The sequence below is a fragment of the Struthio camelus genome, chromosome 5 (assembly GCF_040807025.1).
Source record: "Struthio camelus isolate bStrCam1 chromosome 5, bStrCam1.hap1, whole genome shotgun sequence".
Lineage (NCBI taxonomy): Eukaryota > Metazoa > Chordata > Aves > Struthioniformes > Struthionidae > Struthio > Struthio camelus.
The window spans coordinates 53,184,584-53,239,940 of NC_090946.1; the positions used below are offsets into that span (position 1 = coordinate 53,184,584).

General features: G+C 38.2%; 2 protein-coding genes across 9 annotated transcripts in view; one reads left to right on the forward strand and one right to left on the reverse strand.

Moving 5' to 3' along the window:
• The first annotated feature begins 4,469 nt into the window (after window positions 1–4,469).
• Window positions 4,470–29,866, forward strand: COCH (cochlin). Of its 2 annotated transcripts, none has more exons than XM_068946386.1 (12): window positions 4,470–4,580; window positions 5,101–5,146; window positions 5,228–5,272; window positions 11,236–11,392; window positions 18,819–18,952; window positions 20,157–20,219; window positions 23,254–23,298; window positions 23,386–23,533; window positions 24,250–24,353; window positions 25,697–25,923; window positions 27,431–27,947; window positions 28,411–29,866. In XM_068946386.1, the coding sequence occupies exons 2-12, from the start codon at window positions 5,122–5,124 to the stop codon at window positions 28,584–28,586; spliced, it is 1,641 nt and encodes a 546-aa protein (XP_068802487.1). In that variant the 5' UTR covers window positions 4,470–4,580; window positions 5,101–5,121; the 3' UTR covers window positions 28,587–29,866. The 2 variants fall into 2 exon arrangements, with proteins under 2 accessions (XP_068802487.1, XP_068802486.1); XM_068946385.1 differs by lacking the exon at window positions 4,470–4,580 and adding an exon at window positions 4,768–4,973.
• A 9,448-nt stretch (window positions 29,867–39,314) lies between these two features.
• The window catches only part of STRN3 (striatin 3), a 66,456-nt gene continuing 50,413 nt past the window's right edge, over window positions 39,315–55,357 (reverse strand). For all 7 annotated transcript variants that reach the window (XM_068946393.1, XM_068946390.1, XM_068946391.1 and 4 more), the window contains 8 exons: window positions 48,538–48,713; window positions 48,318–48,365; window positions 46,441–46,562; window positions 45,327–45,494; window positions 44,916–45,056; window positions 43,353–43,460; window positions 41,119–41,205; window positions 39,315–41,012 (listed from right to left, as the gene is read on the reverse strand). In XM_068946393.1, coding sequence (XP_068802494.1) covers window positions 40,843–41,012; window positions 41,119–41,205; window positions 43,353–43,460; window positions 44,916–45,056; window positions 45,327–45,494; window positions 46,441–46,562; window positions 48,318–48,365; window positions 48,538–48,713 — 1,020 coding nt within the window. In that variant the 3' untranslated portion in view covers window positions 39,315–40,842. The remainder of the gene's footprint in view (window positions 41,013–41,118; window positions 41,206–43,352; window positions 43,461–44,915; window positions 45,057–45,326; window positions 45,495–46,440; window positions 46,563–48,317; window positions 48,366–48,537; window positions 48,714–55,357) is intronic.

Here is a 55,357-nt window from a genome sequence, read left to right on the forward strand (position 1 = left end):
AGCACTTAGGCCATTATTAAAACTTAAGAGGATCCAAAAACCTGCACTTAGGCCATTACTAAAACCTAATGGCAACCGAAAACCAGACTTTCTTCTGCATCTCTCTCCAGACAGGCTTGAGACTGTAGGTTTTCCTAGCACTTGTTTAGAAGACAGTAACAGGATTAGCCTTCTCACCGCAATGCAATGATCATATTGTTTTATTTTAAAATTATATCCAGTGGTGCCACCACCCTAGACAAAGCAGACTGAGAGTGTGTGTGTGTGTATGTGTGTGTGTGTCTGTGGAGGGGGTTGCAACTCCTCCATCAGTAGCATGCAGTGAGCACCCCTGTGGTCACCCGAGAGAAGAGTGACTGCTCTGCTGCTGCTGCACATCACAGCTGCAGCCAGCACTGCACTCCCCACCTCTGTTTATCTCATAACCTCTCTCTCAGAAATGCAGCTCTCTCTACTGTCTAGGCAGATTAAAGTCCACTTCTGCAGCCTCTTCAGACAGTGTCCTAAGAGCTACCCTTCAGGTTATTCTGGAGAGCCCAGGCCCTGCAGTGCACTATGAGGAATGGGCAGAGGGGAGCTCAGTACTGATTAGAGGTGAGAGGAGACTGCCCATTACTCTGCCCTTCCATGAAGAGGGCACTGAGAGGAGAGGAAACAGATTTAGGTTTGATCCCTCCTCATAGGACTGTTCAGTTATTGTATAAAATAAGTTACTAATATAAAACGTATAAAGTGTCATTAGATGAGGGTCAGCTCACCACCAGGAACCGTTGGCTGACAGCCATGCTTTAACTCTCACAAGGAGGAGAAAACTGCATGCAGCTGCCTTTCCTCCTCACTCCTCAAACTACTAGGCTACACCATCAGCTGAAGGGGCTGCCCCAGTTCTGGGCATAGTAAAAGGCCTCTGCAGGAAAGCCTTCCTAGAGGCTTCCTCCTCCTGGCTCTGCACCGCAGAGCAAGGTGCCCTCTGTCTCTGTAGCCCCACTGAGGCACACCAGAAGTAGGACTTAGGCTCACCTCCACCTCTTTCTATTTGCTAGCTTGAGGCAGAAGCACAGTTAAGCTGGCTCCCTCCGGAGAGCTTTGTGTTCAGCGTGCTGTTTTGGAGAGCCTTTCTGAGGCATCTAGAGCTGCATACACGTTAGTGAAATGAATAGAGCCATGACCTGTTCTCTGGCTTTGGCCATCTGGCACAGTCTGGCACATGTCCATATGTTTAAACCCTCTAAGCCTCCAAAATATTCTGGCTACATCCAAAGTGTCTACTGGGAATAGTTCCTAGACTGGAATAACTCCTTAAGAGTGCCTGCTTTAGAAGAGTAGCAAGCAGGTGGTCTGTGCCACAGGGCTGCCAAAGAGCATGTTAACAATGTAGCAGACAAGGTGATGGAGTTCCAGTGTTCAGGCCTTGGTCCTGGTGCTATTTACTAGTGTATGTGTTTATAAATAAATACACATTTCCCTTGCCAGGCACTGTAGAAAGGCCATAGATCCCTAGCTCAGAGTTCTGAGTTACACTCCAGGCGCTGAGCACCAGAACTCAGGTGTTGCAGTGCATTTGCTTTTGCTGCTAGTTCCTTCATTTATTTACTTCCTTTTTCTGGCTCAAAATCTTTAATTTATTCTATGTATTTTTTTTCCTTTTTTTGTGTTTAGATTTACTAGCAAGCCAATGATTCAAGAACAAAACAAAATTAATGTTATATAAAGGAACTTCACTAGGATGATGGTGTGAATTAAAAAATCAAGCCCAAGGGTGTTAGAACAAAACCTGTGTACACAGGAACTGTAATGTTTGCCATTTCCCTCAAAGGTCTCTTTCAAATCATCTATCTCTACTGAGGTACCAGTCCTCCAACAGCCTGGAATGAATTTGCTTATCTCATATTGGCATTCATGGCAATACCTTAACAACATTCCCGAGGCTGCACAGTTTTAAACTGAAAAATGCAAACACAAAACCCCAAAAGATAAAGGGAATCAGTGAAAAGACAAATGTCAAAAATCAGGTAAGGGAGGATTGCAGTGAGGATGGGTATTTTCCTAGTGGGTGAACCGCAAGACATGAGGCGCTCATGAAGCAGTATGTAGGGCTGAAAGTTTAATTAGTACCTTTTTCTGTCCTTTCTGAGCTTTACACAAAGCCTTTCTTTACTCAAAAGACAGAGGGGTTTCTGTGGTGCTGTATGGGAAGGACAGCCAGTGTCTCTCATTTGAGGCAAAATCTGTCGTATTTCCCAGAATAAATGGGATACCTTTCCCTGTTTCTGCTGCCTTTCCCTCAGCCTCTTGAGGAATACACCACAGGGAAATCTCACTGGATCATTAAGCTGCAGCGAGGTAACCTGTGTGAGAACAGTTTTTCTGGCATTTAGTTTGCTTTTGCCACCAGATAGGATGTGACAAAAGCCCACAACAAGACAACGCCCGATCTTCCCCAGAGCCAGCCGTAGGGGCCCTTGCCTTGAACTCCCTTTTTCTGCTGGCTTCGTTAAGCCCAGCTCGCAGGATATGCTGGAGGATCCCAGCAACGAGAAGCTCTCGGGTCCCCTTCCCTCCCTGAGCAGAGAAGCGGAGGATAACAGAGAAAGGACACCAAAAAAGGGGAGGGGGCAGTAAATCAATGATCCAAGATAACGAGGAAGACCTGCCAACGATGGTGCTAGAAGCCATGCGACACTTCTCTTAGATACTGTTTGGGTTCCCAGAATATTTTCTTTAAAAAAAAAAAAAAAAGTAAGCCCCCTTCTCTTCTGGCTACTGCAGCTCTGAGAAAACCCCTATACGTGAACCGAAGGCTGTTACAGAAGACTGGACCAACACTCCAGAAAAGTACCAAGCACTCTCTGTATCTGTCGTGAACACCTTGGGGAGAGGCGAGCTCAGACACCTAGGGACAGCGTTTTAGCTGTTAAACTTCATCACTGAAGAAGGTGATTGACACCCCCGTGGGTGAACCTGTAGTGGAGGAAGGAGCCTATTAGAAATCATTAACTGCTTGACAAGCTCTCGGGATCCGGAGGAGCTGAGAGAAACGCCCGCACAAGTTCCTGACATCTGCACCAACTGCCTTGAATAATTTCACATTTGAGATGCTCGTGTAGGAGGAGGCCATGTCATAAATGAAGCATTGCCACCTTTTGCTGTGTGGGAAGCATAGAAATATGTTTCTAGGACGATCAAAGCTTAGGGCGGGGGGGTCGTGTACTCATTGCTTCTACACTTTATTTCGATTAAACTCTGGAAAAAACAAATTACGAATAACTTACCTGGTTATGCAGAAGCCACGTGCAAGGTATCTCTGAATGCACCGCTGATTCGTCCAAGTGTATTGCAGAGTCTCATGTGTATTTCGTTTAAATTATTTGATGAAATGTTTCACAAAGTGCATTTTGATGCAACCAGCTATTCGAATACCCTAATGCAAGTTGCATGATTATGTTCCTCCGAAAGGGTGCTACCGCTGTCGGCTCACTCCCTGAGCCGACTGCAATGCCTGCACTTAATTTTCTGCCCTGGCAAACCAATTAACATGGTCATTTCTATAAATTCAAATGCTTATTCTTGAAATTTATTTCTCAAAACAGCTGTCCCAGCAGAAGTTGAGCAGAGAATGCCAGCAGTCAGCAAAGAACATGATTATAAGGCGTTTGCTGAAAAAAAAAACATACAGCATGCTTGGAGATTAGTTTCTAGTACTCTCTCCTATCCATTCACAAGTAATCCGATCATTATGCACTCATGCCAGCTAACGCTGTCTTACACTACATGCACTACATGTATGCATCGAGCTACTAAAACGAAGCAAGCTCTAAAATGATTTTATTAATTTAATCAAACTGTTGTTTAAATCAAAGGTACGCTCCTGTAATATTTAACGCTAACATTTTAGACCAAATACGAATGAGACAATAATGCTTTTTCACCTCTTTGAAAGATTTGTACACAGGGTTAAACTTGCCAGTTCTCTATTTTGTTCTGCCCAACGCAAAAAGGTAATAGCACGGCTCCCCTGCCGCTTTGCCTGGCCGCTGCGTCGCAGACCCGGCGGCGGAGCTGGGCGGCGGGCGGGGTGGGCGGCATTCGGGGGAGCGGCTGTTTTCCTGCCGGCGACACTCCTCACGCTGCTGTCGAACAAATAGCGAGGACGCAGCGAGCCGTATTACTACCTACTCATTAGGGCTTTTCATTTTCATTAATTGTTGAAGAAGTGCCAGGTGTTGTGACAAAGTAACTGGTAGCCCGCTTGCATTTCTTAAACTACCTGGAATAAATACACCGCGAATAAAGTATTCAAAAGATGTAGGCGGAAGGGAAATAGAGAAGTACATGGGCAGATTCTGAAAGGCGAAGGGATGTCTGCAGTGCACCGAGCGGTCCCTGTGCTAGCACTGCCTGTCCAGAACGGCTGAGCTCCTGCGGACCGGGGCGGCGGGGGACACTGGCGGGGGGGGAGCAATTAATGACCCAATGGCTTGACACTGCTTTGGGGTGCCGTTCCCGGAGGACCTGGCTGGACGGAGAGGAACAGCCACGAAAAGCTGCTCCGCAGAGCCCGGCCTGCCCGGCGGAGCAAGGTCAGGTTTCGCCCCCGTGCGCAAACAGAGCACATGGGGCCAAGCCGGTGGGTCGGCTGTCCTGGAGTGACTTCGGAGCGGCCTCAATAAGCGGCAACATTTACCTAGGGAAGCAAAGACCTCAGCCCCAACCTGATCCGGGGGGGGGGGGGGGAGGCGGGGGCTGGGAAGGAGCAGGCAAGAGCGCGCACAGGGGAGGGACAGCAGCACCTGTCGGACCAAGGCCGCTGACGGGGCCGCCCGGCCGGGACTCCCTCCCTCCCCGCCCGCCCCGGCCACCCGTGCCTGCCAGTGCTCATGCGCCCCGGGAGGGGTTTAAAGCGAGCGCGGCCGCCACTGTTCGCGTACAGCTCCGCGGAGGTGTCTACGGCAGCGTGCAGAAGGCAGCCCGCGGTAGGGCGGCCCGGCCCGCTGCTCCCTCCCAAGTCCCCCTCTTCGCAAGGGTGCCCCTTCTAAGGGGACACGCCGCCCGCACTCAGCCCCGGGGCTGGCTGACGGTTTCTCTCCTCCTTTCCCCTAGGTGCGAGCGTGTCCCGCAGCCATGTCGACCCTGCCGTTTCTCCTAGGTGGGTACCGTGGTGTTTGGTCTGGGCCGGCGGGGCAGCAGTCCCGACCCGCCTTGACCTGCTCCTCCTGTCTGTTCGCAGGCGTCTTCCTGCTCTCCAGCCCCGTGCGTGGGACCGACGGCTCAGGTGAGTTTGCTGCCCTCCACCTGTCCGTGTGCGTTTCGCCCTCGGTGCGAGCCCTGTGCGCGGCCGCCGAGACCAGGGCAGTCCCTCCCTGCGGGGAGGTCACGGTGCCCAGGGAGGCGATTCAGCGACTGACGACGGGTACCGACTTGACGCTTCCCTAGCGTGCCCGTTTGCGCGGCCGCCTCTCACTGAGCCGCGCTGGAAATCCCTGGCGGGGGCCGCCGCTTCCTCGTGCGGCGGTTGCGAGGAGCCCGCGCGGAGCGGGCCGGGGCGCGGCCGCCGCTCGCCGCTGCGGACCGGCCGCCTCGAGGGAGCGGGCGAGCTGCGGGGCCGCTGTTCCAGCCACGGGCCGTGTCGGGGCGAGCCGGGGGAGGTGGCGCTCCCCTCGCAGGCGCTCCGTGGTGGCCTGCGGCCCCCCCGAGCTCGCAGCGCTGCCCTGGTGCCGGCCGGCGGGCCGGGCCTCCGCTAGGTCACGGTTGCCAAGAGCTCGGGAAGAGCGAGCCCCCATACTGCGGCAGCTGGTCCGTGGGGATCACCAGGCGAAGCGATGGAGGAAACGTGTGCAGGGCTGATGGGACTGCCGCACTCGGTCCTCGGAGCAGATGGGCTATGCTGATATGAATGGCACCCAAGGATGTAGCTGTGTTATCCTGGCACTGCTCTCAGGGTTAATATATATTAGGGCTGGGAGAAATGTGAAAAGAGTGGGGGAAGGATACAAAACAAAATGGAGGATATCTGGGAATGTTTCCAGATCGGGGGGGAAATTTCCTCCAGGCATAGACTGAAGATGGGCAACAGTAACAAATCTCCTTCAAGAAGAGTGCTGATAGCATGAAAGCATGTGTGTATGTGTGTGTGCATGTGTGTGTTATAAAGGCATTCAAAGAGCATTTGCCCATTTGAGGATCTCCAATGTGTTTCTGACCATGGAATGAATACAAACTTTTTAAACCTGCCCTGCCATTATTTTGCCCTGGAAGGCTAAAGAGAACACTAACATGCCTACCAGGGCATGAACTGGCAATTGCTACATGCCCTGTTGTTGGACTGCATCCCTGCTGCTGGAGAATGATCTCCTGGAGCTGGAGTCAAACCAAGGGAATTGGGAGCCGTAGGAAACAGTTCAAGAAATAAGTCATCAAAGGGATGCAAGCAGCTTATCTGCCCCTTCCAGCAGAGCCTTTCACCAAGGGAGAGCACAAACTCTCTGAAGGATGTGCTTCCAGGCACTGGCCTGCCCTGCAGAGGGTGAGTGACATCAAGCTTTCCTGATGATTCTTAAGGATTTCACAATAATTATGAAGCAAAAATTACTGTTCTTTTGTTTTAAAACACTCAGAAAATTATTTTGTCCTCCTGTGATAACGGCTATATGTCACAGGAGTGCTATGACTTTTTTAAAAAAAAAAAGTGGGGGGCAATGAAAACCTGCAACCTCAATTCCTTTCCTTTTTATTTTATGGGTGCACTACAGAAGTATCAACAGTCCTGCAGGAAACAAGTGAAAAGTTTGCTATAATGCTTCCCCGCAGAACTGGAGACTGTAAAGCCACTGTAAATTGAAGGTATCTGGAACCAACTAAACTAACATTAAAGGAACATTGGTAAATGTAACTTTACTTTACTAAAAGTACCAAAATGTTTTTATACAATATGTGAACAGATGCTTTGAGATTGTGTCTTACCACTATACTGAGCCCAAATGCAGTAGCACTTGGTTATTGCACTATAAGCTTGCAGAAACCTTTTTAAAAGAACCTAAATTCTGTTGTACAAAGTAATGAGAGAACATTAGTTTCCTTGCAAAACTAATGGATTTAGATTCATTCATATGGTAGGGGACACCATATCTATGTACCTGTGAGGTAGGTACCTAGATACTCATACCTACCTTGTCCATATCAGGATATGTGCACACATATGTGAACACATTTTCCAATATAAGCAGGTATTTTTAATAGTCTGTTTTGTTTGTTTTCTAATCCAGACAAGGCTTGGGAGTAGTCTCTGCATAAAATAAAACCCAGGCTTATTTGAAGGTGCAAGATTTTCCTGCTTCATAAATAATACTAAATATCTAAAGCAATAAGCAGCATAACAGGGACAGGAGTCATTAAGGAATCGCTCATTCTATAATAATGTATGTGGGGATTTTTTTCTACGTGCACAGAAACAAATTCTGCTTTCCCAAAGCAATGGATGGAATTGTCAAGGTTACAAGCGTCAGATGTTAGCTACGGATTTTATTTTGTTAGAGTCTTCTAAATTAGTGACTGTTTTCAAAAAAAAAAAAAGTGAAAATGTTTGCATGTGGGAGTAAGAAACAGCTATTCAGTGCAAATCAGTATATGGGATGAGGCAACAAAAAGATGGAAACTGATGGAATGATTGAAAGTATGGTTACTAGATAGATCTTTTAGGAGAAAATAGCCTTCATTTTTTTTTCTTCTCTCTCTTTTTTTTTTTTAGGGTCAACACTGATGGAAGACATCCATTCTTATCTTTAAATATGCCTTTAATCAGGAAGAAATGCAATTTTTTTTATTTGTACTTATGTTTGCAATGTACCGAGATGTGGTGTGCTTCTGTGAGGTGTAAAGTGTGTGCATCTTGAGTGCGAATATGGTCACTTCAGTGCAGTTTTGAAGGCTTAACTTTATGTTCATGTGTACAGTGGTCTCCAGTTTCTGGCAGAGTCCAGAATGGACAGGAGCCTAGGACTCGGTCTTTTTCTTTAAACTGCAAGCTCATCTTTCCTTCTTGCAAAATACACAGATTTAAACTTCTCATGGAATAGATTAGAGTACTGGGTCACATTAGTACTCAGAGAAATATCTCAACTGCTACTGTATTCCTAAATTACAATGACAAAACACTTGGTTACTTTATAGATGGCCTTTTGGCTGGTTCTGCTGTGATAAAGTATCTTGAGTACATTAACAAAACCAACTGCTTTCTTCAATTTTAACAGTATCACATATGAAATTTGTGAGAATGATTAGTGTGGAGGTTGGTAAAGAACTATTTTATGTGGTCCAATATTAAGAGTTTATTAATAGACTTTCCTGTCCATATTGGACTGCTCATAGGTTTGGGTAGGTGATGATACATTAATTATCAGGGAAGAACAAAATCCACTGCAAGGTTGGTACCATAACTCTTAATTTTGGTGCCCAGCACTTCTCATTTTGATGCTGCTCATAACAATATCAGTCCCAGTTATATATAGGAAAATATAATTACATAGCAAAGCAAAATGAAATTTTGCTTTTTAATTAACAGCATAATGTACTTCCAAGTCTGTTACAAGGTCCCCACCCTGCTAATCCAACTGAGGTATGAACTATTAAAGCCCCTAGCTACAGCTCCTTATTTCATACAGTAGCAACTTACTTTCTTCCCTCGGGAGGTGTCCCCCCGCCCCCCCCACACTCCGCCCCAAATCTTTGCTGGTCTAGATCATAATAGTCTTTAGACAGTCAGTATATAAAACCCAGTGATAGGGCTACAGTGGATTTCTGTGCTTCCTCAGCTAGGGAAAACACAGCAAGATATCCCCTACCTCCCCTCCCCACCCTATCTTTAGTGCTACTAAAACCTTAGTCTGACAAATGACTGTATTTAAATGCTTGGGAGTGTAAGAGAAATAAGTTTTCCAAGCAGCATAAGAGGTGTGTTAACAAGATGTATCTAATTGTTGTATTCATAGGCTGTCAGAGGATTCAATCAACAAGTACATTAAAAATGACAGGTACCATAAACTTACTATGATGTCTTGCACTTGTTAGAGGCTGGAAAAATGTTCCAGGGTATGTGGTACAAGAAGTATCATGAGAATAAAGATTACCATTAATGCTCACTTCAGTGATAAATAATGCTTGGATTCCTCCAAGGGTTTCCAGTCTTCCAGCTGTTGCTTGACCCTGGTGGAATCAGTAGCTGTCACTTGGTGGATGTTAACTTCTTACTGCCCAGTAACTAGCTAACACCTGGTAGAGCTTTCACAGAAGGCTTAGGGGATTCTAAAGGCAAAGCAGGTCAACTTCTTTTAGCATAACACCAATAATGTAGCACTTTCAAGAGTGAAAATAATGTGTGGGTTTTTTTTTTTTTTAATATCAGCCCTTTATCAAAGTTTCTCTTTTCTTCTGGGCATAAGCATGGCAATTCTGCTTGTTTTTCAGACACTTGTTTATTTAAGGCAAATGTATGAGCTTTATGGAGAAGCTGTTGTGAGCAGATAAGACTGTAAGTCCTTAAAAAAATACTTCTTTATTTTTAGGATACTTGAGAATCAGATTAAATCACTTTACAGTGGTTCTTGCTAGATGGAGAAATTTATTTTGAGAAGGGAAAATGAAAGTGTTTGCTGCTTGTTTCTTTCCTTAATCTGGATTACAGCCAGACATAGCATATTTACATCTTTGTGCCCACAAACAGCAACAAAGATTTTCAGGAAGATGTGATTAGGTAGTATAAAATAATTTCAGTATAGCCTTAATGGGGATTGTGTATACTTAAAAATAAAACATGTTCTTTGTTAACTTAGGCACCAAGAATGAATTTTACTGTGCAGCTAAATGTTCTCTTCAATCTCACTAGGATGAGAACTGGTAGGAGGTACATGGTAGTGTGCTCTCTTCTGTCTGCTGATTAGGGAAATCATTCTTTCAAATAACAGCAGCTTATGTCCAGGTCAGTAGATACTCTAGGGAAAGAGAAGTTGAGCAGCAGGTGAGGGACAGATCTCTAATCCCCTAAACATCCCCTTGGGATACAATATTGTGGAGTATATACTGATACATTAGCCAGCTTCTGTCAGCTCTCATTTTAACATTCTGAAAAAGTAGTACTCTGAGTACATACAGAAAAAGGTTCTTGCATCTTCTGTTGCTTGGCAAGGGCAAGATTTGCTCTTAGGAATTTCAGAATAAATACCCAGGTTGAATTTGTGATGCTAAATTGATGTTGATTGTAAGCCAAAGCCTTAATATGCCAAACTGCCAGACTGGCTGGATAAACTGTACTGTGTAGTAGTAGAATGATTTTAAGTATCCAAGATAATGATCTCTAAGTTCTTAAAAAGCTTCAGTTTGCCAGACAAAATTGTATACTGGTGGTCTGCATATGTACATTGTATACATATAAATGTAGTAAAAACTTAATGATGGTAACACAACGTATAACCATTAAAGAATGAAAGGGGGAGTATTATGTAAAAATGTATGTGCCTAAACTGAATAAATAACTTCTGTTTCTCAGTGGGTGAATTTGACAATTATTTTCACAATGATAATGATGTAGTCTCAACTGCAATGTATTGGTATGAATGTTCTTGATATTACTATATTACTGGAGCAAGGAGATAAAAAAAAAAAAAAAAAAAGATTTAACACCAGCCTCAGTAGGATTTATTGCAGAGGCTAAGGGGACTGTTGCTATCAACCTGCTTCATGAACTCCACTGGATGGAAGGTTCAGAGTCTCCTAAGCGTTTTGTAGATGTCCCATTGCTGGAGACTACTGTGGGGACTTCTGAGCCATTTAATTTCTTTCGTGAAGTGTGCTGCCCAGTCCGTGTTTCACCAGCCCTCTGATGTCTTCCCTTTGCCTTTATGCCTCCCAAGTAAACTTATAGCTGTTTTGAATTGCTGCTACCTTTACCTCCTGTATTATCCCTTGAATTTTTATTTTAATGTTCTGTGCTATTCTCTTATTTCCACCATTAAGTTTTTCAATCTTTTTTCCTCACCATTTCTGTCTCATAAAATTAATGAAAAAGTGTGTGTTCTTCCTTGTCACAGCTGTACACTTTTAAGCTCCAAAGATATCTATTCAGATTTACTGGAGCATAAGACAAGACACTGTACCTAACTTTAAGCTCAAACATTGCTTTAAACTTGGAAACAGTGTATGGGTTTTAAACAAAAATTAGTGACCTGAAAATCTTTTTTTCTTCAGCTTCCACAGCTATCACATGCTTTACAAGAGGACTTGACCTTCAAAAGGAGATAGAAGATGTTCTTTGCCCAGCTAACTGTCCTCTATGGCAATTTTATGTCTTTGGGGATGGAGTCTATGCCTCTCTTTCCAGTGTCTGCGGAGCTGCCATCCACAGGTATGTCAGATGATTGTTAAGCAAGCTTGCTACACTTCTAAATTTTAACCTCTTAACTCTATCACAAATAAAGACCTTCTGGACTTCTAAAGACATATTGGCTCAATAGGAATGCCATTAGAAGAATGGAGAACAATGGCGAAAGGAAGGGCTGGGTAACTTGCAAGTTATCTGAATTGTGCTTAAGTATTCATGAAGATAGCATTCTTAAACCAGTGAAATGGCAAGGTGGAAGAAAAACTTTCAGTGTAAAATAACTTGTATCATTTGTATACACAGAAGGATACAATGTAAATATAACTAGAGAATAAAAGCAGATTCACTTTCTTACTTTAACTTACATGACATCTTTTCTGAAATTGCTGAAATCCATTTAAGTTCCTAAGCAAACGGACACAACCAAGATTTGAGTGAATGTGGTCCATCAAGACCATGACTCTTCAATCTTTTGCTTCAAGAGAAAAATGTTTTTGCCATCAAGACTTTTTTCCAAAGGCACTTAGACTAAAGTATTTTGAAATATTGCAGAGGCTAAAATGTTAATTTCTAAAATTACCAACCCAGTGTAATGGGCAACAGTCTTGAATCTAAGTGGTTACAGTTGCAAAGAAATTTCCACCAACAAAACCCAATAGGCTCAGTTTCCTTCACAGATGGGATTCTGTGCTTTGTGTTAGCTGCTGGGAAAACAACAATCCCTGTGCAGCTATGCTGCAAGATCTGTTTTTTCCAGTTCAACGTTGTTTTTACTGCAGATCTCGGTAGAATCTCTCTCTAGTGGAATACTAAAAACACTGAAAAATGTTCACGTGATCTAGGTTTTTAATACAATTTTTAGATCAGCACCAGAAAATCAACACTTATAAAAGAAGAAAGTGTAAGAAATAGAGATTTCTTTTCAAGATTTGCCTACTCTTCCTCCAAAGTAACAAAGCACAGGCATTTTACACATCATTTACTTCTTCACTGAAGTAGGTACCTTATAAACTGTATTATTATGAAGATGATATGATGATGCAACCCAGAAGCACAGGATTTATGCAGTATTGTTTTTTTCCATACTAAATCTCAATCTAAGTTATAATCCCCGTGAAATACGCACCCTGTTTGAAAAACTTTTATCTGAGGGTTCTAATGGCAACGAAAGGATTAAATTGTGCTTACCCTCCTTCAGTTGTTCCATGTCTTCTAGTAAGTATTTTAGTACAAGCTAAACATTTTTAAGTATCCTGAATAGGATAGACTGTAGTAGAGCATTCTGAAAGAGCAGTCTGTCAAACTTATACATGAAAGAATCTTCTACTCAGGAGAACCTTTTGTTTTTGAATAGTACCCTCTAAGTTAGGGGCTATGAGTCCTGTCAGCCATTCATATTTAGAACAGAACTTACTACGTGAGTTTCGTTGGTTTTGTTGGAATTATCTGTGGCCATAAATACTGATCCTAGTAACAATGGCTTGCTGGGGGCTGACTGTTTAAGGGAAAAGTTCTCAGCTAACTTCAGTGCAGGCTAGAAAACCCAAGCAAAAAAAACCAGACAAAATACTTGCTTCTGGCTCTGTGTTACAAAGGCTAAACTCCAAATTTGTGTCCAAGTAACTCCAAGAACCTATCGCTAAATGGCAATCATGGTTATTTGATACTATTGTAACAAAACTAGGTATATACTCTTGGCAATTTCAGTTTATTCCAAATAAATGAAACAAACACATCTGGTTTAAAGCTAGCTAGGTATGTCTTACATTACATTGTACGGTGATTGCAACATAGCTATATATCTTAAGTACTGTAAAAGATCTGGCCTGTGATACTAAAATGACTTATATACTGGTATACCTTATATAAAGCAGACTCATACAATTATCTTATCTGTTTGCAGAAGCATGACTCTTATGAGCAGTTTGAGGAGTGGGGGAGGTTATTACTTTTTTTTTTTCCGAATAATGAAAAGTGGTTGTGAGAGCCTCGGTTGGTTCCCTGTACCCAGTTTCTGTGTTGGGTCCAAATTGAGGCTTGATTCCTTTTATATATAAATAGTGCTCATTTGTTCTATTACTGCAACGCAACTATTAGTGCTAGAAAAAAATGTCCAACACAGTTGAAGAATTTAGCAGAATTTAACTGTGAATAATTCTGTATACTACAGAGGAGTAAGCTTTTCTTCTCCTTATGTTATGCCTAATTATTCTTAGGTTACAGAATATTTATTTAATATTCTTTTTCTGGGCAGAAGAATAGAAGCTTTTCTTCTTATGGAGAAGAATGAGGAGCCTCCTGTCAGTCTGATGCTACGTAGGCATAAGGAAGCAAGTTAAATCTACCACTGACTGATTAATTGGCTTAATAATCAGAAAGGCAAATTAAGGACTAAGTTCTCAGCTTGTGTAGTTCTGACCTAGTACCAGTTCCACTAAATAGAGACCTAACTTGATTTGGCAATTTCTAGATGCTAAATAGGCATGTACAATTTTTTGTAACCTTCATAACTATTCACAGGTTGGAAACATACACTTAATTCTAGGAACCTGGTATTTAATTAGGTAACTGAAGTATATCATGGTGTTAACCAAGTTGGCCACAAGAGCCCCTGGGCCACAAGCTAACCACAAAGAACACTGACCACCCCTCAGCTGTTCCAATGTTTGCTAGAAAAAGACTGACAGAGGTCATTTGGCCGGAAGGACTGGACTTCTGGGCAACACTACATTTACTTGGAAACTTTGGTACATTGCCTGCTTCTGCTGCTGAGCATTTTTTCTTGCCAAAAGCAACAGGAGTGCAGTAGAGAGAGCAGAACCTAGGGGGGCCAGAAGATGCTGGCATGAAACCCAGAACAGCTCAATATCAGTAACCGAAAGCAGGCAGCGGTAGGAGACTGCAGTTTAGAGAAGGGGAGCGTGCTTCTTGCAGCAATGGAGAAAGGGGGAGGATGTGGAAGAAGTCTGATGTAGTTGCTGATAGGGGGAAGAGAAGATGGGAATTCAGCTACTTCAGCTGTCATGTCTGATCTTAGACCCCTGAAGATAACTTTTCATCAAAGGATCCTATTAGAAGTGCCAGGTGTTATCACAGCAAGCACTCCCCGCTCTCGCATGGTAACAGGGACTTTAGGTTAAAAGTCTGCTCTTGGATAGCATGGCAGACATGACCTTCCTGTTCTTTCCCCTCTGCAGAAAATGCAGATTGCCTACCCACAGACATATATGATGAGCATAATTATTAGCATGAAAGCATATGTTATTCTCTGAAGATATGTTTGCTTCCGAACTACAAGACTAAATCTATTCAAAATGTATTTCTTTTAACAGTCCAGTTGCAGCTCTGCTGCCCTTAGACTGCATGTTCCAATCAAAGGAAAGCCCATGTTTAAAGCTATTTTCTTTCATTCTCTCCCCCCCGCCATTGTTGCATAGTAACATTACGTTTGTCCATTTCATGGACAGTGTTTTGTAATATTTAGATAATTTTATGTAGCTGATCATTACATAACACTTAGAGCTAAGATCATTTTAGAGAACAGGCACTTGGCTTCATCACAAACTTTTCAAACGAGTCAGTAGCTTATAGGCATGCCGAGGAGAGCTCTTTCTCCATCTGAAAAATCTAGCATGACTTTTACAAACTCCAAAAAACAACTGAAAACTTACCCAAAGGGAAAAACCTTTTCATAAAGGTGAAAATCTTATTTCCCCTTTCTTTTAATGACAGACAGTATTTCAGCTTTTTACTGCTGTGTCAAAGACTGCTGACTGCAATTACACGTATAAAGGTCATCTCCCATAACTGGAAGAGTCCCTCTGCATCAGGGCTGATGTGCAGACTCCCTTGAAAAAGGCATATGAAGGTCAGCAAAGTCAAGCCAGCCCTGTATCTCTTCATTTGAGAGGGCAGACAAACAAGTTCTTGCACTTTACTTTGCAGAGGTGGGTAAGGCTCTAAAAGTTTCAGTCCCATCTGCTCTTTGACCTCGGTTTAAATTTGTAAGTAGGTTTTGGATTAAATTCTTTCATATAAGAACTTCCTATATCAGCTGCCTTTTGGCCAGTATTTCTCCCATGAGCTATTGTGCGGTGAGGTGCTGGATTATTTCTTCATGTGTTTCCTTTTCTGTTTAATTTGTGTGTATTTTGGAATGAAAAATATAGTGCAAGTATAAATGATGATTAACAGTGAAGCTAGGCAAGAGAATAGAGTGACAACTTCTATACAATGTTGTTCTCTGGCAGCTCTGACAGTAACGAGAAACGTAGTGACTAAGGAAGTTAAAGCTGTATCTGGAAAATCTACAGTTTCACTATAATCAAAACAGCCAGGCATGCAAGCCATTTGGCACATGAATAAAGTATAGCAGTGAAAATAAAACCAGATTTTAATGATACAAATTACATTCTGAGGAAACGCATAGGCATCTTTTCACTGTTCAAATACCACTGCAGATCTAGGCAGGATGAGTCTCATTTCTAAAGTGCACCTTAAAGTTATTTGCCAAAGTCATTCAGAATGTAAAGGTAGACTGACAATATGGCTTACTCCACTTCAGCATATATCAGCGTGCACTCTGACTACACTAGCTAGAAGAAACACCTCACAACATACTTGTTAATTTACCTACAGAACAAAATGGCAAGGGAAGAGGAATAATTTTCAAAAGATATGTAGTTCATATTATACTTGCATCTGATATTAGCCCTTTCCCCCAACATTAAAAATAGCAAGGAGAGTTGATTATGTGAAAATAGTGCATCTTTGGAACAGTTTAGAGCTTTATAATTTCTGACGAAATACAGACTCAATAGATGCCTTCAATAAATAGACAGGAGCATAAAAGACTTCCACTCTGGTTTCAGAGGAAAAAATTCCCTATTTCAGATAGGCTGATATCATTGCTTCCAAGAAAACTTGTCAGGTTGAGCTATCAGCTCAAAATGTGGTCTTGTTGAGCTTAATCTAGCTGTACTTAAAGTTCCAAGTTCACAACAAAGGAAACGGGAAGAAATACTAAGCTCTTTTTGGGAGCTGGACTTGGACATAGATCAGTTATGCTGGTGCAAACCCAAAGCAACTTCACTAAAATTGCCAGTATAAACTTAAACTAGAAATGTTTCCAATTAACAATTTTTTAAAAAAAAGCTTATTTGGATTCCTGCTGCTTTATATTCTTTCTTGCACATCTTTCCTTACCCCTAAAGACTGACACATTAATAAAGGATTGCATGTCAAGGAGAACAAGGTAATGGAGAAGAAAATCATGTTCTAATTCGACTGAAATGTTCTAAATTCACTCACTTATTTCCCCAAAGATAATTTTGCCATACTGAGTTTTCCTGTCAGTTTTAAAAAAAACAATTAGAAGCTCCAGTGTGTTTTTTTTCTCTCTCACTTTTTAAAGAATTTTGTAGTGCTGTTTGTATTTGCCAGCTTTATAATGTGACTTTAAACTCTAGCATTCAGAGTAACTTTAGTAAAGCTCATCTGTCTGTATAATGTATACAGTATTCCTAGATGAGAAAATGTATGTATACTTTGAAACTACTATCATCTTCCATGGTACAAGAATTAAATACATATAATCAGAGTTCTATTTAGATATGCAAACCATGTCTGTGAATGAGGAATATATTCCAAAAGCAGTCCACAAGGAGATTTACGTAGAACCTAGTTTTGCCACAAGTGCCCAGAGCTAATATTACCATAAACATATGCAGTACTTTCTAACCTCTCATCTTGATTATTCTTCTTTTGCAATGTTTTTACATCAGATTAGGCTGGGACCTATTTTCAAGCAGGAAGTCAAACAGATAACACAAACACAAAGGCATGTTGTTGTGTTTTGGTAGTCTTGAAACAGATGTTTGTCTCCAACAGTACCATACCTGCCCAAGTACTGCAAAGCATTAAGCTTTTACCCCCCTTTCTTAGAGAAGCTTAACATCAAATTCTGTCCTCTGAAAAATAATACAAGCATTCTCTCTTTCTATGCTAGTGAAAGATATAAAAAGCAGTTTTGATGACACATTAGATATCCAAATGCAAACAACCACAACAATCTTTACACCTGCAAAAGCAAACAAATAAGTCCAAAAGTAGCTTTTAATCCTGAAGTTTCCTAAATGCATAAATCTGTCCTGTTGGATAGGCACACAATCACGTAAGTCCTGATAGTGCTGAGAGACTCAGCACATAAGCATCAGTAAGACTTTCAAATGTCTAGGAGGTGATGGGACTGATCTAATAGGCAACCTCAACACCTGTTTAATTGTGAAATGAAATACAATAAAGGGGAAAAATGGTAGCGGCCTTCTCTAGGAACTACACTACTACCTCTAACAACTTGTACAGGATGTGAATTTTCTAGGTTCAAATCTATTCGGTTCTTAGAAACATTCTCCACAGATTTTGCTGGAAGGTGGTCTGGGGTTTTTTTGGTGGTTGGTTTTTTTTTCTTCTATACTTTTAAACTGCTTGTTCTAATAAGGCATTAAGGACTACTAGCAGTAGTCTGATAACAGTAAATTAAACTTCGTATTTTTTTTAATCAGTAAGCTTTTTGGTATTTGTTCTAACTTTTCTACTAACCCATATAACTAGATAATAAGGACTTATTGTGGTATGCTTAAATGAATTAAGATACCTGAGATGTGTTAGCAATTACTTAAGTACTCTAGATTCTTATGCTGCAATTTGGTGCGTTAAGGTACATCTCTGTTAACAAAAACTGCACACTTGAGTAGTATCTATCGTTGAAATACCATTTCCAAGTCTAGACTGAATGCAAGCAGGAATCTTATGTCGACTGAGTTAATAATTTGCATTTTACTTATTTAATTTTTTCTGATTTTACATTTAACCTTTACTATACATAAGTAAGATGAATAGGATTCTTTAGGCTTTGTTCTTACATTTCTCAGTAATCTGATGGATGCTATCAATAACGCTTACCGTTTCTGACCTCGTTCTGTATGGTGCCATATCGCAATGTCCTATATACAAATTAGTACTATAAGCAACAATCTTTTTCCTCAGTTTTCTTAGATCTGGTCATTTCATAGTTGAACATAGCAAATTTTGTTTTAGTTGCAAACATCCATGAGTTAAAATGAACTCAAATATAAGTTCTCCTGTAGCTCTTTCCTTTAGCAATCTATATCAGTCCTTGACACATTGCTCTTCTGTTTCTGTCTGAACAATGTTAAAATTTTAAAACTCCCTGATAATTTTTTCGAAGTCTGTGTGGTGCTCAGCAGAATAGATTCTCTAACAGTCTTTTCAGTGACTTATGGCTTGTTTCAATCTTGACACAACTGCTTCCCTACAGAGCATCTTTTTCAGGAGGCTGGAATGTCCCTCATACTAAAAATGGTAAAATTGTTTTGCATTTCCTTGTGATTGAAATGTCTACTTTACTATAACTTTTCTTCTGTCTCAGAGGGGTAATCACCAGTGCAGGAGGAGCTGTAAGGGTACAGACTCTCCCAGGACAGGAGAACTACCCTGCTGTAAATGCCAACGGGATCCAGTCTCAGGTGCTCGCTAGATGGGCTTCATCTTTTTCAGTGACTCGTAGGTGGATCACACTTATTATTTTGCATACTCTATTTGAAATGTTAACATAACTCAAGGACACTTCTTCTGTATGCATAAACAAATGTGATTTTGTATAGTACCAAAAGTTTTTCACTTTTAACTTCTTATTTTATCCTTATTTTTCCACAATTTCCTTAAAATACTATTTCAGCTAGGCTAGTCAATCTGTAATTGAAGCTGATACATGAAAATGTATCACAACTATTCAGAATATAATTACATGAAAACAAGTAGTTGGCAGTGTGACAATTAAAGACAATCTAAGTTGGTGCTTCCTCACTGCAGTTGCGGTCCTATCCTCCCACCACTTCCAGCCTTACAGTTTTAGTCCTTCTCTTCTCCTAGCTGCACAGTCCCATGCCTGCCTTTAGGCAGGCAGGAACACTTGTCAGGCCATATGCAGAGCTTATTTAGGGCATCATGCAAACAGAAAGCTAACCCTCCAAAAACAGGAGTAATGTCACCTTAGGTTTAATGTGGTCATTAAACCACAATGCGATACATTTTTTTTTTTTTTTTCCCAGAAGTCTTTGTCCATGCAGTTGAGATACAGTATCTGATTGCAAATAAGCTGCTACTCCCTGCCGCTCTGGCTCATTTAAGTCACCTCATAAAAATAGAGAAGCCTACTGGTTATACATTCTATTTTGGTTTAAAAAACATTAAACTAAGGCTGTGTGTCTTCTGGGAATATTCTTTCAGAGTCTGGGAAATGAAACTCTAATATAAAGCATGTTGTTTACATAACTAAAATTCAGCCTATTATCTCTAAGACACTAGTAATCCTTCGATTAAAGTTAATAGCTAAGAACTTGAAACTACAGGTACTTTCAGTGAAGGTACAAGTGACCTCAATTTCTCCAAGATCAAGCCCTGAATTTATTTGCTAGAAATAATGTACCTGCTACAGCTCAAAAACTCTTGTTAATTAGATATGCTATAATTACTCATAAGCTGTTATTTTTTCAAATTTAGAAGCACAAAGGAGAAGCTTATTACCCAAAAAACAACCACTGCAGTACTGGATCTCACCAAAGATCTGTCTAGGCCAGTGCCTACCTCCAAGAGCAGCTAGTAGAGGATGATGAAGAAAGTATTGGAAACACAGTGTTCTTCAAGCACTTGTAATTTCATATAATCACTGAAATGCAGTAAATCTATCCTTTCAACATTTTAACAGGTACCAAGAACATAGCACTTGAAGCTGTTGGACGATCAATATCAACAGCACGTCCCTCTACAGGTATGAGATCTCTGCAACTGAGATAATTAACAGTAGAAGCCTCATATGATAAGGTGTGCTGCACCGCATGAATGCCAGACTAAAATGCCGTATTTCATGGGCTTTGTTTACTTTTAAAGAAGAAAATACACATAACATCTGTTTTTGCAGTATATCTTTCATCAGCAATAAGAGGAATCACTTGTAATATTTAAGTGATATTCATGTAAATCAAGAAAAATTTGAATGAATTTAGAATAATTATATAGGTAACATAAAAAGGAAAGAGTTTGTGAGCTCATGGGAAATTCGTTACTATTACGTGACAAAGACGACAGATAATGCATTTGTTCTTACAGAAATAAGCTAATGTCAGGATAACATTGTGACATATGGTGATAAAAGTAAAGATGATCTCATTGCTACTCAAATAACAGTTGATAGGCTTTACAAATTTTTTTTTCCCCTTTCCTAGGCCTGCCTGTTAAAAGACCATGTTATCAGTTCTCATTATGAGTTTAATGCTACCAACACTGTACAGAGTTGTTGTGCTTGTACACATAAAGAATTATGATGAATACAAAATAAACAACTGTGCTTTCCCACTGAATTTTGCACCTGCGTTCACACATTTTCAGTTACTGCACTTGAAAAAATGATAAAAATGACACCTACCATTATAGGTCAAATAGTTAAAAAGTTAAAAAAAACACTCTGGCAGTATACTTCAAAAAATGATGTGATGCAATAAACTTAAGACAGATACATGCTGCTGGTGACATCAAAAAATACATGCAGGAAGGGATTTCAGAATTTTGTATCTCTTCTGTGAGACAGAATTGAATGTGCCTAGCAGATCTGTGCAGTTTTATTTATTAAAAATCTACACAGCCATTAAATCTCCCTATTTAATCTTCTCCAGTTCTAACTAGTCTTAATTGCAAAAAAAATTCCTGTCAACTAATCTCCATCTTTGTTGCTGGAAATTAAGCCAATCACTTCTTCTTATCCAACTAGTGACAGTCAACAGGCTGCTGTCCTCTTTAAACCAACGTAAAACATTGTTGCATTCCCTTTTGCTTTCTGTGTCCCAGGCTAAACAAATCTCACACTTTCAACTTATCCTTTTAAGGACTGTTATCTAAATGCCTCAGCATTTTGCTTTCTCTAGACTCTTACGTTTGCCTGCTTCAACAATACGTAGTACTGTTAAAAAGAACACAGTAGCTGAGACCTCAGCAGCATGCAGTGATTGTCTCCTAGATCTGACAGAGAATGTCAAAACATCCTAGGGGGACACTTGTCTTTTTCAGCACCACATTGCTGGTTGTACTCAGTTTGCTGTCCTCTGTTATCCTACTATTGCTGCATTTTGTATCTCTATATTTGATTTTTTTTTTCTTTCTTAAAGAGTACTACTTGGAGTTTATCCTTGCAGAATTTTATCTTGGTGTGTTTTTTGAGTCACCATTCAATTATCACAATAATTTTGAATTTTAATTCTGTCCACTCACATAGTAACAACCTTATCCCACCAATACTATCTGGAAACACAAGTCTCTTTTGTCTTCAAATTCATTAAAGAAATATTAAATCGTATCGTACTTTCTTGTCAGAAAGTAAAATTAGAATTAGTATATGATGATTGTTTTTGACAAATCCACATGGTTATTCCTTAAGAATTTATAAATACAGAGATGATCAGTTAGCCGAATGTTCATTTTAGGAATTATTATTAAATAGACTAGGCTATAATTTTCTGACTTCTTTCTGCTCCTTAACATGAAAAAGTGCTTGCATTTCTCCAGTCCTGCACAACCTCTTCTAGCTTCTTGAACAAAGCAGCTGATGCATAACAATACATTATGGTAAAGGATAAATACATATTCTAAGTTAAGCACTGATCTATAGTGTTTTTTTTCTTTTACAAAAGCAGCACAGCTAGATAGAAAATGTGATCCTTGCTGTCGCTGAAAACCCTTGGTGAGCTTGTAGCCTGTACTCATGGTAATGTTAGTTAGTGCACTTCTTAAATAACTGTTTTGATGACGACGAAAAGTATAGAACAAAATGAAGTTACTTCTTTACAAAGCTGCGTTTCTAGCTATCCTGAAACATTTCATCATTCCTACGCTAAATCTCATCTCTTCACCCGTTTCCTTTCATTTCAGTTCTTAGTTGTTCTATATTTTATCGCAATTACCACTCTGATCACATGGAACAAACAGGCATGGCTTTGAATAGCGTATTTTTCTTTCACTGTGGGTGATATGTACTGTTTACAAAGGGTCATACAGTAACTGAAGTTCCACACTTAAAGGGGATGAGAAGGAGAACAAGAATATGGCATGCATCCTTAGTACGCTGCCTCATTATCCATGTTATCAAGTTGAGTGCTATGACCTCTGAGCTACTAAGTGAAAAAGTAGACATCTTCGTTAACAGTAGGGCTGAAACAGTAGACATCTTGCATTTGAAAGCCATGTGATAGCTAAGTGCTGTCAGGACTCAAGTAGCAGAAATCTAGTTGCCATGTGAATTTCTCCACCGAAAATGCTGCCAGTAAAAGACTGATGATACATGCCAAAAGGCTACATCAGTTCTTATGAAGGCCAGTGATATATAAATATCGGACTTAGATCTTGTCTGTGAGTAAAACCTTTGATTTACAGTTTAAGTCCAAATTTGCTTCTAAAACATTAAAACTGTACACTGTTCTAACAGAGAAATGGTAGGACTTGGGATGGTGAGCTACAGAAATCCACCCAGCTTTCTATCTAAGTTTCAGTAAGTTTGGTAAGTTTGGTAAGTTTCTACACCTAGGCAGGTGTAGAAAGGCAGGTTAAACTGTTCTGTTTGAAAAAGAATATCCTCCAGGGAGCAAAGCAGTAGTAGTGCAAGCTTAACTATTAACTGATTGAAGGGCAATGTTGCCCCATGCCAGTTCTTAATCAGGATATTTTGTAATGTAGTTCTTAGCATACAAGCTTTTTACAGTTCACTTCATCTGGCTGTTTTTGTTCTTAAATAATCTATGCTGTTTCCTTCATTGAAGGCAAAAGACCTAAGAAGCCCCTTGAGAAAAAGGCTGGAAACAAAGGTAGGAACCCACAGATTTAACTTCTGCAAAGTAAAATCCTAACATTTATTTGGTGTTAAGTATTCTATTTACTTTGGATATTTGCAGACTGTAAAGCTGATATTGCATTTCTCATTGATGGAAGCTACAATATCGGCCAGCGTAGATTTAATTTGCAGAAGAACTTTGTTGGAAAAGTAGCTGTGATGTTGGGAATTGGAACGGAAGGGCCTCACGTGGGAGTCGTACAAGCCAGGTAATAATAGATCTACATGAAACACAACTGAGTAATTAATAAGAGAAATCAATTAATAGAACAGAACAATGTTTGAGTAGTGGAACAGAAACAGCTGTAACTGTAATATACAACTGAAAATCAGTCATGAGGTTCTTAATGCTTAATACATTAAAAAAAAACTTTATTTTAATTTGTCTCCTTCCTTAAATAAAGAGTGAAACCTGGAAACTCAGTTTAGTGACAATGTTTCATTTCTTAAATGGAGTCAGTAGCTAGTGCAGCTGGTAGCCAGTACACTTTTCAAATTAAAAAACTCAAACTATTTTAATTTCACAGGAATTTTTAAAAACTACAAGATAGTTATCACACAAATAATAGAAAACCTGCCAAATTTGTTTATCAATTACACAAATACATTTAGTTTGAAATCCGGCATGTTCAAAATTTATTTCTGGATGGATATTCAACCTAATACTTTAAGTTGTTTAATAAGCTTAAGAATTAGCCTCTTCCTCATTTACCTGGTTAGGTAAACAACTCCTCTTGCATAGGGTTGTGAGAATTATTAAGTTAGGAGCATTCTTCTATTTTAGTAATTAAGAAAGTTTGTAGTTCTCTTTTCCCAGCAAAGCTCATACCACTATGGCATTAGCAAGCTAAAATACCAGTTTGAATCACTTTATTGTTGGTCATATAAACTGTGATCTCTTTTTTAATATTTTATTTTGCCACAGTGAACATCCAAAAATCGAATTCTATCTGAAAAACTTCACTGCTGCAAAAGATGTTTTGTTTGCCATAAAGGAATTAGGGTTCAGAGGAGGCAATTCTAATACAGGTGAGTTCATTCTTCCACCTAAATAGAAATTACTTCATTTTATATGTTTAAAAAAAAAAAAAAAAACCACACACACACACAGATATATACAAATATATATATATTATATATATGTTTTATATATATATATACACACACACATATATACACGCACTGAAGTATGTATGCTTCAGTTCTGTAAGAAAAAGTGTTTTAAATGACAAGCTCCTCTTAGTCAGGTCAATATTTTGCGTTAGAACATTGACATATCTTACATTTGGTTTTCAGAGGTTAAGGTTGCTTATTATACAATAATTAAAGCTAAGTTTGAGTATCATTTCCCATGTTTAAGTAGAATTTTTTGCTGGTAATTGTGTAATTTCTTGAGACAAATTCACATCTAATAGGTTCAGCATTTCTTTCTCATTGACTGGCTAATTAAAGAGTTAGAATAATCTGGGAATAAATAGTAAGTAGCTGTGAAGAAATGTCTGACAAATGAAGAGACCGAACATTCCAAATATGTTTTATTTCATATTCTTATCTTTATCACGAGATAAGTACCTCCTCAGCTTCCTTCCTTCCAGTTCACTTGGCAGGCACTAACATATCTGCTTCCTAGTACTATGCTAGGCCTATGGGAGAAAAAAAGTTTTTCTCACATCTGTCAGTTTTCCAAGTTACAGGTTGCTCAAACTTCATTATTACGCTGATTTCCAGGGATACTCTTAAATCATAACATAACATCACAACAACAATTCTTAAATCATAGCAAATCATAACAACATAACTGCCCATGCAGTTGCTTCCCTGTTACACTTCCATATCTGAGAGCAGGATTTGGCTAGTCACCTAAATAACCTTTGAAAACTTTGTTTTTATAACAATCTAATTTTCTCTACGGTTAAAGGACAAAGATTATGGGACAAGAATAGCTTTTGGTTTATTATTTTCAGGAAATAACAGAGTTTGAATGTCATTGTTCTGGGGTTCTCCCCTATCCCCCATCAGGTTATCTTGGAAGCATCAATTCAAAATTAAGTAAAATAAAAATGCTTTTATTTATAATACTGTTAGTATTATAATCTAGGAAAGGATTATAATCTGCTTGTTTATGGTAAACCAAAATAACTTCTCCTACAGTCGTTACTCCTTTTACCAGATGTTTTTAAGCCTCTTTGCCTGCGGTTGGTGTTCAAGTTCTAGAGTGCCTCAGTTCAGTTACTAGCAGAATGAACCAATTATCTAGTTTTTCATATTGCATAGAAGGCTAAAATCCAGCACAACTTCATTGGAATGGTAGGGAATTGGTACTGAAATGTAATCACATTATTTCTTCATATTATTTTTCGGTTCAAAATTAGGGAAAGCTTTGAAGCACACAGCTCAAAAATTCTTCTCTTTGGAAAACGGAGCCCGCAAAGGAATTCCCAAGATCATCGTAGTGTTCTTAGATGGCTGGCCCTCTGATGATATAGAAGAAGCTGGTATAGTGGCCAGAGAATTTGGGGTCAATGTATTCATTGTGTCTGTAGCAAAACCCACAACTGAGGAGCTGGGGATGGTGCAAGACATTGCTTTTGTTGACAAAGTAAGTAATATCATTATTCACTTTCCAATCATAGGTATGATTCTAGAGAATTTACTTCATCCTAAAGCCCTAATGAATTAATTCTTACATATGTGTGTGTATATCATCTCGAAAAAGCAAAAAAATTTATTCCTGCTCCTAAGTGATTTAAAAGACTATCACCAGGAAACCTAAAACATTGGGACTGCAAATTTTAAGTTTATCATCTCACTAAATTACATACTACCATTGTGAGGTTGTTTTTTTTTTTTTTTCTCCTCTCTGATAATTGGTTCACACAAAGGTTATCCTAAAGGACTACCGCTGTCCTCACAGTTCAGAGCCTTGGACTTTGTAATCAAATGACGATTCTCAGAATAGGAAATCCCCTATATTAGGTATGGGTATGGTTGAGTGTGTCAAAGCAATCAAATGCAGGTATGTGATCTCCAATCCTGAAATGGCAGAAATGGAAGACGTGCGTTTCAGCACCTGCTCTGTGGAGGATTGTTTATTTACTTTTACCACAGAGACATGAAAGATTGAAAAATACATCCTAGTATAGCATGTTGACAGGCAAGGCATTCATCTTGGCTGAAAAGTTACAGATCTTGCTCTGTACAAGTCAGAGCAGGAATCTGAACACAGGTTTTCTGCTCCCACATGAATTTTTAAGCATTAGGTCATTGCTTACTAACCAGTGAGAAAATCTCTCATTTTTCATGGGGAGGGTTTAGAAAGTTCATAGCTCAGAGCATGAATAGAAAAAGTGCTGAAGCTCTCTTGCTTCAAGACACAAGATAGCTCGCTTCTGATCCCAGGTTTATTACAGGCAGGTCCAACTCTTTTATGTGCTTGTAGGCACAGAAGTACATGACCTTAGGTGACTGAGGCCTGCCCTCCCCTTCTGCGTTTTGATCTTAACAGATTAAATATCACCTTGGAGAGCTGATTTTTTTAAGAATCCTTCTCTCAGTTACCTAGCATTCTATGAGCATCTTATGGAATCGGGGAAAAGGAAATTGCACTTTGGAGGACCTAGAACTAGACTTCAACCCAATCATATGTCTGTTTTCTATGGCGCATTATAGATTTTTTTTTTTTAAAAAGTGCTTGCTAGGTTAAAATGTAAAGTATAAAAGCCTAATTTCCAGTGAATAAGGAAAAATATAGAATTTGCAATCCTTTGGATATTCAGTAGCCATGACTTAGGTCACTTTCAGAAAATGTAATTACAATTTCCAGTTCTTACACTTTTTAAGAATAACATGAAAGTCCTTGAAATTTCAGGGGTGGGGAGGGTTGACCCAATTATTGCATGAGACAAATTGATACAGCTTCCACTAACTTCAACTGGAGATGTTTGTACGCTTTTTTTAAGGCGGGGGGTGGGGGGGAACCAACATCACATATACCATCAGGCTACAATTCTTATCTGCCTTTGAAACAAAATCACATAGGTGTTTGATTCATTATGCATACAGCAGAAGTGGCAGTATTTACCTTTTGACTTTTTGTTTTTAAATAGGCCGTCTGTCGAAATAATGGCTTCTTCTCCTACCAAATGCCCACCTGGTTTGGTACTACTAAATATGTAAAACCTCTTGTCCAAAAATTGTGTTCACATGAGCAAATGTTGTGTAGCAAGACATGCTACAACTCCGTCAACATAGGTTTCTTAATAGATGGTTCTAGCAGCGTTGGAGACAGCAACTTCCGCCTTGTGCTTGAATTCATCAGTAATGTTGCAAAAGCTTTTGAGATCTCTGATATCGGTTCCAAGATTGCAACTGTGCAGTTCACATATGAGCAACGTACCGAGTTCGGCTTCACTGACTACACCACAAAAGAAAAGGTTCTCTCTGCTATCCAGAATATTCGTTACATGAGTGGTGGCACTGCTACCGGTGATGCCATTTCTTTCACAACAAGAAGTGTATTTGGGCCAATGAAAGATGGACCCAATAAGAATTTCCTTGTTGTTTTGACTGATGGTCAGTCTTATGATGATGTTAGAGGGCCTGCTGCTGCTGCACAAAAAGCAGGTAAATGATCTATCTTTAAAGGTAGTGGAAACTTGATTTATTCTATTTCTGCTGTATTGTAAATATCAAGAATTTAAACAAGTTTGCAAATACAGCCGCAGTGAGTTCGTGAAGTATTATAGCTGTTTCAGATTCAGAAAAACGTGAGGTGTGAGGAGCTCTTTTCCATTAGTATGAAAAATCAGTGATGTGGAGCCAGGTATAAGTAGATTCATTCATAGTAGCTTAAATAGAAATGAATGTCCAGTCTCACTTTCTTGTACAGGAGAGAAATTAGCATATTAAAAAAAAAAAAATTAAGTCATGTAGTGAAACCTAATTATATTTGATAGAGTGCAGGTATTAAAACACCCTTTTTTGATCTGAATTAGTTCATGAATGCCATCTAAGCAGCTGTTTTTCTTGTATCCATAGACAAAATGGTCTTATGTGTTGTTCTTACTACTATGCTATTATATTGTAGGAATCACAGTCTTCTCAGTTGGTGTTGCCTGGGCACCTGTGGATGATCTGAAAGATATGGCTTCTGAACCCAGAGAATCTCATACTTTCTTCACTAGGGAGTTCACAGGATTGGAGCAGATGGTTCCTGATATTATTAGAGGCATCTGTAAAGATTTTTTGGACTCTAAACAATAAAGCAAATAGTGGTTGTTGGATATTACTTCTTTGAAACTAAAATCAGGAAACTGAGATGGTCCCTCTAAAGTACAAATGTTTTATTCTTATACCATCATAATATAAGGGAATAAGTTATGACGGGCTACATTCTGTTTCTGTGGTCAATCAAGGATTCTTGTGGGCTCATTAGAAGCTGTACTTGGCATGGGAAAACAGAATTTGGCCAACACCTATTAATTTCAATATCTGTATAGTATCTTTCTTACACTTAAGGCTATCAGATATCAGCTGTATGTATATAAAGAAAACATAACAGAGCTCTGAAACTTGTGCTGTCACTTCCTAGATGTCTTCTCATGCATTAAAATTAATATAATTTTAAATACACAGCATTAGCTTCTATGAGCCTTCTATAGCTTAAGACTCTGTATTTTTTCCAGGAGTTCTCTTGATAGTGTGAATATAAAACTAGCCATGGGGTAAAAAGATAGTAAAAATCTTTTTAGTGCTTCAGTTGTGCAACATCCACTATTGCCAGGCAGTTTATTAAGAAGATGGATGATAGCTTGTAGCTAGACGGTCTGTTTTTAACTAGTTGAAATTTTGGTATTTCGAATGATACTGCCATCTGGTTGGCAGAGTTTACATCAAAAGACCGTCTCACTTCTACCAGTCAATGCTCTTGGGTAATTTTGGCACAGACTTTCAAAGGTATTTAAGCACTGTAGTTTCTTTTGAAGAGCTGGGTCCTAACACATTAAGTAAGTGATACTACTACTTATTACACCGCTGAAGTCAGTTGCAATATTCCTACTGTATCTGATACTCTGGATGTTTTTCTCTCTACTGCCTTGATTTTACAAAGTTGTTATTGGCTAGACAGAGTTCAAGACGATGATCTTAGGCAAAAAGATTAAATTAGACCGTGTACTGGAAACTGAAAGCATTTAAATTGAAATCCAAAATTATCTTAAGCCTTGAAACTTAACTGGTTTATATCAGATTACTTACATGGCTAGAAGACAAAAAAGTAGGCAGAGACATAAGTGGGAATTGGTGGCTTACAGAATAACAATTTTCTAATGCTAGTAAAAGCATCTTTAAAGATGTATGAAGTTTTCTGAAGATGGCAAAAATAGTTTTCTGGAAAAATGGCTTTAAATTGATTATATACCTGGTAATGTGTTGCTATTTTACACCTCTTTGCATGTGGTTAAAATGATGCAATAATTCACTGAGTTTTTCCTGAGGCCTGGAGAGAACAATGGACTTCACTTTAAGTATTTTTTTTTTTTTTTAGATAATTCATTTTTTTTCCAAGTAAAACATGCAGTAGTAAACAAAGCAGCACTTTCCTGTTCAGCTATCAATCGAGGGTTCCCTTTTGTTGTATTTTTGTGCTATTGATTGTAAAATTCTTAGTAGTTATGAATGGTACAGAAGGGATACATATTTATCAGGCTTTTGTAGTGCATTTTTTAATAACTTATGACTGGCTATATATTACACTAAATATGAATGGCAAGAATGCCTTGTATTTTTCTATTGATTGCTAACCTTTTTGTTATGTGTTTATAGATACAGTATTCAGCTATTGCTGTATAAATTCATATGCAACATCAACTTTGTGCAAAAGTTTAATTTAGCTAAAACTTTTTACAGAAGTATACACATTACAGGAAAACTGGGACTGCAGCTATGTATTTTAATAAGCTGTAATGTAAAAGTCTTTATGATGAAACTCATGTAGCAAAGCTTGAATAAGTCAGGTTTATATGATGTTTGCTTTACTGTTTGTATTATTTTTAAACCCCGAATTGAAAAAAAAGGGGGGGAGAGGGGAGAAAGAAATCCTAACTCAAATAACTCTTTGAGTTAGGAGTTTGTAATAACTAGCCAAAAAATATTTGCATCAAAAGCAAACTATACTACTTTATAACTTAACATTGCGATTTGGGGGGGAAGTTTGAGTGAGGAGGTTGGCAGATATCAAGCAGAATAATTTCATCAAAACAATAGTCTCTCCTACAGCTATTCTTAATTACTGCTGTTTGCATTTCATATTGGTGTTGTCACATATGTGACATATGTGTTCTCTTCTGCTATGTCCTCATATAATGCAAAATTGTATTTTCATCTCTATTCTGTAGAACAAAAGTGCTGACGTTTTAAGCCTTGATTTTAGGCCATCTTTTTAGCGGGACAACTCAATATCTTTACCAAGCTCTATCAAAGTCACTGCTTTTCAAATGCAATGATTCTAGCTTTTTTTTTTTTTAAGCACTTTCCTTCCTTTCATTAGGCTCAAGGGTATCTTAGGTTCAGAAAGCATCAAAGCCACAACAATTATAGAAAATTTCTCTGTTGCACTCAAGTGCCACAGAAAGCACAAGCACATTGTCAAAAAAGATCAACTTGAATCTTTAACAAAGTATCTGGAAATGGAGACTTAGATCCTCAGCCCGGTAGAATCAATCCAAAGGCTCTTACTGACTGGCTTTAGCTTGCACCTTGGACAGTAAACAGCTAGTTTTTCTGAGAAGCAGAAGTAGAAAATGTTTGAACAGCCTGCAAACAACTGTCATGCAAATATAGACATCAAGTATATGGAAGCTTCCACTGAGCAGTTTGTAATTCAGCTATGAGTAATTTTCCAGTTATATGTCTATCAATTGGAGCACATATTCTTTTGTTCTTTTTGGCTTCAATAGGAATTTTGCCTCTGGCTTCAGCTGAAGGAACAGTAAGTCCTGAAAATTTGCAGTCTAAAGGCTTAATTGCTTGTTTGAAGAAAACTGCCCACTATAAGTTTAATCTCATTAGGATCAAAATTTTCTTTCTGTTTGAAAGATTTGATTGTTTATCAAGCTTGGTTAGTGAAGTATTCTTGAGCATGAGCCAATTGCTTTGGCCAATTGCTTTGCCTGAAGGGCGTTTATTAAGTAATGGTTTTTATTACTCTAAAATTTATTTACATTTATCTATCTGTATCTAAATACAAATGAATGCTGTGTCTCTACTGCTGCTCCTAATATCCCACAACTGGAGTAGCCTGCAAATCCTAGCAGGGTTAGCTGAACTCTAGCCATGTTATCATCGTAAACTCTGACACACCAAGGGAAACAGTAGTGCTTTTGCCAGGTATTATTTTCAATACCTAAACATTTCTCACCAACCATAAATTAGTCAATGTGAAGGAACGTATTGTAAATAAATGCAGGTATCAATCTAGAAATAAATTTGTGCTGTCAGAACATAGGTAGTTTAATATATATCCCTTACATTCTATTTGTTTGGTAATCAAGGAGCTACATCTCCACTGAGGGATGAAGATACATCAGCATTTTTCAGCAACTATGTGGTGAAAGTGATGTTATGATGTGATGGCCTACTGAAGGATCTATCCCTTGCTTTGACACTAGTTTGCTAGGTAATCTTGGACAAATCAGTAACCGTTTCACGACCGAGGAAATAAAGTTAATGGTATTTAATATCTTTTGTAAACATTTAAAAGCCACAAAGGAAAACGCTAATGGAGTAAATATTCTAATGTAGTACATTTACTAGGATAAGGCACGTGCATACAATCTGAAATAGCTGATAAAATCTCCAAATTAATAAAACAGTGCCCACATCACTGAAAAAAAAATTTCACATCTTCTGAAAAACATTTTTTTAAACCATTCTGTTCTATAAATGGATGTCTAAACAGATGAAAGAAATTTTCTTTAGAAAAAAACAGCTATGAAAATAGAATTTAAGTTTCCATCTACAATTTCAATGCCTTTCATTACAAGACAGTTTTCCTTGCTATGGTATCTTACCAGGAAAGCAAAGTCATCGGTAGGTTTTGGGAGATATGCTCTGTGCCATTTCAAGGTAATGCAAAGAAACAGAAGAACTGTATGTCATTCCATTTATTTGAAGTGCTGACCAACAAGAGGAGTCAATGGATCATGCAGGCAATGGTACTGACCTGTGGGGCAGACTACTAGCACAGCTTCAGAAGGAGAGATTAGAAGTGACAACAGCTGAGTTCTGCTGGACTCAGGCACATCCATGGCTTCGGACCTATCCCGGACTTTGGCAGAATCAGGTGCTCAAGTACAGCACAGGGCAGCGCTACAAAGCCACGTCCTGCGTAACATTCAACTCCTGTACACGTGTAGAAACTTCCCCAGTCTGTAAAGTTTGGCGCATATCTCATGCCTAAACATGACTTGGCTTCAAGAACTACATGTTCTTAAGTCTCCTGAAAAGCCAACACGTCTACTACAACTCAAGGGAGCAGGTAACAGTGTTTCCTTGCTGCAAAAGTGCCTCATGTCACACTTAGGGCACTCTCCTGGAAGCCAAGCCCTGTAGGCTTGAACCCCACTCAACCTCAGAATGTAATTGAATTTACAACTGAACTTCTTGCTGGATCAATCCCTAAGATGCAGGCATGAGAATCCTGCATGGTTGTCTTTGTTAGCAAATGCTTGTTAAATGTTTTCCCAGCTTCCACTGAGGATAGATACAGCCTTTACTACTTAACAGTAATCAGACTATGGTAGAACATAAGCAAACAGATAAGAAGTATTTTTCTGCCCTGGTGAATGTGATCACATTACAAAGACGATAGACAATTCTGTGCCAAAGAATACAAGTAAAAGACTACAGCGTCAAAAGATTGAGCAAAGCCTGGAAAAGTTTAGGAATGAAATAACTTGAAATAGAGGGGAAAAAAAACCACTTACTAATTTACCACTACTTTTAAAAGTTTGGTAAACTTAAAATCAAACATATTACATCATAAAAATCATTCTTAATCAAAATCAAATTCAGAAATAAGTGATTTCAGGACTTCCCTGACACTTACTTTTCAGATGATGATAGCATATTATTAAATTACCCAAGAATAAGAGAGGGAGACAGCAACTTTCTCCCATCTAAATATTCTAAATGAGACAAAGTTTCAAACTTTGCTGTGCCAAACTCCTAATTCCAGTCAGGACAAGGAGCCAGTATGGAAACATAACAGAACTGTCTGGTGCAGCACACAGTCAGTGAACACATAAACAAAGACTTTACTTACTAATGATCTGATTTACTCAGATCTAAACACAAACTAGACTTAAAAACACAATTAAAAGAAAATGACCACATCCAGTTGCCTCTTTAAGAGCAAATAGCTGCTGGAAAAATAAAAAAAATGTTTCCAACAGAAGGATACTAAATATGCAACGTGGAAACAGATATTAGATCACTGAGACTTGCTGGTAACACTGCTGGCCTCTAAGAAATTATTTCATACAGGAAAAAAAAACCCATAGAACAAGTATTAGCTAAATCATCTTAACAGAGAACTACATTTATTTTTAGATTAAGATTGGCAGTATCTGTCACCTGGGTTATCAAAGGCAAAAAAAGTCAAAGGAGTAATTTAGGAAGTTAACTATAGCTCGTGTTATTGGAACAATTACTATCAATGAAGCGATACTCAACTTCATTTAAAGAAATGTACTAGTCATTAACATGCAATGTTACTACTAAGTAACATAAAAAAAATTCTAGGTGAGACAATCCAGGGGGAGAACCTAAGGCTACAGACAACTCCCAGGAGTACCAGGCACGCAAACTGGAGTGACAGCACAAATGTCAACATACCGCTACTTCTGAAGGGAAACGGCTGCATTCAGGGTGCCCGCAGGAGCTTGCAGGAGCTACTGCTGCCACCACTCGCTGTCAGGAGCAGCTGCTTTGCCCTGAGAGGCAGGACATGGCCTACCAGCTAGCTCACCTCCTGCCGGGGCCGGAGGCAGCAGCAGCAGCAGCCCTCAGGCCCCGCCAGCCTCCCTGCCTGCTGCATACAGGACTCTGTCCTCAAGAGACCCAGATAGTTTCTTGCTCCCAGGTCCTGCTGAGCCTTTGGAGAAGCAAGATCTTGCTTCGAGGCAACAGCTCTTCATTCCCACTAAGTTGCAAGTCCGACAGGCGTTCAGATGTAAAATGCCTCTAATCAACTGAGAAGCCTTCTCCTCGCATAAATTTTTTCTTTATTAAGAAAAAAACCCACACGTTTATTAAAAACAACAAAAAGAAATCCACCCATTTCAAGGTATGAACAACTGATGAGGAAGGACACCCAAAACAACAGGAAAAAAAACCTCTTTGTTGATTGAACCCTTCAAAAGAAAAAAAAAAAAGAGAGTCACCAGTACCGTACAACCCCCTTTAACCACCCGTCGTTTGCAAATGGAAAAACAAAACCTCACAACTCTCAGGCTCGGCTCGAGACGTTCCTACGCGCCACCACGCAACACCAGTGGCTCGAGCACCTCTCCCTGCTGCCCAGCTGCCACAGTCCCAGAAACCTCACAGGTTGGTGGCTCGAGAACAAGCGACAGCTCTCAACAGGTACACAACGAAGTCAGGCAGGTATCGCCGTTGAGGGAGGCCAGGGACGTGGAAGTAGCCCGAAGAGACGCGTTTGGGGTAAACGCCCAACGGCCGACAACGGCGGGACGGACGCTCCCCCGCCCCGCGGGCGGCACACCGACACGGCGGCTCCCCGCCTCGCCCACTCACCGCTTGCTGCTCGGCCCCGGCGCCGTCAGCGCCCTCGCGGGGCTCCTCGGTCCGCCGCCGGCTGGAGCGGAGCCCTCAGCACCCGCAGGTGAGCGCCCCCCGGTGCGTCGCCCTAACGACCGTTACTCTCCTCACGCGAGGAGGCACCGCACGGCGCAGCAGGCGCGGCCACGTGCCCTCAGGCAGCCGCTGGCGCGCGCCGCTCCGCCCCCGTCACCCGCGGCGCGGGGCGGCCCCGCCGCGCGCTCCATCCCAGGGCAGCGGCGGCAGCGCCGCAGGGTTCAGCGTGAGCGCAGATTTCCCCGTAGTCCAGCCAGGACGTTTAATAACAAAGCCAGGATGACTTTCGCGTGCTGGTGCTACTCGAAGCCGAGGTAGGCTATGGCACCTTAGTGCTTCCCACTTCCGCTATGTTTTATTTTTCCATTTCTGGTGCACTCGTACAACACCTGAACAGAAACCCTGTCCACCCCCCACGCATAATCAAAGCGCCTGCTACACTTCACCAAAAACTCCTGGATTTTTCTCCGGTTCTCAGCAGGATGCAAGAAATTCACACGAAATCTATTCTTCAGGCTCTTCAGAGACAGTGTAGAAGCAAATGCTTCTTGACCATCAAATGAAACGTTTATTTCAAGGCGTCCAGTAACTTTCTGAAGGAGAACATTCTGCTTTAAGGGGTTATAAATCTTAACTCATATCTTTTGCAATAAAATTGAACAATTCTACAAGCTATATAAAAGTAACTTTTTCTTTATCATCACTTTTCAAAGAATTAACCCCATTTGTAAAGAACGGGGATGCTTTTGGACTTACCTGAAAGAGATACGGCTCTCAATAAAACTCCATTTAAAGAGGCATTTAACCTACACAGCAACTATCTCCAATTATCTTCAGCTAGTATAAGTTCACTATTAAATCTATACCTATAGTCTCATAGTTTTACAAATATATATACTTACAGTAGTGATCCTTTAGACAGGGATTAATTCTGTAGTAAATCCATTAATCTGAATCAATTTAAAAGGAGAGTAAACTTCTCATAGCATATATTAAACAATAGAACACTATAGATATTCTCCATGCAACCGAAGACAATTAAGATGCAAACAATATACATGTTTCAAGATATTAAATGGGTAATTTAAAGTCACTATGGGCTATTTCTTAGAGGTCAGTAACTTACTCCATGTCAGTAGCCTAGATCCCTACTGAGCCATATGCCAACAGTAAAGACTGTCTTATCCATCCTTCTCCGGTTAGGGAGCACATGCTGTAGATCTGTTTTTGCTCATAAAATGATATATATGGCATTGTATACAATCAAAGCAACAATTCTACTGCCAGATTAAATGTGCTAAGGCCTGCTTGTAAACACTGTCAGCACGCTAGCATGGTTAACAGTTGGCCTCATCAGTTATTTTGCTCTAGAACAACTTGCCCAAAACAGAACACTGGACATGACCTTCCAGGAGGAAATTTTACCATTACCAAATCAAGTTGTATGGGAACTAATTATTAAATCTACAGGATTAAAGATCTCCTAATAAAGTTCTACATATCACACATACAAAAAAAAAAAACAGACTTATTACATCTGCTCAATTTGATGTACATGTAAGGAAACTAAACAACTTAGTTTACTGTCTTCAGCAGAGAATTGAATTTTACAGCACTGAAGTCAGGGGTCCAGTGATTCCTAAGAACAAGAGCTCTAGGAGCTAGGCTACTTCACATTCCTTCCCCCCCCCCCTTTTTTTTTTTTTTTTTTTAATTACTACAGATCTCACCATAGTTACATTAATAACTTCTTTAAATTCTTTAAGTATTCAAAAATAGAAATAAAATATTTTGTTACTACATGCAAGCTTTCAGAAAGTCCAGATGACTTGTCTTATGGGGGTCACAGAGGCATCGAGGTGAAAGGGAGGATAAAAGGAAAGTGTGCTGTCACCCATTATCAAGTCAGTCAATAGAGCATCAATAGAGAAAGTATGAAATACAGAATGTATACCTTCATTCACCTCACCTAAACATAGCATTAAAAACAGTTCCAGAACTGTGTTTTTACTGAAATATTTTTTGTTGAAATACTTAAATTCTTCTTCTTTTTTTTTTTTTTTTAAAGTACAAAGAACAGAATGAAACCAGACACATGTAAAAAAGGTAAAGTTCTGTTTCATGGCAAAAAAACCTGTTATAGTCATTCCCCCAGCAGTACTATATACATCATCTTATCCGGAAGTGTTTAGCATCCCTACAAAAATACCAGTTGCTTATGTGGGAAGCATTTGTTTTTAAGACACCTTTTCTATGATACAGCTAGAAGGAAGAGTTGTCAACCCTGTGTGATGGAAAGTACTGGAGAAGCACATAACAACACGAATAGTCCAGGACAAACAATGTTATCAGTTTTAAAATAAACCAATAAACATACAGTGGGGGTCTAAAGTATCTGACTTTTACTCTATACAGACAAGATGCTGGACTACAGAAACCACTCATCTGCTTAAAACAGTTCCTATAATGAACAGCAAGATGGGGAGTAAACCTGTTACATTAACCACACCCTAAGAACAAAGTAATAGTAGATGTACTATCATACGCATTTAGTTATCTTTCCATTTAGGTTTCAAGTAAGAGTCCTTTAGATCTCACCTGCAATAGAAGGAAATCAGTCTGTTGTTGTTGTTAAATGAAAAAGGCTATTTCGACAGGATCAGTTTTTTCTACCACTAGCTCTATAACTCCTCTGCTCAAAAAAAAAAAAAATTAGAATGTTATACACAATAAACCAAGACTGTGTTAGAGATTATTGTCAATACTCAGTAAACGAAGCCTAGCTACAGCATTTGATCCACTATGTATTAGAGCACCAAGATAACCACGAGATTTCAATTAAGGAAAATAAGCAAGTATTTTTGTTTTTACCATTTCAATTTTAATACAATTCCAAAAAAGGTAAATGTTATGCATGGCAATGTTTATTAAACAATCACATTTCATTTTAGCATTAAAATGCAGCAGTCTGGAAAAGCTGCCAGAAACGAAGTTTGGCTTCAGAAAAGGCAATTATGAAATTACTTCCAATAAAATTCAAATACACTCTCTTGTCTGTTGATTAGTTGAATGCTTTAGACTGGAAGGAACAAAAGTGCATATGAGCTGAATGTTACTTTCAAAAGTAAAGTCTTGGTGTCCTACAAGTGACTAGTGAAAGGCCTCACCTTCATCTTCATGGTAAAGGAAAAATTCTCAATTTCTATACAATTAGAATTTACTGTACCACGTTTCAAACAATGTAACATTATTACTAAAACAAAATTCATTTCAGAATATAACTGCAGTATTCTGTCTACCATGGGCATATATTTCCCTCCTCCTCTCCCCTTTTTTAAATCTAATTTGCTTGACATGAGATGACATGAGATAGACTCCCACTGCTAAACTGGAAACTTACATGGAACTATACAGTTAGAACCACTTATAGGAACATGTTCCAGGTTAAGGTAATTTCTTCCTAAAGACTAATTTTGCATGAAAAAAAAATCTCAGAGTCATTGCTGTATTCTGTTTCTATGGATATGCTTTCAGGAAAGTGTCTCATCAGAAGTAGTTGCTAAACGTTCACCTTTGCCTTTTGCAAAAACAAGGCACTTCATACATATCTTCTTTAGTGGAGAAGTTGTTCTCCTTAAGAAATGGACCAAGGTTGATAGATCACATCTGACACATGGATAAATTTTAAGCATATAAAAATGAATGAGTTTTTCTAGGTCCAAAACAATGCACCAGTAGCAGTTTGAAATAAAATGAGGGTACCTTTTTGGTTCCTAACTCACTTGACAATCACCTCCTATACACAGACAGCTGAAAATCATTACAATTACCTTTCTATAAAGGCTCTACAAAAATATCAGCAATTTTCAAGTTATTCTTGTAAAGAAGAGCTTTAAAAATACTGTGGAAACATGTTCTTATATGTGGGGGCTGCTGCTTGAAACTGAACAGTTTGTTGACATCCAGAAAACTATTACAATTTTCCAAAAGCAAAGCAGCTTATAAGCATAATAAACAAATAATCATTTTGCTATGATTAATTTAGATCTAATTTAGTAACTTGTAGAATGACATTTTTAAACTGTGCAACACAAAATAATGTAGCCAACAGTAACATACAGGTACACCATTTAATATTTATTATATGCATTTTATATACATTATTTTTCAACAGCTGTACTTTTGCTATGTGGTACAATCTTAAAAATTTGCTGATTCATAGTTTGTAAAACAGAAACCTTACAAAACTCATCAAAACTCGCAAACTGATCAGAAAAGTTTTGTGGAAGACTAGAAAAAATACTTTATTGTATTAATCATGCATTACACAAACAAAATCTTTAGTTACACCATAAACTGAAGCACATCTGAAAATAAAATAAAAGCAGGGAATAACTAGTCCAAACACAGCAGATTTATGAATCTTGAATCAACTACTTTTGTATTCTATTTGAAACACAAATAAAAATATTTTTCACTCCAAAAGTTCTGAAACAAGATTGTTTTTTGGAATCAACTCCACTCCAGTACTTAACCAGAGGAAAAAGAAATTCTTGGTTGGCAACTTTAGAATTATGAAATGTCCCATTTTTGTCTATTTTAGACTGTTCAAAGAGTGCCGTAATAGATATACAGGGCCCTTTAACACACTACATAAAAGGATATAAAGACCAACAAAAAGTGAAATAAATAACAATAGGCCATTAGCAAGATGGGTAATCCTTGATAAATAAACTCGTAAATACAGTAAGATGTACAAAATATCACATAGTGATAGGATGCCAAGATTAATTTTTATTTTTAAGAGTTCATCAGGGGTGTTAACCCCTCTGTGTTTCATTTGAACACACTTTACAGTCCTTTATTTATGAAGACAGTTATGCGATGATGATGAATTAGCATCCTTATGCAAGGACTTAGCTGAGCTGTATTAGGCAAAAGAAGGGAAGAGTGTGGTTACACGGCAGCGGGTCAGTGAGATCTCTGTGTTTTAGGGTTCTATAATGCAGAAAAACATTATCAATACAATCTTGAGCACTGTTGTGACAGGCTAAATATATAAAAAGACTTATAAAAACTAGAATTTTATCCAAACATTTTGTGCAACTAATGCTAAAATATTTTAAGTTAAATTTCCTTTTCTTTAAAGCAAAATAAAAGTTTAAAAGGGGAATCTGTGGCATTCAACTGATAAACAGAAGATTACTAAGAGATGAAAAGAAAGCTACTCTTGGAGCTCACTTCCCCCCACAAGAGCACCACATTCCTAACCCTAAGGCAGCACACAGAGTCCAAAATAAAAGTCTTCTGTAAGATCAGACTCCACGTTTGCTCAAAGACACCTAAAGAACAGACATACGCTCAGTTCATATCCAGTCAAGGCTACAAATACTGTTTTTCTTTTTTTTTCTTTTTAAATTTGCCCCTCCCCCCTAATACAGTAATTACAGTTAAATGAATGAGCCTGACATTATTCAAGATGTGGTGACTTTTCACCAACTTAAACCTGCCCCACATAAGAGCCTTCATCCAGGCAGATCAGATGTAGTGTCTTATTGGTAACCTTATCATTGATGGCAGTGACGCATTCCCTCTTTTTTGTCCAAACAGACCTGCTATTATGATGCAGGTTTGTTTTGCTATGTCACACAAATACTTTGGCAAGTGCATCAGCTCCTGCACTGGCAATATATGCTTTTGATGGATGAAATGCTACATCATAAATTGATTCATCCAACTTTTTCCTATGAGCTGTTATTTCTTGCACACATGTCTTGCTGTCCAAATTCCATAATCTAATGGAACAATCATGGCCTGTTGGGGGAAAAAAGAGAGGGAGGGTTACATTATTTTAAAGACACATTAATGCATCATAAAAGCACAATCTATACAACATACAGAATATTAGAAAAACCCTTACTTCCAGACATTAAATAGATTCCATTAGGATCTACAGCTAGACTTGTGACAGCATCCAAGTGCGCAACCATAGAATGGATCATTTTACCTAAAAGCAAAATAAAAAGTGAATTTCCTGTGAAGAAGTATTTTAAAATAATATTCACATTAAATTTCCAATGCAGTACAGAGTAACACACTTATTTAGATTCCAAGAATATCTGAATGCTACAATTCTATTATAAATTATTAAGTTTCAACTGCAGGCTCTTGTATAAACATGTAAATAACAACTTTCAAAGAGGCATTAACATCATAAGCACTCTCCTTATCCATCTGGCACCATTACTGTACCACAGGCATGAAGACCAATCCTAAAACGACTGGGTGATGACCTAAATTTTAGTCCATTAAAAGGTCCCAGTATCTGCCCACTAGGATGCCATGTTGACAGGCTTCATAAAAGCAGATTTACCGCGTCATACCAAAGGTCCATCTAAACTTGTCATCACTGGGAAAGCAGTGATTAGTGAATGACCAGGGAAGAAAATAAAAACACAGCAACTGTAAATGCTGCCTGTGCAGAATACTCTTCAGCCTCTAACAATTTACAGTTCAGTTCTGTCACGAACGAGAGAGGTTCTCTCTGCATTCAATTGCTCTTAATGCATTTCTTTTCAGCGGTCTTCTCCAGTTTTTCCTGGAAACTGCACCACCTTTTTTTAGCATCTTAGGACAATGAGTTCCAAAGCTTAACTGCATATTATGTAAAGAACCACCTGTTTATTTGTTGAACCTGCCACCTGTTGGGGGTGTCACCTGAACCTTAGTTCCAATTTTGGAAAATATAGCTAGTAACAAATCCTATAAGACCATGACTAACATGAAAAAGGTACCTCTCTGCCTAGTTGTCTCTCTTCCTGAAGAATCTTGGCATATTTAGCTATCCCTCCTCTAGAAGCTACTGTAGATCTCTGATCATTTTTTAAACTTTACTCTGAACCATTTTGATCTGACTTTTTTTTTTTTTTTTTTGACATGAGGGAGACTAGAGTAACACAAAGCATGCACTACAAGGCATTAACAATGATTCTTTTGTTGCTTATTCCTTTCCTCCCTCCTAACATTCACATTCATATTACTTTTCTGACTAAGTACTCAACTGACATTTTCATCCAGCCTCTTATAAATCCAAGGTCTTGCCTCGAGTAGCAACAGTAGGCTCAATATTTATGAAACTTTTTTCACCTATGTATCAATTATATACATCTACACTGAATTAAATTTGCCCACTCTGAGTCTGTTAAGATCCACAATTCTTAACAGTCTGCCTTCACCTTTACTATCCTGAATTAATGAACATCATAGTAAACTGCCAACATAATATATACTGTCAAAATCATTCACAGTATGTTGAACAGCATCCATTACTGATCCATCCAGCACCCTAAAGGTAGTTCTTCTATATCACAAATTGAATTTTTACCTCCACTTCTGCTTCCTGTCTTTGACCCATATTTATTCATGTAGATTCTTATTTCACAACTTTGTTTCTTTAAAAGCCTTTGGTAATAAATTTTGATTTCAGGACAATCATTTCAACAAAGTTAGTGGCCACAATTCTAATGCATACATTCATGGCAGGTGAGAAGAGGAAAAAAAATAACGTCTTGCCTTTTTGCTAAATAAATGAATAAAATGCCTAAAATATAGGCTGTTGCAGGTGTTCTTACTGAAAGTCAATGAAGTACTTAAATATTTTATTTTACTCTATTAAACTTTGCTAGGATAACATGCAGGAGGTGACTCATGAAGAATAGAAAGTTGATGTTCTTATAATTATTCCAACTTTTTTGTCATGACAGGCTGTGCAGTTTTTTCCTATACACTTTTCATTTTCTCTCTTTTCCAGAACTGCTTGTTTTATAAACTCACTTAGCAGCTTAAGTTTAACACAAGCTTCTGTGACTACAATGAATTAAGGGCCATTCTTTGCCCAAACAGGTAACAAGTGATGATCTTTCCAGCTGAAAAACATAACTGTTAGAGTTAAAAGCATGGGAATGATTAGGGCTTGAAGACAAAGTCTGAAATATTCTATAAATTAGCACTTGACTAAAAGTTCTCTTTTATGTAAATTACAGCAATAAATCAGTCTCAATCAACAGTAAGTCTTGAACAAATGGATTCTTTCTGTGACCATTCAGTTTTACTTTCAACATATACATACATACAGATTATGCTCTTTACCCTTACCCGTTTTGTTGTCAAAAAATTTGATGTGTCTATCTTCATGAGCTGTAATAGTTACAGGAAGCGTGGGATGACTCACTACCCTGTTAATATGGTTATTTGATTGTACACCTGAAAAACAAACAAACATGTACTTTCATCTGCCTTAAAGAAAAGGGTAAAAACAAGAATCATTTATCATTACACTCTAGTTTACTACATTAACTGAAATTATATAAACAACACTTTAGGAAGAACATTAATAAATCCCTCAAGAAATGAGTAACAGCTTCTTGCTTTATAGAATGGGGACAAAGTCAGGTATACTCCAGTCATTGTACTGTACAGTCATTGTACTGTAAGGTTTAAGCTGCACAAGTGGTTTATACACATGAAAGTTACTTGAGAGAGATGGAAAATAAACAAAGCCACAACTTCAGGACAGTGCTAACCAGGGAAAAAACACTATGGCATCTGTAATATGTATTCTAGCACAAGCTTCTTATATCTCCACATCAAAAAAAGATTTAGTTGGTAAACAATAAGAAAGAATCCAAGTAACTGAAGTCAGCCTAACCTATCAGATTCTGCCGGATGCATTTATGTCTTATTTCAACTTAAAAAACACCAAATAGTTAAGAATCGCTTTAGAAATTTTTTAACTCTTCTTTAGGAAACATTTTCTATCTCTTGATATGTCAGTGTTATAAGGATTCTTCCCATGATTTCTGTTTAATCTTTGCTGATTCCATTTAAGATTCTCTCTTCAATATTCAAATAGGAAGGTATTTCTCCTATTCATGATATTCTTACCCACTGTCAAAGCCAGTTTTGCACAAGCTACCTATAGTATACCTTTCACATAGTTTTGTAATATGTCTCTAAGTGTTTTTATAAGCCATTTAATACTGTATGTATCATCACTAAATGAACTGGACTAGCAGTGGCAGAGGGAAGGAGACAGCTGAGGGAGAAACAAATTCTCCCCTTGCAGTATTTTTCAGATTTTATTTCACAGAGAAGAATGACCAGAAACAGAAGCCTTCACTTTCACAGGTAAAAGAAAATGCAGCCTAGAAGAAAGCTCCTCTGTTTAGCATCTCATCAAATATACGAAACTTTCAGCAGTGAGCTACCTCTTTGTACCACCTTACTGGTATCAATAGATTTTCTGATCTTAAACACTCCACAGGAGAGAGTGTATAATCACAACTTGTACAGAATTCTGCACTGAACTAATCCACTACTTAATCCACTTCCTATTTCCTTGTCTTAATATCCTCCATGTCATGGCTATATAGCAAATACTATTTTAGTATGCAAACAATTAAATCTTGAGAAAGCTTAGCTTAGAGAACAAAAAACTGTTGCTTCCACTGTGTCTGTAACTGCTTTTACATACTGCTAATCCACAATTCTCAGCCATGTCAGTTCCAAACATCTTTAAGCGTCTAACCAGTTTAAATTTAAGATGGGGAATTGTGTAATATAGAATAGTCAACATCTTTCTTTTAATTATCATATAGTAAAATTTAGATGAAGGCACCTCATCTAAGATGAATATTCAAAATGAAGAGCTCCACTTACCAGATTCTATCTGTGATGAAAGCATTACAACAGACTGTGACGTTTCTAAATCATAAATGACTGTGCTGCCAGTGTTAAAAGATGTAACCATATGAGCAGGGTCACAACCTATAAAGTCAACTGATGTAGGTATTCCATGCTCTAAAAAGTGAAAAAAATTGTCTTTAGAAAGTCTAAAACACTTTTGAAATTCTTAACAGGTTTTAAATATTTGTTTTATACTCATACATTACTGAAGAAATTAGTTCCCTCTTCTAGAGTAAAGCTGCAGCACCAGGATTATCCTATTAAAAGATCTTTTAACTTTAGTACCGTTACCTAGTTTTGATAAACAGCGATAACAAATCTAGACTCTTCATCAGCTGTGTCATAACAGATTTTCAAAATAAAAATTTAACTGCAAAAGCTTACCTTTCTCTCCATTGTAAGTGCAAATACAGGGCATTTTTTCTGGTGGATTCCATAATCTAACAGTGCCATCTGCTGAACAAGATAGTAAGTGATTCTTTATACCGCTGTAAGCAAGACCCCAGACTGCATCTGTGTGAGCAATTAATGTGCCAGCTAGAACGTTTGGCTCTGGAAAGAGAAGTTAAAAAGTAAAATCTTTTTAATGAAGAAATCTTAAATTAACATTTCTTGTACAGAGATATAAATTAAGTACCATACAAAACAGTTTCCATATATTACAACATTCATTATTAACCTACCATTCTGTCCATCTGTGATCTAACAATCGGTCAATTGTAACCCTATACCTATCCTGTAAATATCAGTAAGGGAAAAATCTAAATAACCATCAAAACCTTCAGTGTTAAGTGAGACTTCTGGACCAATTGGAATGCAAACAAAAAACTGGATCCAACATAGGTGCTTCTGCATGAATTTGTTTTATTTAAGTACAAATATCTTAAATTCCCAAGCAGAACGGTCCAGTACAACGCACATTTTAAACAAGTCAACGCTTAATAAATAATACTGCCATATTATTCCCCAGAACTGTTTTAGAGAACTCAACAGCTTCACTGGCACAGATCTAGCTACAATGGTGAACTAAAATGTCAACATTTATCTAGCTTGCTGGTAAGTCAAATTTGTAGACTGACAGCTCCCTCAATCATTTGTTGAAACGACAAATTAAAAAAATAAATCTGAAACCTAAAATAAGCCCCCTGAAACTAGCCAAAATTAAGTTAGATCACACATTATTTGAAAAGAAACAGTCCTTCCCAGGGTGATTCCAGGATACGCTTGCTTCCTCCCTCCAAATTCACCATCCCAAAGATGCTTGGCCACAGCCTTTCCTCTATACCCGATGCAAAACCCCTGAAGCAGTCAGCTTTCCATGTTCCAGAGCTACTGAAACCCTGATGCCTACTACTGTTTGCACTGTATGTACTCTGCTGACACAAAGGCATGCTCTAAAGTTCTCAGGCACCCTAAGAGCAAAACAAAGTTACTTCTGCTGTGGAGCAGGGAAACACATTCTTTTAAAAAAGTTATTTCAAGCGTAAAAGATACTTACCATAAGTATCATATGGGTCCACATTAGGGCTAGGCATATTCCACCACTGAATGGTGGCATCAATACCACCACTAAAACACTGTTCTCCATTAGAACTAATTGCCAATGACAATACAGGTCCACTATTGGGAGAGAGAGAGAAAAAGTAGTTTATTGATACTGTCCACAGTATAGCAATGAAAAGTTGACTACCTACTTTGAAAATAAAACAATAAAGCAAGTCAGTACATTATTTCTCTGAAAATAATTTCACCTTCTAAAAATAGTAAAAAAATTACAATTTTTACAACTGGATCAAACAAAAAAAAAAATTCTGAAGAAATGATTGCTTTAAAATCTCTATTAAGACTCAGCAAGTTACACAAACCTGTACTAAAATTTTCATAACAAACCTAACTAAAATTAACCAAATTCAAGCAATTCAAAGAACGCAAAAATATTCCTCAGAAACAACAGAAGCTGCATCGACAATACAATGTAGCTATGCCAATCTAATAGCTAACTGTGCTGAAAGAAGTGGTTTCAGCCCTCCTCCTGAAATGAGATTCATTTTCTCATCTTTCTTAGCCATCGACAACAACCTACGTCCCAGTAAGCTGGTTCAGAAAAATGAAACTCGGGAAAGTAGTTTTTGGCCAAGGTTAGACGTCTGCTGGTTTAACTTCTTGAACCCGTTTGTTGTGATATCAGACAAGCACAAGCAATAGCACAAATCAAACAGCAGATCTACTCTGGACACCTAGTTACTAAGCTCAGGCTTAACCGTATTGTAAAACCATGACCCAGAAATTAGATGGCCAGCTAATTTGACAGGCCATGCTCAGGGTATATAATATAAGGGAGTTGACCGCTGACTTGTTGTTTCAGTGCAAATGAGCAAACTAGAAATATACATTTCAAGCTGGTGAAAAGGGAGACTATCAGTTGAACCCACCTAAATATTCAGGACTGCGGAGAAGGGAGTTGGGCTGAAAGGGATTGTTGCTCAAAGCCTGCCTGAGGGGAAATATACTAAAATCACTTTGTTAGCCCACCAGTCTTACTGGAGGGCACAGGGTGGTAATCAGTTCTACTTTAAAACTTCCCCAAATCTATAGCCCAATTTAGATGGAGAAAGAGCTTGGGAAGGAGAGTTTGTTTGGTTAGTGACATTCTATCAGTTAAAAGACCACTTGTACTTAAGCATCAGGACAAATTAGTGACCTAGCACTAGGGAAGAACATTTTACCCTTTAGCTCAGAAGCACAAAAATAAGACATTACATTTTAACACGTTGTTTAAGGGAGGGAGGGAGGAGAGTGATAATAGTATATACAGACTTCCTAACAAAAACTACTAATTCCTTTTTCTTTGCCAAGGCTAGCACAGGAAGTGTGTTCCTTCCACCCTTACCAAAGGGCCCCTTTGAAACTTACCTGTTACCTAGGTTAGAGATTGAATATTTAGTTATATAAGCAAAGTACAGTTAAACTACTGTGACTGGCTATTGACCAGGCGTTTTTGGTTTGCCTTTTTATTAAGGGATGAAGCAGAATTTAGAATTAGCAGCTGAAACTGACAGTAATACAGCAGTTTGTATGACCTGAAAAATCACTAGGACTTTTACAGGTTCCAACCTGCAAGTCCTACTGACAAAATTTCATTCAAGTTCATTTACTGTTGTAGCAATGATCTTTTTTCTCATCTTCTATAATCTCCCCTTCCCACATTTGCCATTTCCAGCTCCTCTTGTTCTATCTTGGACCATGCACTTCATTACAGGGACGTACGTCCATGATGTGAAAATAACAGATTTGTGGCTTTTAAGCAGAGGTGTTTTATGAATACATGAGATATAACAATACATTTATCAAGCATTAATTCTGTCAAACACTTACATGTGGGCCCTAAATGTGTAGATAGGTTCTACATCTAAAGAGGCACTCCTGAAAGAGAAAGAGGAAAAGTCTTTATATGAGTGGGGAGTGGGAGGGACAACCAAAAAACAAAACAAAAAAACACCAAAAAAGTCTACTGAAAAACTATTTTTAAAAAAGTTTAAGAGTTTTATCAATTGCAAAGGCATGTAAAGCACAATCGGTACGCCCATTCACTTACTTTTTGGCAGGAACCGTTTTCTGCAAATTCCAAAGTTTTAGAGTATGGTCCTCAGAGGCTGTAACCAGCACAGGCTCTGCAGGATGAAAAGCTAATGCCCGCACTCCATCAAAATGACTGCGTAGCGTATACTTAGGGTTCCATGTCTTTCGGAAGGCATCTTTATTAGCTGGCAGCTTTAAAAAGAAAAAAAAAAAAAGGAGTAATTTTATCTGGGGTTTAAAAATATGTATAATATGTACATACTTGAAAAAGAGTATTAGAGGAAAACACACAATTTTTTCTATTTAGATAATACATGCTCAACTTTGAAATCTGCATTTATCTATATGTATCTATATATCTATCTCTGGAAGGCAAGGTATGCTGCAAGTTTCTTTTTTTTTTTTTTTCTTTTTTCTTTTTTTTAATTGTAATAGCTTCTTTTGCTCCAGACTGAAAAGGAGTTTAATGCTGAATACACAGACAAGAAGCCTTGATTTTCAAAAAAACTAGTTTTAATCCTGCTGTGCAATGATACTTTAATTCTTTTTCCCTGAAGAAAGATGCAGGTTTCATTTCTTATAATGTTCTCTGCACCCATGGAAAAGACTACAACTGTCAAAAGCTCATTTATCACTTAAACATGACAAAAATAAGCTTCAGGTTATCACTAGTGAATGATCCTCTTCAGATGAATACCTTGATTAAGAATGACAGGAAACAAATGCAATTCTTGAGTACTTCTAAGCATTAGGACATGTACAGAATAATAGTTAATCCAAATCTTAATACACATGTGTCACAATATTTATATCTAATATTAAGTTTGAAACTCTCTGAAAGCCTTTCATATTTTAAATATATTTGTGAAGCAATAGTTTAAGTTTATGTAAAGTTCCATATACAAACTTTATATATTATGAAAATCCAATTTGTACTCTTAACCTGAAGACCATATAGACTAAAAGACAAGTTAGTACTGCTTAATAGTAATACTAGGTTCACAAAAAACTTGTCAGAAAACCTCAAACGCTTGCAGTAACTGCAAGGGAGACTAATTTAGAGCTCTGAATTAATATCATGGGGAGAGAGTGGAGAAGATCCTTCAGATACTACCTCCGACTTGTCTTAAAGTTCTCCTTAGGACAGAGGTTTATGTGTAGGCACTTTTCTCTTCCTCTCAAGTAATGATACAAGGAGTTTAGAAAATTGACTTTAGGTAGATACCAAAAATTAGCTAGCTAAGAATGAGTGGAAACTAATACTATCCTCTGCCTTACACACTTCAATATATTCACCAGGTATTTGTTAAAGCAGATCTCAACTGTAAGCTGAAATCTCTTTCAGAATCCCGAGCTACTCTACTTCTAGCAATACTATAAGTAGATTAAAACTTCCCATAGCTAATCAAAACTTGGTACTTTGTATCTCTCAGACCTGAACATTAAAAAAGAAAAGAAAACAAAAGAAAAGAAAGTTAGAGCATAACATAGGCTGTAATAACTATTTTTAGGCCAAATCCCTTTCCTGGACTGAATTACCCCTACTCACTCAAACTAAACTTAATTCTATCCAATCAAAAAAGCCCAAACAACAATAAAATTTCCTGTTCCGAATTACAGATGTGTAGAGAGTTGCTTCTTCCTTATATAAGTTTTTTTTTGCTTAAGTGCAAACTGCCAGATTCAGATCAAGCAATAGAAACTTGTTATACCAGATATATAACCTTTTTTTTTTTGAATACCAAGCAACAGATACATTTCATAACAAAACATTTTGTTTCCAGTCTTTGCTCCCCACACTATACTGAGCAGTGCAATATTTTTAAAGTTATTCAGAACTACACTGCATATTATATTCAAGTTTCACAGGAACAAGAATCATCTTTTGTTTCAGGGAACGCAGTGGAATTCTGCATATCTTCATTAAACTTAATATGCTGTCTTGGACGGAGTCTGTAAATCACCTCCTTAAGTCTAAAATGGATTGGGGTGGCGGGGGGAGGAAAGGAAGCATTTTTCTATTTAACAGAGTTTCTCAACATTTTTAATTCTCATTATAGAACATATTCATCCACTGGCTAACCCATACTGCCTCATACTTATACAGTGATCTGGGGTTTAGAGAAACTAAAGCCAAACATCTGAAAAAGCAATGGCTAATATTAGCACATGTTATGTCCCACGTTAGAGAGGAGATGACAGTTCTTTGGACATGATGAGCATCCACAACACACATTGACTTCAGTTACAGCTATGATGAACGATCAATCAAAAAACTCAAAAACCAAACAAACTCACTCCTTCAAAAAAACCAAAAAAACCTGCCACTGCCATGACTGATTATACTGTTCTTCATTGTCAAGGAAGAGAGCTCATTAATTTTTTTTTTTTTTTTAAATATGCCTGTTGCAATGGTAATTTGGATCTTAACATTTCAGAGGAATCTGGTAAAGTAAAAGGTAGAATTCAGATTTTCACAGCTGCCATCAAGAGCCTCAAGATCTTTCTTCCTGCCATTTCTACTTCAATTTCTACAACTGTTATAAGTTGTGCCTTAAAGATACATCATCCTGATCTCCCATTTGAAACTTTACCACATATGAAATGAAGCAAAGGTCTTATGGAGTTGAGTACCATAACATGTACAAAAACAACATACATTACCTATCTTAAATATGACTTTAAAGTCTTAATGCTTTTAAAATAGACTTGCCAATTTTGTTCCTTTTAGAAAACAAAACCACGTACAACTTCCTAGAAATCTAGTTATACATTTCCGTATAGTTCACTTTGGCTTAATTCTTACAACCCATCTTTATAATGCATTTCTAATGCATCTTTCTAATTCTTACTGCAGTCAACAAAACAATTAAAGCATCTTCTAAGAAGTTATAAGGATCTCAAAAAAAAAAAAAACAACCCACAAATAAATAGTAAAACAATTGTATTTCCAAAGACACATCTAAGAAAAACAGTCATAGACAAAGGACTTGGAAAAGGAATTTGTTGATTAGAAAGGACATGTAAGATCCAAGATAGGGCAGGGATCAAGTGGAAAAGTAAGAAATAAGATGCAACACTGTACATCAATGTTTCAAAATGTGACAAGTCTACACAGTCTTAAAACAGGAGGCATGGGCAAACCGCACTACTGTGTCCTAATGTTCTACTCTAAATGACAAAAAACAGAGTCATGAGAAGATAAAGAGTACAGAGCTATACAGGTTCACTAGCTCCTTCTCTCTTTTTTTTTTTTTAAAGTTTCGATGGAAATTACAAAAGAGTACTAAGAGGGATCAGCTGAAGCATTGATCTCAGTCCCATATTACCAAGCAGTCAAATATTAGACGCTTAGAATAGAGAGTCTACAAAAACAAACAAAAAAGTAACAAATAACTCAAACCCCAAAACCTTTTTTAGGTGAGCACACCAAACCACTTTACATTCCCCCCTCCCAAACCCACACAAAATCTGCTTAAACATAGAGCAAAATATAAAGCAAACAACCACCCCTAACCACCCCTAACCACCTACCATACACCTCAAGAGAACACAGAAGAGATTACAGGAACTACCAGAATGCCTGAGACATGCCTGTATGAGTAAGAGTTTGTTGGATGGAAATGCTAAAGTGGCACTCTAAATTGGACAACACTTCACACAGCTTAAAAGCAAGGAAAAATCAATTTATAATACTTGCCTAATCTAACCTAAAAAATAAACATCCCTTCCTTTTTTGCCTTTTCCTTGTCTGCATGGGAACACAGGGAAGTAACCTGCTCATTTTGCCTTACAAACCACCAGTGAACCAGACAGAAACTGTCACATGAGGAAGGCAAAGCTAAAAGACGGCGTCAGGGAGGGAAGCTCTTCCTGGCCCCTGCAGGCAACAGATTCCTTACAGCAGAGTAAGGAGACTTCTGCAAACGTAGTCTACTTCTTTTCCTGACTAACCTAATCGACTACTTGTTGACAGCAAACACATGAAATGAGAAAGCAATAATTAGTAACTATAATTTAATATCTTTTAATTAATTGATAACATTGTGACTTTGGAGAGTTTTGGATTTTTTTAGATGCTCTCAAAAATGAGGATTTTCAGTTTCAGAGCCAATCTTACATAAGAAACCCACCACTACCACAGAATGCAGCTATGGAGTCCAAGAATGGAACATGCAAGTTGAAGTATTCAGCTTAATAATGTTATTTCCTCAGGGTGCCAAGAGCTACATGCACTGTGATAAATATAAAGACCTAGATATTGGAAAAGACATGACTTGAGATGACTGTACAGTATGTATTACAGGATCCACTGCTTAACTGACTAGTATTGTGGACCATTTGTACACTAAATCATTCCTATACAGAAACGCTATGAATATCAGTATCTTCAGACCCACAATAGGATGAAGATTACCCTCTTTTTAAATAAAGAGCTAACAAACTCCAACTGTTTGGTGAAACAGCAAAACGATAGTCAGAGATGGCAAAAGTCACGCTCATTACTTATTTCTATCCCTTATTTCCTGTATCAGCCAGGTACTAATGCATGAGATAGCCTCTCTTCCCCTCCACTCCAAGACCAATTAAGAGCCTTGAATGAAGGGTCTTAATGAGAGATTTTGAAAATTCAACTACATTGAAGCAACTAAATCACTTGCATCTACAGGATCACTTGACCCCTTCAAAGAGCTTCGACAGATTTGTGAGGCATTATCTTCCTTTTCAAATTCCTTATTAGCTCAGGCAGTATTTCATACTTGCATGTTTATCACTTCTATTCTCTGATTTAAGCTTCCCAGGAGCATAGCCAACTTTATTGTCCGGATGAAATCTGACACGTGCTACACAGCTCTTTGCAAACACCAACTGAATTGTCAGCTCTGCCATAAACATCACCAATTCTGCCCCACACAATTTGATCAGCTGGTGTGAATTAAATCACTGGTTGTAATGCTTCCTGAGTTTGCCTTTGCTCAGCTGTAAATCCTCATTCTCTTGGAATAAACAAAATGACTATATATTTTTTTACACAGAAGCTATACTTCACAGAAGAGAAGAATACATATTGCAAAGTTGCAATGATGTAGCCCAATGTGACATTTCCTTCAAAACCAGTCTTGCTTCTGGAAGTCTCTCAAAGGCTATTCTCTACAGACCCAACTTCTCCTATAATATTAGGGGTCTTGAAGGAGATAGCACAAATTCCTTCGTTTACATCAAAGATGTTCTTCCAATACCTTTAGCGTTCAAAGGAGGATGGCATAATTTGCCATCATGGCATCAAAACATATTAGTGATTGCACTATTTTGATTTAAGTTCCATCTACCTCAGTATCAGTCTCTGACAGTAGCTAAAAGCAGTCAAAAATGCCTAAGAAGTACAAGAACCGTGATGCTGCTTCTTGCTGTTCTTTCAGACTTCCATCATTTCAGCCCAAGAACTTCTTGTACCTTCTATGTGTTCAGTAATTCTCAATGGAGAGATGATTGGAGAACAACAAATAATGTTCTGTAATAGAGATACGGCGTATTCCTCTGCTACTGGAGTTGTACAGATATTGGAATGCATGCTATTAAAGGTGATTAAATAACAGCCAATCAAGAATGAAGCCATTTAAAATATAATACCATGGACCAATCTTGTCCTAAGGGTCCCCATACTTAACTAGCGTTCACATATTCACTGCCCAGCATACACGTTGAATTGGGATTTTGGTGGGTAAGAGGGGAAGAAGAGTGTTTAACGGATATTTTAGATGTTTAAAAAGAAAGAGAATGAGAAAATTCTGTGGTTAAGAGCATGTCTCATAAGAGCTAACTGTTGTCACACTACCTTATAATCTTAATGCAGGACAAGTATGACTGACCCAACAGACCCTAACACTCCTAAATTCTAAACTCTGGAATGGGACAGACAATGCAGCGGCAAAACAATCTGTGATCTACTCTCGCAGTCACAACTGCCTCATTACTGAAAGTTTACCACTTGACTTTTTTTTCTTTTTTTCCTTTTTTTTTTAAGGTGTTACTCCATTTTACCTATAGTGAATGAGAGACATGAAAAAATTAACTGAAGTTCAGAAGCTTGATCTGGGATTCTAACCGGCTTCAAAAAAATGAACGCGTTTCCTCACACAAGTCAGCATTAAGTCAAACCTTTCTTAATTATTAGACAAAGATACAAAACAGGAGCCCTTAAAATAGACCAACCAAATAAATATAACACTATGTGAGAAACTGATTCAATTTCATAATTCACTGTGGAATTTACTAAACATTAAGAACATTGGTTTACCATTAATTCCGGATGTTTCAAATTTAAGCTGCTTTAAAGTATTTTACATCATTGAAGTTACTGAAAAACTTTTCTTCAGATTCCACTTGCTCATAGTTTTCATCTAAACTTTACAAAGTATAGTGATAATTTCCTATAACATTGCACAAGATCCTGTGATATTTTGTGATAAATATGCAAGTCTGCCACATTTTATCTGTAATTATACAAGAGATTTAGCTGGACAGAAGGCAAAAATCATAAGTTAAGATGCAAAATAAGAGTTGAAATTGAACTCTGACCTAAAATTCTCATCTGATTTCTCAGAAGTATTATGTCATTTGAAATGAAACAGGCACTCCAAACTTTACTGTTAACACCACCATTACTATAAACATGGAAATAAATTTTTAATCTTGCAATACTCCAAATGTATGCATGAATACACTTTTTCAAAGAAAAAGGAAACTATTTAATTCATTTTTATACAGTCCAGTAATAGAAGTATGGACAATTAATGTTTCAGTTTGTTATTCAGGGAAAAATAAGCGTGCAATCT

Excerpts from the sequence above, each read along its gene's own strand:
- COCH (XM_068946385.1), top strand. The coding sequence starts at position 4,878 with ATGCGCCCCGGGAGGGGTTTAAAGCGAGCGCGGCCGCCACTGTTCGCG. Across the intron at positions 11,393-18,818 it reads TGCGGAGCTGCCATCCACAG|AGGGGTAATCACCAGTGCAG; the intron begins GTATGTCAGATG and ends CTTCTGTCTCAG. Across the intron at positions 20,220-23,253 it reads AACAGCACGTCCCTCTACAG|GCAAAAGACCTAAGAAGCCC; the intron begins GTATGAGATCTC and ends CCTTCATTGAAG.